We start from the raw sequence: 65,348 nt of genomic DNA, 5'->3' as shown, positions 1-65,348 counted from the left end.
GTCATACGTGGTGGATTGGGCAACAATCTCCATTATTGAAGATATCTGACTTGGTTTCTGTACCGGGATCGATATTGGTTTCCGTCAGTATCCATACCGATATGTATTGAGTTCAGCATCGTTGGATGTCGACTCTTCCACGTGTTGAGCTCTCAGACTCACACTACAATGCACCGTCAGATTAGAGCACTGCACAGGATTCTTTTCCCCAATCAGGAGATGGACAAACAGGTAATTAAAGACCCACTAAGTAGGTAAACTATTTTTTACCCCAACGGTTGGGGATAAGACAGTAAGGCTAATAAATAGATTCTACATAGAATTGCACTAAAGTATATGTTGGAAATAATACCAATGAATTTGAGAATATATGATTTATCTTAAATGACTTAACATTTGAAATGAAGCAATCGATTATTAAAGGAGAGTTTTCTACTCGAATGGAAAATCATGAAAATTTGCCAACTGCTGTAAACATAAGAATGAGTTCAAATGAATAAGAATGATGTTGCGATTGAGTTCTGCTATTGGTCACTCTTGAAAACTTGTCCAAAAGGACTGAAGAGGTGTGTGTTTTTCGATTAGAACATAGGAAACTACCCTCTTCGATGTCTGATGCAATTTAAACGATGCACACAATAAAATATCATCGATCGATAAAACCTCATTGACATCAAATAAAGATTAAAACATATGGATGACAAAAATCATGACAAATCCCAACTTAAAGCATGGTTTGTGGTTATCTCTCTCTTCTTTTAAGTAATGAACTGATTCAGCATACAATTTGAAGGTATTTGATAATTGATATGCTTTTTGGGTGGTGATTGTGATATCCCTTGAAAGGGTTAAAAAAGGTTTTGGCTTTTACCAATAAACGTCAAAAGGTGAGTCTCAACGGTCAAAAAGTAAAGCGGTCCAAAATATTTGAAATAGTGAGATTAGTACATTACGTTCTGTTAACTATACTGATAAAAAATGCCCTTATGCGTGAACAAGAATGTTTTTTGGGGGGATAGAAGAATAAAGGAAGATGATATTTTATTGGACACATTTGTGCATTCATCCGTATCACAATAATGTCTGTGATAAGGGTGCAAGTTTGGCGTGAAGTCCTTTTTAATGTGATAAGACTGGGATTTTTAGGGGACGATTCTCTCCCGGTATATAGTTCTTGCAATTCCTCTTATAGAGGTGGAAATGACCACCCTATTCTCTGTCTGGATACCCCACTTTCTTACTCGGTACCCCACTTTCTTATTAAAGGCACTAGGGAACTGTATTGAGCAGGGAATCGCAGCCTTCGTAGGAGATATTTTTTCATTTTTAGGTCTAGAGTGGGGTGGGGGCGGTCTAAGTGGTTGAGTCCGGCTTGGTCCTTTCGTATGTATAAAATACATAGGTGAGGGTTTTTTGCGTGGATTCTAATCCTCTACGGCTGGGCAGGTAGCGGCTTTGGTGTTGCCCACACACAGATAGGGGCAAAATGACCGTCCTATCCATTGCTCGAGCACCCTACCCAGGTGGGGTCCACGTCCCTTCTGGGTGTGGGTCGCACTAAGACCGCTATCTGCCTGACCGTAGAGGATCAGAATCCATTGTGTGGGTGTGGTCCAATCCCGATTTCTTGAGTTGTATATCTACCTCTTAAACCAATATTATCGAGGTTTTTTGTTTTTTGTTTTTTTTTAAATTTTTGTAGAAAAGAAGGCTATTCATTCATGCGCGTCCAACGTCAAACAAAGGAAAACAAAATACACAAGATAGATAGAGAGCATGATAAACACAAGGTATGGATATACGGTATCCAAAACGAATGAGTGAAAATTGACCTGGTCTCACATGCCATTGATTGGATCATCCAGAGTAGGGGATGGATTACAACCATATCCCTAGAGAAAAAGTTGTAGACACAGCCAAAGATAAACGCATGCACATACGTGCCAATAAAGAAGGGCCCATACGTGTATTATCGAGGTTACTATATGGATAAATGGTGAATGAGAAATAGGGACATGGACAACATATCTATAAGATATTATATATATTTTTTTAATGATAGAAACAACATATCTATAAGGTTAGAGACTAATGAAGCTTCTACCAAAAAAAAAAGAGACTAATGAAGCTGCTGCATCATTAATTATACAAAAATCTTTATTTTTTGGGTAAAATTAATCATGCAAAAATCACAAAAGGCAAATTATCATTGATTCGTAACATTTAATAACATTAGATTACCCAAATGTCTTGTCCAGCATTGACAGCTATCTATATTTTTGGATTGTATCCCGCCAACCAGCAGCGGATTAGGTTTCTCTCATTAGGCATGTATGGCTAAGATCCTACCTAGTCCCACTTGGAATTTTTTGGTAATAATCCCACTTGGGATTAAAGAATTAAGGGTAAGAGAACGCCGCTTGGGCCTCTAGAGCCTACATGTGCATGCCGATGAATGGGAGTGCACGTGCAAGCATCGATTTGGATGAGATTTCCACCTTTCCATAGAGGCAGAGCGGTACTTTCCAAGGGGCAGGTGGTATTGTGTCTAGGCACATAAGCCACGCTAGTCATGCGATCAGGTAAAGTTCTTTTTCCTAACCATTTACGAGGTAGCAATAAGTGTAATTAATCCACCTTCCTAATTGCTTGGCACTTGGGCCAGATGTAGGAACATGTGAAAGTACCACCTCCCCCCCCCCCCCCTCCCAATGAAATAGAAAGTAACATCTATGTTAATACCCCTTCATATGCTGCCATTGGGTCCTACCATTGGGTCCTGTTCTGGTGCAAGCACTACACGAGCCGATGATTGGTTATTCATTTATTATTTTATTATTTATATTTTAAACTAAGGGTTATGAAAATCAGAATCAGATAGAATCAATCTAAACCTTAGAATCGGCCTCTAAGACTTGAAAAATTGTGTGAGAAACCCTAGAATTTACCTGATCAGAATGTCTAGAATTAGGACCGGTCATGACCTATTTTAATAAAGATAAGCCGATTTCAACAGGTCCGATCCCGATTTTTGAAACATTGTTTTTGAACTGAAACAAATGGTCATACAACAAACCAATCCTACTCAAGGTTTAAGTAAGTTGAAATGGTAACAAGATCGATTGGGAATCAGCAAAAATTAAAAGATTTCGGTCCAAATTCAATTCGCGTGCGTATCCATATCAGGTCAAAGGTTGCATATCAAGCAAATATTTTAAAAAGGGAGAAAAATACCCCCATGGAAAGGTAAAAATCCCCTCTAAGGTATCGAACCGGAATTGATCCCATAAACCCTAAAATCGACCCTCAAATCGATTCTAAGGTTTTGGATTAAGAAGTGGCTATGTCAAATCAACAGGAAATGAAATCGATCGAGTCAGATCTAATTTTGATCCAAATCGGCCCAATTTTTCAAAACTATGTTGAGTCCTGGTTCAAAGAAGTGGTATCAAATCGGACATATCAGCCAATTCGCATCAATATCAATACATAACTAATTTGTATCGGTTTAATAATCCAATTCAGGGATAAATCTATCTATTAAAAACCACACACACTGGCAGTGTATACTGTACATAGTTTGTTCTTTGTTTTTTGAGCAGGGAGGGGGGGTGGATCCAGATCCTCTATGGCACGCTGCCTGTAGCGGCCTGAGCGGTGCAGATTGAGCCGCATGCGCGAAGACCATCTTACCCCTGTCCAAACGGCTTGCCCGAGTGAAGGTAAAACGGTCATTGCACAAGCGGCCCAGTCTGCTTCACATAGGCCGCCGTTGACGATCTGAATTGGGTTGGTTTTGGGTCATATTAAGTGCATTTATGTCCACATAAGTATCCACCATTAAATCTACCAAGAAACCTAAGGTATCCCCACTAATAAATCGAGAACGCGTCTTCTTTCGTGAAGCCGCGTTGACGTAAGCCGAAGTTTGAGGAGATCACTCCGTAAAAAGTCAACAACCGCGATGGTACTCTCTCTCTGTACGACTGATTAGGTTAAATATGTAATTACAGCCTAAGTTTAAGGACATTACCGTAATTAAAGTAAGGTTGCCTTCTTTTCAATTTTATAACGGTCTCTAGTTGTTAAATCTTTAGAGGTGGGAAAAAAAAGAAGACGAAGACGAAGACGGAGATGAAGGGAAGTGGAACTACGAAACAGGGGATTCGTTACAACCGTTCAACAACGAATTTTCTAGCGAACGAAATCAAAATCCAGGCCACTTTCTTAGTTTTTCCAAATTTCACAAAAGTGGATTCGCAGTTCAACCTCGAGAATAAGAATTTCTTCCTTTGCTTTGTCTTCAAGCCATCTTCTTTTTTACTCTTTCTGTTGATGTTTGACAGTTTTAGGTTCGCTCTTCTTCTCTCTTTGCGTTTGGCTTCTTCCTCTCCTACTTTTCTTTTAACTTCCCAATACTCTACTACTATCTTTTCATAATTTCGTTTTCTGCTGCTGACATTATGCACTAGTCATGACAGCGATCTTGATGGAGTGCTCAAGTAGGTAGGGTTCATTCTTAATTCTTTTTATTTATCAGGATTGTCCCCTCCCCTCCTCCCAATCCAATCCAACCAGCCTCTGATAGTTTTGTTTTCTATAGGTTGGTTGGTTATAGTTGAATTGGGTCTTAACAATCAAGAGAAACATCAGGGGGAAAAAACAAGAGAATCGAAAGGCTGTGGAAGTGAAAGGTGTTGTATCCCTTGAAGCGATTCTTTTTCCCTTCTCGGTTCCTTGACTTATTATTTTCACTGATCTCCGTTGTGTGATTATTAGTTTCTTCTTTTTTTTTTGTTCGAATTTCATCGTGTTAATAGTAGATTTTTTGTTTTTATTTTTGGGTTGGATTGAACACTGGAAACTGGAGTACCTAGTAGTAAGGAAAAGGGGTTTGGGGATGAACAAAATTCCTGTTTATATATTTTCTTCCTGATTCCTCTTTACCCTTTCTGGGTAACAGTTATATTTTGCAATTTACTGGAGGTAGTTGTATTCGTTTCCATAACTTTCCTTGAATTTTTGAAGGGTCTGTCTGAAGCCAGTCTGAAACTATGTGTGGTGATACTGTTTGGAGTAAGAAGTGAATTCCATCAGGATCAGGAGATTAAAATGGAAGAAAGACCATTCTCTGCCTGGTCGTGGTCTGTAGATCAGTGCCTGAAGGAATACTCTGTGAAACTTGACAAGGGTCTGAGTTCCTTTGAGGTTGAGAGGCGGCGACAAAAGTATGGTTGGAATGAGCTTCAGAAAGAGAAGGGGAAGCCTCTATGGCGGCTTGTCTTGGAACAGTTTGATGATGTGCTCGTCAAGATCCTGTTAGTTGCAGCCTTCATTTCATTTGTTCTGGCTCACTTTCACGGGCATGAATCAGGAGAGAGTGGTTTCGAGGCCTATGTGGAACCTTTCGTGATTGTTATGATTCTCGTGCTCAACGGCATTGTTGGGGTTTGGCAGGAGACCAATGCCGAGAAGGCACTCGAAGCCCTTAAGGAAATGCAATCTGAGTGTGCGAAGGTTCTCCGAGATGGACACTATGTGCCAGAATTACCCGCCCGGGAGCTCGTCCCAGGGGACATTGTGGAACTACGGGTTGGAGACAAGGTCCCTGCTGACATGAGAGTTGCGGCACTAAAGACATCAACCTTGCGAGTTGAGCAGAGCTCGTTGACTGGAGAGGCAATGCCTGTGCTCAAAGGTACCAATCCTGTGCTCATGGACGACTGCGAATTGCAAGCCAAAGAATGTATGGTATTTGCAGGTACCACAGTTGTGAACGGGAGCTGTCTTTGTATTGTTGTAAGCACTGGGATGCGCACTGAGATTGGGAAGATTCAGACACAAATACATGAAGCCTCCTTAGAAAATGACGATACCCCTCTGAAGAAGAAGCTGGATGAATTCGGTGGGAGGTTGACAACTGCAATTGGGCTTGTTTGTTTCGTTGTGTGGGTGATCAACTACAGAAACTTCCTCACTTGGGAACTTGTGGATGGATGGCCCACTAATTTTAGGTTTTCTTTTGAGAAATGCACATACTATTTCAAGATAGCCGTTGCCCTTGCAGTAGCTGCTATTCCAGAGGGTCTTCCTGCTGTAATCACAACTTGTTTGGCCTTGGGTACCAGGAAAATGGCACAAAAGAATGCAATTGTGAGGAAGCTCCCAAGTGTGGAGACGTTGGGATGCACAACTGTGATTTGTTCAGATAAGACTGGAACCCTTACGACAAATCAAATGTCTGTGAGTGAATTCTTCACTTTGGGTGGAAAGACGACAGGCACTCGAATTTTTCGTGTCGAAGGAACGACTTATGATCCCAAGGATGGTGGTATTGTGGACTGGGACTGCTACAATTGGGATGCAAACTTGCAGGCAATGGCAGAAATATGTGCTGTCTGCAATGATGCTGGGATCTTCTGTAGTGGTTGCCTTTTCCGAGCTACAGGTTTGCCTACTGAAGCGGCTCTCAAGGTTTTAGTTGAAAAGATGGGGGTTCCAGATACAAAGGCAAGCAATCGAATCCGCAGCACACAGCTTGCTGCTGACTATTTAATTGACTGTGACACAGTTAAATTAGGTGAGTAAAATGCCATTCTGTATGATACTTATCCTACAATAACAACTTATGCAGTCCTCTGGCTCTTATTTATTTTTCCATGGTTTAGGCTGTTGCGAGTGGTGGGCAAAAAGATCAAAAAGGGTTGCTACATTGGAGTTTGATCGAATTCGTAAATCCATGAGTGTTATCATTCGGGAACCAACTGGGAATAATCGTCTTCTTGTTAAGGTGATTCTTATTATTAGTAGTATTATTAAATATCTTCTGATTCTCTATTAGAAAGTAGTTTTTGAATGTTATCATTTTTCTTCTGTTATATTGAAGAAATTGATATTGGTTTGCTCAATGAGAGGAATGTACATCCATGCCTTTAATGTGATTATGCATGAACATCCAATGAAATTGCAGCATCCTGTTTCCTCATGTCCAATGTTTGTGATACCATGTGAATCTGGTTTTAGTATACTCCACCCCATACCAGGAAGCTAAATGTTTCACTTACTTATATTATATTAGCATAATTTATGAAGAAATCATCTTCGATTTATTTCTCATGATCTTGACAAGCACATCATGAATAATTGGACTGTGTTAACAAGGTGATGTTCTCTAAGTTGCTTATTTACATGAGCAACCAGGATGAGATCAGATCAAACTAACAACATGAATCTGGGAGGATCATTTTGGACTGAACTGGTCACCACTTGTTTAGTTGTTTATATGTTCAATGTAGACCTAATGACAGATGCTGGAGGTGTAGAAGCTTTGGTTCATAAGATTAAAAATTATTATTGGACTGGGAGAAAATCTATTTAAGAATTCTATTGAACATTCTGGGATGGGAATTTCAGCAGAGGAAATGTTGGGTTGGCAAAATTATGGATTTATCTGATGGAAAACACCAGAGTAGTTCATTGGAAAGCTCACTTTCTTTCTTTTTTGGGGGGGGGGGGGGGATGGGGTGGGGGGATGGTGGTGGTGGTGTTTTCCATGGTAAACTCTTCATTTCTGTACAATCTAATGTAATCTCAGGGGTAAAATTGAAATTTTAGCTCTTGTACACTTTGAATCTGCAGAGCAGCATGGGATTATCACAATTAATAGAACTTGCAGCAGAACTCAAACTTAACATCATTCAAATGTTATTTCAAAAAATGTACAAAACGTGTTGCAGAATCTGGACTTTATACAAGGCGCACATTTTCAGCTTTAGCTTGACTCCAGATTTGAAATTAACATTTGAATACCCGAAAGAACCTCATGACCACTTAAGCATTATGTTTGGAAAATTTATTAAGGGCTGTAAAATGGACCAAATAAGAAAAAGAAGACTTGTTGGTTGAAAACCAAATCTATGAAAATACCCCTAAATAAAATAAAAGCAAACATTTAAATCTATCAACTACAGCTACTGCTCACATGAGAGGAAATCCAATACATTATGAGTACTTTTCAGTCGCACATGAGTGCTTGTGGTCTCCTCTTTAACATTTACCAGAGTTGAACATGTTGTGTATCGCTGTTTGCCTTGATTCTTTTTTCTTCTGATTCCATGTTTGTGTCTAGGTTGGTCTTGTACTCACAACAATCCTTTGTTACATAGTTTGAAAATTGTCAATGTTGGACATTTTGCTACTATATTGGTTTATGCTAAAACCTGATGATGCTATTTTGCTGCCATTTTGAATTTGAGGGTTTTGGATATTTTGGGATTGATTAAACATTTAGTGAACAAAAATGAATTATGGATTCTGAAAAAGCTGATGAGCATCAGCCATGCAACCTTGAATTGGTTCCAATTGGGTAACAGAACATTGTCGCATATTGATGTAAACTCATTTGAGTCTTATTGTCAAAGTTGTCCGGCATTTGGGCAACCCATGGCGTTGGAGAGAGCCTGGATGCAAGGTGACACCAATAAGGTGACCAAGGCGCCTGGATGCCTAGGCGGCACCTTGAAAACTATGCTTATTGTTAGGGTGTTAAGACTTTGCTTCTATTCATTATTATTGAGCTGCACTATCATTAATAGTAACCTATTGATCTGGAAAATGTACTGCACTTAAGACTAAAAATACAGTTTTCCCCAGGGCGCTGTGGAGAGTATGTTGGAGCGCAGTTCAAATGTGCAACTTGCAGATGGATCCATTGTTCCAATGGATGAGCTGTGTAGGCAACTCTTATTGTTAAGAAACTTGGAGATGAGTTCAAAGGGCCTGCGATGTTTGGGTTTGGCGTATAAGGATGACTTAGGAGAGTTCTCGGACTACTACGAGGAGAATCACCCTGCCCACAAGAAGCTGCTTGATCCTGCCAACTACTCTTCCATTGAACGCAACCTAGTCTTTGTTGGGGTTGTAGGTCTGAGGGTGAGTGCCTTCTCAGTCAATAACTATTAACTGTTGGTGCCTTCCCGTGGAATATTGACCTATAATAGTAATTGAATCAGGACCCGCCTCGTGTTGAAGTTCATAAAGCAATTGAAGATTGTAAAGAAGCTGGGATCAAAGTTATGGTGATCACTGGAGACAATAAGTCCACTGCTGAGGCTATTTGTCGGGAGGTTCGATTATTTTCTGATAGTCAGGATCTCAGGGGGAGAAGTTTTACAGGTAAAGAATTCATGGCTCTCTCTTCGACCGAACAGGTAGGGATCTTGTCCAGGCCTGGGGGGATGGTTTTCTCTCGTGCCGAGCCCAAACACAAACAGGAAATTGTAAGGATGCTGAAGCAAATGGGTGAAGTTGTTGCTATGACTGGAGACGGTGTAAACGATGCTCCTGCACTGAAACTTGCTGATATCGGAATTGCAATGGGAATTACTGGAACTGAGGTAATCTGGCAACTGCTTCTATTATCTGTTGCATATGCCTTGTTTCTTACATCGTTTCATTTTTTATTATGATTCCTTTGTTGTAATTTCTGGCTGTATATTGACCAAATGACTATCAAGGAGGATGGGACCAAATGACTATTATGGAAGATGGGGGCTGCAAATTAGTGGGGACCGACCACCTCTAGAGGAATATTTCAAAGTTGAAATCAGTTGGATGGCTGTAATGGCATCTTAGGATCTGTTCTGGACTGTTCTCTTTAGATAACAAATAAAGAACTAAATGGTTTGAACTTTGAACTGAAAATTATGCTTCTGAGGTGGTCATATCTCATTCTTAGTTCATCTTATAATTGGATATTTGGATCTAAGGGCTTGGGTCTTTTTACAGTGCCAGTGTTGTGAAATGATTCTTCAGGATGCTACTGCTGGACGATAGAGTTACACTTACTCTGCTTACACTCCATTAGTGTTTCAGGTTGCAAAGGAGGCATCAGACATGGTTCTTGCAGATGATAATTTCAGTACTATTGTTTCTGCTATTGCTGAGGGCCGTTCAATCTATAATAACATGAAAGCTTTTATTAGGTATGTCTATGAGCTTGTGGTCTTGTTTGTTCCTTCCAGTTAGTTATGCTTTTTTTTTTTTTACTGTACAGGTATATGATATCATCTAATGTTGGGGAGGTGATATCCATCTTTCTGACAGCTGCACTAGGCATACCAGAATGCTTGATTCCGGTGCAGCTTCTTTGGGTCAATTTGGTTACGGATGGTCCACCTGCAACTGCTCTAGGTTTTAACCCTGCGGATGTTGACATCATGCAGAAACCACCCCGCAAGAGCAATGATGCGCTTATAAACTTTTGGGTTCTGTTCCGCTACATGGTTAGTATTTAGCTGTGGTTTTAAAATGATAAAATTTCAGGAAAATAGTTTGATTACCATAACATTATAACACAGGGTTTCCTACCTGTGCTGGACATTTTTAGTTGACACTTTGGTGATCAGTAGACCCAAATTTAATATTAACTTGATTTCAAAAACATAGAAAAGCCCATACATGCATCTCTTGTTTGTCACCTACCACCTGAATGTGAGGGGGCTTCTAGGTGCCATTGGGATTTCACTTTTAGTCTGGCATTTTTTCCTGAGGCTTAGTTGACTGATGCGTGGAAGTACCTCATCTGTGTAATTTTAATCATCTGAAGAATGAGGATTTGTTTGATAGTTGAACTGTATCTGACGCTCAAGTTCCACATTGACTTAATGGCCTGACTCTCTGTCTTGTGTACTTAAATTCTCATGGTTGTTGCACCATCTGTTTCAAATTTGGCAGGTGATTGGTTCATATGTGGGCATTGCAACTGTTGGCATATTCATTTTGTGGTACACCCAACCTTCCTTTATGGGTATTGATCTTGTGAGTGATGGGCACACACTGGTTTCCCTATATCAGCTCCGCACTTGGGGGGAGTGCCCCACATGGTCAAATTTCACTGCAGCCCCATTCAAGGTTGGTGGTGGTGGTGTTATCACTTTCTCAAACCCTTGTGAGTACTTCTCTGTTGGTAAAGTGAAGGCATCAACTTTATCATTGTCTGTGCTAGTAGCAATCGAGATGCTTAATTCCCTCAATGCCTTGTCCGAAGACAACAGCTTAGTCCGAATGCCACCTTGGAGGAACATTTGGCTATTGATTGCCATGTCTGTTTCATTTGGGCTCCATTTTTTCATACTGTATTTTCCTTTTCTAGCAAATGTTTTTGGTATTGTTCCACTGAGCCTGAATGAATGGTTACTGGTCATCTTACTTTCGTCCCCTGTTGTTCTCATTGATGAGGTTCTCAAGTTCTTTGGGAGATGTCGAAGAAGGAGAACATGGAAGGACAAGAAAGAGTAGCATGGTTTTGGGTGTGGGTGGGTTACTTTCTATAATGGCAAATAGCATCAGAGTTTTGAAGGGTGTTAAATGAGAAGAAGACATTGATGCATGTAAAGAAAAATGTTCATGAAAAATTCCAAGAAGAAATGAGAACTTAAGAACTCTTGTTTTCATACATTTCAGCTGGGTATTATACCCATAGTGATTATGTTTGTTCATGAAAGCTATAGAAAAAAATTAAAGGTCTATAGGTTAATTCATTTACTTTTCTTTCGGAAGGCCATAATGTGTACATCTTTGCTTTTGTTTGACTGAAAGAGTGCAATGTAGTGAAGATGAAATCAAGTGGAAGGAAATATTTAATTAATTATTGTTTTATGGAATTTAAGTGGAAGGCAATCTGCTTGACTGGGAGCTTTGTTCCAGCTGTCTTTCCTTTGTTGTGCCACGTGGCCTTATCATTTGGTCATTCTAACTTTGTGTTAGATGGAAAATCCCCTTGGATAGGCCCCTTGTCGAATTTGGTGTCTTATCTCAACCATATGACCCTCTTCGTGTGTGACTTTACCCCTTGTATGTCAATGCTTTGTCTCATCCAGATAGAATTGGTTGTTTCAAACAGTTTCAGACCATTCTTGTAGCACTTGGTATTGTCTATTCAGACCAATGCCCAACCCATGGTTAAACAAACTATATTTCAACAAAGTCTGGTTGCCAACAGACACTGCCATGTAGAAAGAGGATTGGGGAAGAGTAGCAATTTGGACCAAAATGTTATAGTTGTGCTGAATCACCTTGTCTCTTGTGTTCTAAAGGGGTGGTGGGAACATGGTTCTAGTGCACAGTATCGGAACAGGTATCGACAACCTGTACAACTGATATGATACTTACGGCATGGGCCTGGTTCGGCTGTATTAGACAAAATTACCCCTAAATTTCCTTAAAAATGAGTTTTCTGACCATTTAACCTCTTGTCCCTACTGTGTTACCGATATGGTATCGATGACTAGCAAAACCAGTACGCATCTCCTGATACGAATGACAAGATACCGATAGATGGAACCATGGGTGGGAAACATACTGGCAGCATGTTGTCATTGCTGCCTTGCTTCATTGTTGTTGGATGGGACTCCTAGGGGCAAAGGCGACTTCGTAAATTAGGGTGATAATTATGACCTTTAATTTCCTTCACCCTCTCATTGTGTTATACTTGTAATGTTAAACAAGAAGTGTGAATGTTGTGAGAAGCTTGTACATCTATTGTATCTAATTTGAGAGAGTGAGAGAGTGAGAGAGTGAGAGTCCATTGTACATTTAGAGCCCGTTTGGTAACGCTTCTATTTATTGTTTTTGGTGTTTTTCTGTGCTACTGGCACAGAAAAACGGAATCTACCGTTTGGAAGTACCAGTCTGTTTTTATGTGCCAGTAAAGCGAACCGGTAAAAAAACACAAAAAACACCATATTCAGAAACAACCTAAATCATGTTTCTACAGTTTTAAAACACTTGGTTGAAACAAAAAAAGAGGATTAGGGAAGTTGTGCCCGATAAAAGAGGTCTCCACTTCCCACTCCCACATCTCTCGCCATCACTGCAGCTCCCAAATCTCTCACCATCGAACTCGAGTAAGCCCTAACTTCATCTTCTTCTCCTTCTTCCTCCGTTCATCTTCTTCTTCTTCCTCTGCTGATTTTATCTTTTGGGGGAAGTTTTTATACACGGCCGTGCAAGCATTCACGGTCGTGTCCCCTCTCACAAATAGTTGGAAAAGTCATAAACCCCCACCCATTAATTAATGCTTTGAAACTCTCACCCTTGTAAGCCGTGTATGAAAACTTTCCCCTCATCTTTTACAACCTTTTTTTTTTTTCTTGCGATTTATGAGATCTAACCTCTACCCTTTGATTTTGCAGAAACCCCATCTTTCGTCTTCTTCTTCCTCTACTTATTGCTCTGCTACAGATCGAATCTCCAGGTAATGCTCTTCTTCTACTTCTTCCTCCGTTCATCTTCTCCTGCCTCCCATCATTGGGTTACACATATATTTATAAAACCCATAAAACAAAGACTCCTAATTACTTCCTAAAACTTAGACTAATAAAAATAGAAACTCAATAAAACTCAAATTAGAATTTTCCCTACTTTTCTAATAGCTACCAAAAATAAAAGATTATATATCTTAAACTCAAATAAAATAAATGCTAAATAACCTATTGAACCAGAACAAGTTTGGGATCCAGTTCATCTGCGTTTGGGTTCTCAAACGGATTCGGGTCGATTTGTGGGAGTGTACCTACATCAGTTCCCCCGGTATTGAGAAAAACTTATCCACGAGTTTTGTAAAATGAGAGAATTGGTACCACTTGATCGGTATCCATAAACATCAGCTTTGATGGGGTGATGATCAAGCGCATTTCATGATCAACCAGCGCGATCTTCTGATGGTCGTGCAAACAACATCTATTCAATGGGAATATGTTTGTGGGGGCCGTTGATCAATTCTTCAACTTCAATCCTAATCGGACCGTGTACTTTAGTTTGATCGTCACTTTCATTGTCTATATTTTCTTCCACATCTGATCCGCCTTCTACAGATTGTATCATGCTTGACACTTTATCATAGAAGGTGTTATTACTTTCGGCAAGCTCCCGAAAACCTATTGTCAAATGAGAAAGTTATATCTGCAGTTTACGAAACCCATCACTAATCAAAAAGAGTAAGTTGTATTGATTAACCTCCATGATGTAGTAGTGGATTTATGATAACGATGACAAAATTGTAATTTATTGGACTGGAAACTAAAGAGAAGAAAAGAAGGTGTGGTGCACCGATAGGTGGAGAGGGGTAAACTTGGAAACTAATAAAAAGAAAGATGAAGTAGAATAAGAATAGAAGGGAGGGGGCAAATCTGAAAACAAAAAGAAAGAAATTAATAAGAACTAAACGAATAAGTGGGGGGCAGTAGGGTCAAATCGCACAAGGGGCCTAACGTATGGTAGTTAGAGGGACAATTGGTAAAGAAAAAAAATATGATAACAATCAGACGCGAACAGAGGGCAAAAAGATGTTATGCGGTTACTAACGTCAACTTCGACTCTTGGAGTTTTCTACATAGTCAAATCAGAGGAAGAATCCCAACGTATAAAACGCTGTGAAGTGTCAACAACAAAGGAAGGGCGTTTCACTCGACTTCTACAAGAAGAGAATTCGGTGGATTTTGCGGTTGCAATGTTCGAAACAAACTGGGAGACCTTTAGCGCATGACGGAAATCCAAGGAGGGCATCACGATGGGAGCTCTGAAGCAGGTATGCTTTTTTAAAAAAAAATTCAAATCTCTGCTTCTCGCTCTTGCTTCTCTTCTTCTCTCCTTTCCCCCCCCCCCTCTCTCTTCTTACAATCAGAAACTTGCTCACTAATATTGAAATCAATGGGTAATCAATCCAACTATTCATAACCTTATATTCTATGTTTTTTTATCGGTTTCATTCCGTTCAATTTGGTTTTCGATTTATTATCAGTCGATCCGGTGTGGTCCGGTTTTCAGTCGGTCTTGCAATACCACAGTCCAAAACCAATCCAATAAGGATCGGTTCGGTTCAATCCGGGTTTTTTCGATCGGTTTCGATCGATCTTAATGGTTCGGGCTAGGTTTTGACACCCTTAAAAGAGAGGGTTTATGATGGGATTTGAAGGGATGGATGGGATGGTGATAGCGTTGGGATTAGGATGTAACGTTGAACAGACTGTTGGTCTTAGGGGAAGATTCGATAAGAGAAAACATTAGGGAGGAAGAAGGAAGGAGATGGATATGTTCGGCTCTGATACCAAATTGGTGGAGGGTCACTTAGGAGGAGAAGAATATGAGAATTACAGAGGACACAATGCATCGCATAGGAAGAATAAAGGGAGGGGGTGAAGAACAGTGCACACGCACAACCACGCAGACTTCAATCCAAATAATCAACTTATTTTTTATTATCAAATCTACTCCCATCGTTGGGTTACACGTATATTTATAAAACCCAGCAAATAAAGACTCCTAATTACTTCCTAAAACTTAGACTAATAAAAATAGAAATTCAATAAAACTCTAATTAAAAGTTTCATTACATGTCTAATAATTACCCAAAATAAAAGATTACATATCTTAAGCAAAATTAAAATAAATCCTAAATATCCTACTTGAACTAGTACAAGTATGGGATCTAATTCATCTTGGTTTGGATTGTCAAACGGATTTGGGTCTATTAGTGGGAGTGCACTTGCATCACATCCTCTCAACAGTCATGGCTAGGGTAGGTAAGGATAGGAAAGGCTCAAAAGAAGGTTATGGTAAGGATGTCAAACCCTAAATGAACCGGTCAAATTGATTAAACCTAAACGGGAAAAAACCGGACTATACTAATTCTTTATCGGGCCAGCTTCGGTTTGAGATGTGATGAAAACTGCTGAAAACCAAACTGTCCAGACCAACTAAACTAAACCAAACCTGACATCTAAACAATAAAACCGAAAGCCTTCTCTTATCAGACGGATTTCGGTTTCACCCATTACAAGACCAAAATCGGTTCAATCCAACCCAAATCAGACCGGGTCGATCATTTGACAACCCTTGCCCTTAGGTTATCGTTTCTGACGAACCAGAACCAAAAACCATATAAGTGCTCAATAGTAATACTCTATTCACGTTTCGCTCGTCCCACCTCCTACGAGTTGTGCGCTTGTGTGCTGGTGTGGTTTCTCTGAGAACTTCGGCTGCGAGGGCCTCTTGGAATTTCTTTTAACGTCCGGCTAACTTGTTTGCTGTTCTTATTTTTCTTTTTTGCTTTTATAATCCGCTATTTTTTCACCGTTATTGGCAATGGCGGACGGCTATTGGAGGTATGGAGACGCAAGGCAGGCTCCTATGCCTTCCCTCGCCGGAAAACGTTCTCGCTCCGACTACGGTAGCCTTCTCTGCACTTATCTTCCATTTATAGATTAGTTTTAGACTTTCTTCCATACTGGAGATGCGTTTCAGATCGAGGTACTTTAATTTGTGATCCCCCCCCAAATTGGGTGCGCTAGGGTTTCAAAAATTGAAACTTTTGGATGCTCTCTTTTTGAGTCTCCAGTGGCCTGTGAAACATTAATATTTTTGTTGTTGGAAATCTCCCTTTCTTTCTTTTCATTTTCCTTTTTTTTCCTTCATACTATGTTTTTAGCTCCTTAGAATTGTGGATCCCGTTGTCTTTCTAGTTGACAGTTCATTGCTTGCGTTGTGTACTTTCTTAGTTAGGGTATTTGGCTGGTTAAAATTTCAAAATCTGTTCTTTTCTTTCGTACCGTATTCATTAATGGATTTCCTAGTTGGTCAGTACGGTGAACGAGGATAGATAAACACGATACTTATATTCCGAATTCGTTTTCCCGTTCTGAAGGGTGTTAGGGTTATGTTTTAATTGGAAGTTAAAGCTTTGGTACTAGACTTCTAAGTTGTCTGGTGCACTTATTGGTCTCCATGGTTGCTAAGAGGGTTTCTTCAAATGTTTTTTTGTGGTTTAACTCTTATGGAGGTCCTCTCAAGTTTGTCTTTTGTTAGTCACGGTCTGCATCATTGTCCATTTCAGTAGCTCGTTTCCCCTGTTGTTTTACTGCATTTTTGAAGCTTTTGTTCACTTAATTTGGAGTTAGGTCCAGTTTCTGGCTGTTCCTAACTAATATATTGGGTTTATGGATATTGAAAGGATTTGACAATGTCTATTAGGTTTACTTGTTGCAGTGCATTGATGAAATTTTCATTTGTATCTATTCACTACCTCGTGTTAGGGCATTTATATATCTTACACATTTTGGTTCACATCTTCAATTCTTCATAGATGCATATTTTTATTGATGCTTGCCATCTTTATCTCTTTCCCTCCACCCCCCCCCCCAAAAAAAAATAATAATAAAATAAAAAATAAAAAATAATAAATAAAAACAACTATCTCTGTGTCTGTGCACAAGTTTTTTAATTCTCCCGGTATGCTGAATTGCATCCATGGAACGTGCAGATATCCCTGGTGGTCATGAATTTCCCAGTTATTTTCCTCGTGATGATGAAAGAGGTGCACCCCGTGCTACGAGAGACACTGAATCCATTGGAGCATCTTATGATCGTTATCTGCGCCAATCGGTATATGTTGCTCACAAATATTATACATTTTGTACTTCTGATCTGTCATTTTGTATCTAATATTATGTAAGGGGCTAACAGTTTCAGTGAATTTTTTTTCAGCAAATGTCATCTTACGGTGGTGGAGAATCGGGTCGACCAATGAGTGCAGGAATGACTGGACATCCTGTTGATGATCCGCGCATGATGTCAGTTGGGGGCATTGAGCCAGGCATGGCTGGAAAAGGCCGGAACATGGGTTTCGGTGGTGGAAGACCTGAAATGCCTCTCCCCCCAGTGGGGGGCATTGAACCAGGTTTGGCTGGAAAAAGCCGGAACATGGGGTTTGGTGGTGGAAGACCTGAAATGCCTCTTCCCCCAGATGCTTCAAACACTCTTTTTGTGGAGGGCTTACCTGCAAACTGTACACGCAGGGAAGTTTCCCGTATCCTTCTATTGACAACCTAATCTCTATCTCTCTCTCTCTGTCTACTGTTTTTGCACTTAATTCTTCTTGTTTCGTCTTCTGTTATTGCTCCTTCACTCGGATTTGCAGATATTTTTCGTCCTTTTGTAGGATTTAGAGAAGTGAGACTCGTCAGCAAGGAATCTAGACATGTAAATTTATTGTTCCTCTATATTGAACATTTATTCTGCAGTCTTTGGTATATTGCTTACATACTTCTATTTTTTCAGCCTGGAGGAGAACCACTTGTCCTCTGCTTTGTTGATTTTTCAACTCCAGCCCAGGCGGCGACTGCATTGGATGCCTTGCAAGGTGAACATGGCATGCTTTTCTTACTTCCTATAAGTTCTGAAAATCTTAGCTCCGTATGTAATCACATGTCTATTTTTCTGTTTATCCCTCATGTCTCTTGTTTTCAATCTAGCAGCAACTGTTGTTTTATTCTGTTAATGTCTGATGTGATAGAAAGCTTTGGTGCTATATTTGGCTTTAGAAAATCTACTGTTCTTTTTTGTTTATTAGTACTACTTTTGTGAATTTTTTGTCTCTCAACCCCACGGTATGACACTTCTTACTATTTATTTTTTATTACTTGATGGTTGTTTCTCCTTTAAAGTTAAGACGATGTTGCTGAAGTAGGGATTGTCACATTAGCAGGCCATAATGGTGAAATTACGATGGCAGCTCTGAATACATGAATACATGGTAGCAGTGAGATCAGAGTTTCTTTTATTTAGTACTAGTGAGTGGCCAGTACGATTCTGCATATCGGGAGATCAGCTGGTATGTCCATGATATATTGTATAGAAGGTTATTGAGGGAAACATAAAATTAAGGTTTTTGAACCTTGACTTCTTCTTACCTTATTGCCACCTTCCAATCCACTCCCCTCCCCTTTTTACAACCCTATTCCATCCTATGTTCATCTAGGTCCGCTTAATGCAGGACCAAGGTTTGTGTGGTTTGGTTAATCTTTTGGGATTGACTTGTGGTTTGTATGATTACCAAAAAAGGGTTGGTGTGATTCAATTTGGGTTTGTTTTGGTTCATTATTGAACCAGATTTTGAACCCAAACCAGCGCTTGCATGTGGAGTTTTCTGTTTTCCTAAAAACCAGGATAGTGTAGTTGTTTAGCGCTCTTAGGCTCTGTTTGGTAATGTTCTTTTGGAATATTTCTGTGTTTTTTTTGTTCCATTGAACAATATCAGAACAGAAACATATTTCGTAACGCCAGTTCATTTTCTATTCGTTTGTAATGAAATGGGCATTTGGAACACCAATATTGAGAAACACAGAAACAAATTTAAATGTTTCTGTGTTCCAGAAACACTATTGAAAGAATACAAAAAGACTCAATCTCTCGTCTCTCTTGTCTCCCCCCTTTCCACTCGCCCAGCCCCACCCCATCCCATGCCTTCAACTCCACCCTGTCCCTGCCCTCTACAAATCCACCCGCCCTCTGATATAGCTACCTAGGAAGCAACCGGTCTCTATGATTCCTCAAGATTTCTAACCCTAGAAGAATCTCGGGCTGCTCTTGTTTTCCTTCTGAACGAGCTCGCACTCTAAACACTGGTATCCGTGACGTTCTTCCCAATTCGATTGTCAGAACCCTAAATGTCGGATTTGACCCTGAAAGCTTGAACTTTGGTTCTATATCTGCATTTCTCGATTCCTTGCTCTGGTTGAACTTGAAGAACCTCGAGGAGGTTGGAGTAATGGATGGGATGCTGGATGTGTGGGAAAACTCTTCTACCGCTTTGGTTGCCATTTCTGTGCTTTTGGATCACTCTTCTTCTACGGGCGACGTTTCTTACCTCTACAAAACCCCCCCCCCCCCCCCCCCCAAAGATTTTGATGTAATTTTAGAGATTCTTGAGGTTCACGGGAGTTTTAGGGAAGTTGTGAGGTCTTTCACGTGAGGTTGTGGGTTGAGCTGAATTTTATCATTTTATGGTGAAAGTTAGTAAAGGAAATTCTGGGTAGGTTGTGCGAAATGGGAGAGAGAAGAGAGGAGGAGGAAAGAGAGAAGTGTTTCCATGTTATCAAAAGCATCCTAACTTGTAAAATTACGTATTTGGTTAGAAACAAAAAAATATATATCTGACTCAGAAATATTCCTTTGGAATAGAAATGTTATGAAATAGACCCTTACTTTCCTATTTCAATTATTATTTTACTTGTTAAGAAAGGTTGGGGTACTATTCCTATTTTCCACTTGTATTTTATTAGATTAGTATTACAGCATGCGCATGAAGGGGTTTTGTATGGCTGACAGTTATAGGATCCCTAAATTTTAGGAACCTTATCTTCAGCCCAAGTGTGGGAGTAGTTTTAGGCAGTTATTTATTTTATTATTGTCATTAAGTCTTTGTCGTCAGGCTGAGACTCCATATTAGAGTCTAGATTTGATTCAGTTTAATTTCTTTTTTTTATGTCAGTTTCTTAGATAGTTAGGGAACTCCACCTTAGCTCGCGCAAGGAGGTAATTTCCTTTATTTGGTTGTTATTTTCTTTTTAGACCCGAATTAGTTTGGAAGATAATTTATAAATACAGTCGTAAGGCTTTAGAGCCCTCACAATTTGATTATTGATTGAATATGTATTCTGTTTGAGTAAAGATTGTAATCTCTCCTCTCTTCCCCCTCCCCCACAATTGATTTTGGTTTTCTTCCTTCTCCACCCCTGCGATCTCTTTTCCTCCTCTCTTCTCTCTCTCTCTCTCTCTCATAATTTTTGCTGATTCACTTTTGCCTACCCACCACAAGCAGACCCATTGATTTGATCTGCATCACCACTTCTCTTCAACTATTTGTGTTACTACAATATGAACAGCAAACTGATGGGAAATGAGCCAATCCAGTAAGGGTGGTGGGGAAGTGCATGATTGTTGTGAGGGAAGTAGGAACCAAGGACCTTAAACTTGATAATTGTGAGTTCACTAAAGGAGGCAGTAGGCTTGCTTTTACACTGCCATCACCATTTTGCTGGAATGCTAAAGTTATGATACAGGTGATTAGCGTAGATGTAAGGAGGGCTTGGATGAGAAAACAGATTGTGGAGCCAGCACTTGCAATTCAGGTGTATTAGGACCTACTGGTGCTCTGGCAAGTTTGATGGGTTTTATGTGCAAGCTAATTCGATAATAACGAGTCTCGCATCATCTTGCATTTTGATGCGCCTTCTATTCCATTCAAAGAGTCACATGCGCAGGGTAAAACTGTCCAATTCGATTTTGCAGGTTATAAATTTGATGAGCATGACCGGGATTCAGCCAATTTAAGGCTACAATTTGCTCGTTATCCTGGTCCAAGGTCAGGTGGTGGGCCTCGTAGCAGGCGTTGAATAGTGCCGTATTCCAGGTGATAAACGCTACCTTGTATGCGCTCAGACCCTTTTTTATTCGTCGACGTAGAATCTACTGAACCACTGCGCTGCGGAATATAATCACACTGAAATCATTGAACGGGCAATTCTCTGTAGGATCCGCTTGAATCAGGGAGGTTTCGATTGTGAGGGATGTTACAACTGCGTTACAGAATAAAGTTTACTCAGAAATTGTTGAACGGACACTTCACTGTAGGAACCACTTGGGTCAGGAGGTTTCCAAATATGAGGGACGGTTGGTAGTGTTTTGCTTGTGGTTTCCGTTTGGACTAGGACTTCGCAAACATATTGATAGCTGCACTACTAGCTTTTTTACTTGCGCTACTATATATGTTTGAGTCTTTTAGAGTTTGAGACTGAAACTCTGCTGTTTTTTTTATTTAAATGGTTATGGGATCAGAATTTCGAGTCTTGAGAGTTAAAATGAAAAAAAAAATTTATTTGGTTCAGGAAAATGGGTATGATTCATGTCATTTTATGTATTGTTCTTCTTCTATATTTGGCTTTTATTGGAAATTTTCCTCCACTCAAATTTTTTTTTTTTTTCTATCAAGCTTGATTTTGTTTTGCTTATTGACTTGTTACTTCTTACATCTAGTGTTCTCTGTTAGGATTAATTTTTAAGGTTTTTTTTGGGTATCCTTGTTTACCTGGGCATATTGGAAATAGATTTACAAAAGATTCTTCTATCTGTTGCTGCCTTTTCTCTGTTAGGGATTAATTTGTTCTTCTCTTTTTTCCTCATGGATGTGAATTTCTTTCGTTTGAATAACTGCTTATTTGCACATTATCCCCCTTTATTTATTGATCTTTATCCTGGTTGAAACATGGTCAACCTCAATGAGCAAAAATGGTCCATTTTGCCGCTTTTATTGAACTTATTTCTGACCAGACTAGATTTCGCATCCAGTTTGCTTGAATTTTAATGTATATTGTTGCCAATTGGCTATTTGGTGCCATGGGTTTTAGTAGGAGACATGTTAATTATCTTTTAAAATATCTGTTGGGATGACATTTGCTTAGAATTGAAAGAATAGCAAAAGCCTTTCCAGAGATGCAACAACATGTTTTAAAGCCATTGTGATGTTATACGACACTGTTATGTTGTCATAGGGTCACTGATATGTTACATATGTCAACTCACCCGTACCCTCTATGTGGAAATGGGGAGTTTTAAATAAATAAATATATATATTTTAATCTCCATCTTTAACCACCAACCTTCTCTTCCTTGATGGAGGTGGGGATTCAATCCCAAGTCCCGTTATAACCAGCTGAGGCCGTTACCGACTATGCCAGCCAGCACCTTTGTGGACATGATTGGCTTTGTTGTCTTGGACTCTTAATCTTGGAACCTGATTCAGGCAAATACTACCCCTGATTGTCTTGCTGTGACATGGATACATTTTAAACGATTGCATAAAGTTTGTGGATTCAAAGGCTATTGGTTGCAAGGGAGGGGTTTTGCAAGGATGGCCATTTCGCAAACCAGTTGGGAGTCCAAAGGGTTCATACAGGTGCACTTGATGAGGGCAAAATCTTGACCCCTATTTGCAGCCCATACATTAGTGTTCATTTTGTAGGTGGTTTCTGTGTAGTCCATAGTGCCAGCTACTGATTTCATTAGGAACCATCTCTATGGTCCACTGTCTGCCAAGGCTTTCTATGTTCTTCTGAGTTTCATTTTCGGAAACATGGCCAAGCAAATGGACGGGTTGAAAAATTACTACCTAATAGAATAGCACTAGTGAAAAATTACTACTTTGCCATTAAACTCGAATAGAATAGCAGTAGTAGGCCCCGTGAACTAAATAATAATGAGAATGTAAATGTCGAAGAAGAATAGAGCATCCAAGGTTTTTCTGTATTCTTACCCGGTATTTTAAAAATCGAGAGTGGATTGAGGCTGATTCTGACCGATTGATCTCTGAATGGAAACTAGGGTTAAGGTTTATCAGACCGATTCGGGACTGATACTAGTCGATCTGGGATACATCTCGATTCCAGGTTTTTAATCCTTGTAACCCACATCGTGGACTTTGCTTTTTTGGTAGAAACCTCGTGGACTTAAATATATACCCAAAGTACCTTTTTCCATGATACGATTTGATTGTGTGATCCACTTATTTTGATTTGGCAGTAATTTCTGCTTGGAATATTTATTTAAATTGATTTGTGCCGTTTTGGCTAGTGTATGAATACATGGAACCTATAAATTATGAGCAATAACCATTACACTCCTCGATTACATTTTGTAATATCTATAAGTAATGCGATAGATGCTCAGATCATACAACAAAGTATGATATGGCAATATTCTGATACTTTGCCTGCGCGTGTGTGTGCCCTCGTTTTTTGGGTGATAATACAAGGAGGCACTATTAAACATAATGCGCATGATGACTCTGATACCGTTCAACTTAAAAGCTTAAGCGATCAATTGAAAATTTGAATGGGTCTGTCTGTAATGTCTGTAATGTATGTGAAACATGTAAGATCCCAGAGTTTTTCAATGTGATTTTTCTCAATATTTTACTTGGATGGGTCCACCACCTAATTTAGGAATCTAATAAGAAACAACTTGATTGTAGAAATCTATGAAAGGGAGCTATTCTCAATCTGTTGGTATTATTCATTTGGATTCTTAGAAAACAATTTACGAATTCAAAATTTCAAATTGCAAAATCGCCATAAGTAGTTCCAAAATTGGATTCTATCCACACGATTGTATTTTAATCAGTAGCCAATTCCAACTAAAAAAATTAACAAATCATAATAATAATAATAATAATAATATTCTTATTATTATTATTATTGGGGAATTTTCCATGTAACAGTATGGAAGGGGTGTGTTTTTGAAAAACAAGATTAGTATGAGTCCTGCAATTTTATGTTTATTTTATTTTATTTTTTAAAAATATAAACTTTTTGTCCTCAATTAGAGTTGGGAGGGTGAACATTAATGTGTAGAGTAAGGGTGTCATTAGGGGACATGAACCGGGAATTGTCCAAAAGCTGTCTTGCTAAAATCCGATATGTCCGAAAGTTGTCTTGGTAAAACCCAGTACCTCACCATATGGTACCATAATAACCGGCACAATTTAGTATCTGATTTTGGTACCAAATAATAAATGTAACATGAAGATTCTAGGATGCGATTCCCTAAGGTATAAGTACCTAAATGCTGGTTAAGAACCAGTACCCTTTCAAAGGCTATATTTCATGTTTCCTGTTCAAGTTTTATGGCTATCGTTTGATGTATTTGGGTGGTATTTTCTTTTATGGAGGTTTCAGTTCATGGACCTTCAGTTTTGTTTTTATGAACTTGTTCGGTGATGGCACTAAACCATATATCAATTTGTTTATTTGATCATTATTAATTCATAGTTGTCATTTTGAGAAGCTTACACGTGATCTTAGGGAGTTTAATGGATATTCTATCATGGTTTCTTGATCTAAGACGATTTCTAAAGCAAAGGATGTCTTACATTTCATAGATACACCACGCTAATAATGTAATAATCTTGGTTGGAACCATTAAAGTTTGTCTCCCTTGTCTACAGTGCCTAGGACCGTTTAGAACTGGTACAATCTTGTCTCGGTACTAATCAGGACTAGGACCTAGGCTTGGTCCTGTCAATTAAATGGGAAGATCCTAGGATTGGCACCGATATCTGTATGGACTTGTCCTGAATACTGGAGTCTAGAGTATTGGTTCGCATGTGTAGACATGCGTGATATGTATGCTAATGCATATGGGGTATTTGATTAAATATGGAATTTGACACGTTGTTAATCTAGATCATTTCTCTATCTAATCATCGGTGTTGACATATCAATTGTCCCTGTGGCAAAATAGATTGCTTTGTAATATTTGAAAAAATAAGACATTTGTGACGGTAATAATTCTCCTTATATTATTGGTAAGGGGATTGTTCTCTTTCTGGAATGTGGCCAATGCCTATTTGGTCTCTCTCTTTCTCTCTCTCTCTCTCCTTTAACAGGAGTAAAGATATCATTTCATAGGGGGAGGAGAGAGAGATGCATCCAAACGTTGGTGTACGCTATACTCTCAGACAGAGAACAATTTCCAGTGTTATTATTATTATTTAATTATGTATTTTATATTGTTATTTTGTAGTAAATGTGTTCTCCAAAATTATGCTCTATCGCCTCAAATTATTCATGTTATTTATAAGTGGGTTGTTGACCTTGCTGCTTCAATTACTCTTGTTCAAACTTTTGAACCTGTTTGGCCTTCTTGTCTCTTGATGATTACCTCAAAAATTACAATTTGGGGATTGCTTAATCTTTATTTGTGATGGCTGCATGGATCAAATTACTTATAGTAGTGGATGGGTGTCTATTGTGTTATTTAAATCATAATTTTATAACGTTTCTATGAGCTATGGATTTTTAGTAGTGTTGGACTGTAGCGAACTATGCAGATGGTTAAAGCAGGTTTATCAAGCTCGGTGGCGTTGGGACTTTCTAACAATTTCTTGTTGTTTTAATTTCTACGATGATGTAACTAGGGATAATCTGAATTCAATTCGAAGTATATGGATTCAAATTTGGGAAAAAAAATTTAAATTTATCCTAAACAATTATTTAATTAATAATAAAATTTAAGTAGCTAATGATCTTGAAGGTTTTTAAAGATTTCAGAGGTTTTGAAAATTTAGAATCATGAAACTAAATAGGCAAACGGGGTTGAGGATGATGTAGTTAATTTTCTATCTTGTTATGCCCAGACACATGGGTTTGCCACGTAGGGGGGTAAGGTGGTCATTGTGCCTACCCCCATGTGCCTGGGCGCAGTCTGCGCCTCTAGCACAGAGAACATTTTTTCTTTTTTTTTTTTAATTAAAAAAATACTGGGCCTAACAAGTACCGTTCGTGGATCAACCGAGCAATTAGGAGATGTTATGTCATGGCTGATAGGGGCACAGGGACATTTTAGTGAATGGTATAGAATCATTTATGGGGTGAGAGACAGAGAAGTCTTGGTAACGTGTTGGGATTGTTAATACATTACGTCCATTACACTAAAAATGAAAACATCTTCATCAAAGTTCAGCAAATAGGGATGGGTCCATCTGTCCTCCTCAACCAGATCAGAGTACAGGAGTGCCATAATAAAAAGGGCAATGTTACCAACAACTGTCTAGCTTAGTTGGTGAGCCATGATGCGTTTTATGCTCATGCTCACTAGGAGGAGGTCTCGAGTTCGAGGAGACTGGTTGGTACTTTATCCCCTCCCCTGTTCGGTCCCTCTCCCCCTCTTCTATACAAAATATATATATAAAGCTCCCAATTCCAAAAAAAAAAAACGGCAGTATTGTATTAAATCCGCCTTGCCCTACTTGTCCCATCCGTTTCTAATCGCAATAAATTGATTAAATCCGAAAACTCAGTCCAACAATATTTTGCAAGAAGTTAAAAAAGAAAATTGATAATCTCTTCCTCGAAGTTTAAAATATTACAGACAATTTTGCAAAGATAGTTCCCTTCACTCATCATTGGCCACAAGGTCTAATCCTCTTATTTGATCAAGAAAGGGTATTTCAGACCTGCGTCAATAATAGTTAATGATGAGTCTCGGTGTTTGATAAATCCAATGATAATGTAATTATCTGTTCCTTGTTATTGAATAATTGAAGACAAATTTGCAAACAAACCGAGTTTTCAGACCTTTGTTGGTATCGGGATAAGAGTTGATAATGGAACTCACTAATCCATGAGTTCAATGATAATTCTAAATATTTCACCAAAAAAAATGATAATTTCAAAGTACCACGGTTCTAGTGCACAATATCAGCATTGGTATCAGTTGTCGTTGATATCGATACGAATCGATCGTATCAAGTTAGATTGTATCATTTACCTATGGAGATATTGATCCAAGAATTTTTTTTAGACCATTTCGCCCTCTTTTATTCTAGGACCAATACAAAATACTGGTTAGTGTTGATATAAATGTTCTACTAATACTATACGAAGCAATTGATACGGTCAATCCAGGCTTGATACCTAAAACCATGTAAATTAATGTGGATGTAGGAATTCTTGCTACACCATAGGCAGATACATTAACGCTAGGTCTCTCTAAATCGCTCAAGTGCCCCAACCTCCATTCCCGAGGGGGTTGAATATTCACATACATGAGTGTATGTGAATGACTCATAACCATTCAGATGAAACATTCCTACAAAATACATTCCATCTGAATGATTATAAGTTGTTCACGTGCATTTACGTACGTGAAGATTCCCTGCACACCAACCTCCCGTCCACTCCCATTTTCCATTTTAACCTTAGAAAGTGAGTTGGGACGGAACGGTAGGGAAAGAAAAGGCAAGATCGAGGTAGATGGGAGTGGGACTCGACTTCCAGTCACCACTCACCAGTAGTCTTGGAAGTTGGAACACGACGGAACCTTTGTTGGCCCCATTAAAACATCGTTGTCAGACACCCTTCTCTCTCTCTTTCTCTCTCTTTTTCACAAATAGATTGAACATTACAGATACCATTTATATTAAATACTGCGTCTCTCTGTTTGCACTTTACACTGATTGCAGAATCTAATGGCATAGATAGAATCACTGGGAGAATATATCACAAGAACTTGGTCTTCTATGGAATCTCCAGAAGACATCACCACCCCTCTTGGTGGGTTTTCCTCCATTTCCTCTCTGTCTCTCAGTAATCTATAGACTTGGTTTTATGCCTTTATCCAAAAAAACCCTGAAATATCCGAGTTTGTGCAGTGAGCAGAGATGAGAAAGCAGATTACAACAGTCCCTCATCCTCTTCCTTCGCCAAAGCGAGTTCTTCTTCTCCGGCAATCGAGTCATCGGAATCGGAAAACTCACCTGTCCCGCAGGTGGCCCTGACAGTACCAACGACTGACGACCCAACTCTGCCTGTGTTAACCTTCCGAATGTGGGTGCTGGGGACACTGTCATGCGTACTCTTGTCGTTCCTGAACCAATTCTTCTGGTACAGAACAGAGCCACTCACCATCACCGCCATATCGGCTCAGATTGCAGTGGTTCCCCTGGGCCATCTCATGGCATCCACTCTTACTGACAGGGTCTTCTTCAAGGAGAGTCGCTGGGAGTTCACTCTCAACCCAGGGCCTTTTAATGTCAAAGAACATGTCCTTATTACCATTTTTGCTAATTCAGGTGCTGGGACTGTTTATGCCATTCACATCGTTACTGCTGTTAAGGTATTCTACAAGGAGAAATTCACTTTCCTTGTTTCCATAATCGTCGTCATAACCACCCAGGTAATTAATTACCTATATCATCTATGAGTTCTTTCTTTCTGCAATCTTATTAGCTAGTTAATAAGGGATTTAATTAATGGAAATGGGTAATGATTCGAAATTTTGAATAGTGGTGGTCGGTGACATAATAGGTGTTGGGTTTTGGTTGGGCGGGCATATTCCGTCGATACCTGGTGGAACCGGCAGCTATGTGGTGGCCGGCGAATCTGGTTCAGGTCTCCTTATTCAGGTAACCATTTTTTTTTCTCTTCTGTTTATCTACTGTGAGCTCTGCCGTCCGTTGGCCGTACGTTGAAAATCAGTTGGGAAAGGCGATTGTTAAGCAACGATGCTTAGTTAGTGAAATTATCAAATGGTCGATTTAGTCCATTTTTTAATATTCTTTTGGTTCGATTTAGTCCATTTTTAAGAAGTAAGTCCAAAGAATGAAGTGACTCACTGGGTCATGATTTGGTAGCTAGCGAGTCGCGAGCTACCATTCTATCTACCAATCAATGAGAGATATTACCAAAATCATGGGTGAGGGGAGGAAGAGGAATAAAGGAAAATTATCCTCTCCAATTCCTTGAGTTTGGTAGTGCGACAGTGTTAGGTGGAGATGTCAACAAGTGGATGTCCAAGCTGCCTTGTATCGGCATCTCCACCTAGCACTACCGCACTATCAAGCTCTAAGGAATGAAGAGGATAATAATCCGAGGAATACAATAAAGCTGAAAATCTCTATATAACCACAGTTTTATATGTCGACTGTGTCAATATCTAATCAATACGGATCAGTCCCATTTTTTTTGTTTGAAAAACAAAAATGATGTTTTGATCCCAAGAGCTGATACCATGAGGTAAATCCTTGGTATAATATATAATAATGGATTAATTTTCACATTAATTTCACTTTGCTAACATGTTAATATAATTTTGGGAACACAAACGCTGCTTGATCATGTGGCTCTTATGCCCAAACACAAGAACTACGTGAAATTTTTACCCAACTCTTCTTGAAATAAAAAATTCTATATGTATTGATGCCCTTGTGCACGCTCTTATAAGCCCCGTGCTAGTGCAAGGTCTACATGATGAATCAATGATCTCTTACCCAATAATTTTATAAAATTTGATTGAAAAATCAACTTTGGTGGAAAAACAAAAACCCTTGAAATTCAATGGGAGGTAATTATTAGAATTTAACATGTGGCTTACTTATCCAAATAAATCATTATATCTATTTATCAAAATGACTAGTTCATGATTCAAAGCTTCCACAAGGAGATTGCTCTAAACTATTCTATTAATAGTTAGGCCAAGCTTTAAAAGTTTGAGAAGGTTACTATTAATTGTAGATTCGATAATAACCATTGTCGAGAAATTTTTGAGGTGCAAACAATATAGTGCAATATCTACTTTTTACCAAAAAAGAAAAAATAAAAAAATAGGAGATATCTAGTTTGATATGGACATTGAAAAATAGGTTGAGAAAGTCAAAAGTATCAATATATTTGGATATGTTTTTAGGGAGAGGGTTCTCAGAGCAAGCGGGCGTAGAGGATGCACCAAGTAGGTGTGGCAAAATGGTATCCTACATTGGAGGGTAGGATGGTCATTTTATATTCAAAGGAGAGGGATGGACACAGAGGTGCTAGTGTATCCTACCCTAGCGGTTCAGTGAACCTTTTTCCTTATTTTTATATAAATTTTTGTACTTTTAAATATAAATATGGGGGAGTATTAGCATAGGCTACATGGGCAGGAGAGACTTGAGAGCCAATGAACACCCCCCCTATGTTGGCTCAATCAATAGGAGGCAGAGAAATCAATTCATGGGGGAGAGGAGGGAGATAGAGGGAGGGGGTGTTAGCGTAGGCTACACCCCAAATAAGAAACATTCTCCAATAAAATATCTATAATACACAAAAGAAGAGATTAGGGGAATAAAAAATAAACAATTATTATCTACACATGTTATAAAAAACACAACATTTGTAAACCCATTACCTAGGTTTTCCTAATCTTCTAGCATTGACTGTGAAACGACCTAATGTCTTTGTTCAAAAAAAAAAAATTGGAATATTGGGTATAGAAACCCCAGAGATTAGGGGAATAAAAAATAAACAATTATTAAGAACAATTAATTAGGAGGAAATATAAACCATTCATCAAGATAAGCTTGTTAGGATAATTAATTTACCATTTTGAGCGACCTAGACCGTGGTTTTCGCAGGTTGTGTATTTTATGGATTAGGCATGTGTCAAATTTAATCAAATACCCACTCTATCTTTGCACCTTGTCAATCATTGGTGGCAAGTGCATAATGGTGTTGTTTTGGTAACTTTACCTTTTCAGGGCCCTACATGAGAAAGAAGAGAGGCCCAAGGGTGGGGTAACGAGAACTCAGTTCTTCATGATCGCCTTTATCTGCAGCTTCGCCTACTACGTCATACCTGGCTACCTCTTCTCCATGGTGACCTCCCTATCTTGGATTTGTTGGATATTCCCCAACTCTGTTCTAGCCCAACAACTGGGCTCAGGTCTCTATGGACTTGGGCTTGGTGCAATTGGTATTGATTGGGCCACCATCTCCTCATATCTTGGAAGTCCACTTGCCAGCCCATGGTTTGCCACTGCCAACGTGGCTGTGGGCTTCGTCGTGGTTCTGTATGTGCTAACCCCAATCACCTATTGGCTCAACGTCTACAAAGCCAAGACCTTCCCTATCTTCTCTGATGAACTCTTCACCTCAACTGGTCAGATCTATAACATCTCCAGCATCATCGACTCCAACTTCCACCTCGACCTCGAAGCTTATGAAAAGAATGGCCCTCTTTACATTAGCACCTTCTTTGCCATGACCTATGGTGTTGGCTTTGCTGCACTCACTGCTACCGTCTCCCATGTCGCCCTCTTCCATGGAAGGTATCCTTTAACTTGATTAACTAAGGAGAGAGAGAGAGAGAGAGAGAGTTCTTGAATTTTATTGAAGCATAAAAAAGCAAATTTTTTTTTTTTTGAAATGCAGAGAAGTATGGGAACAGAGCAAATCGGCATTCCAAGAGAAGACTATGGATATACACACGAGGTTGATGAGCAGGTACAAACAAGTCCCTGAGTGGTGGTTTGTGATCATCTTAATGGCTAACATTGCCGTCACCATCTTTGCTTGTGAGTATTACAATGACCAACTTCAGTTGCCATGGTGGGGGGTTCTGTTAGCTTGCTTCCTTGCATTCTTCTTCACCCTCCCCATAGGGATCATCACTGCCACCACAAACCAGGTTTCTTCTTCTCTATAATTTCAGTACTGGTAATATTTTACAATTTGTATGGTAACATTTTGATGATCTTTACACTGTTTGTGAAACTGCAAACAGACACCAGGATTGAACATCATCACAGAGTACATTATAGGGTACCTGTATCCAGGCCGCCCCGTGGCTAACATGTGCTTCAAGGTGTATGGATACATAAGTATGACACAGGCAGTGACCTTCCTGCAAGACTTCAAGCTTGGGCACTACATGAAAATCCCTCCCAGGACTATGTTCATGGCACAGGTGGTGGGCACCCTAATAGCTGGGTTTGTGTACCTGGGGACAGCGTGGTGGCTCATCGACACTATCACTGATCTTTGTGACACTTCATCGAACAGTATATGGACATGCCCAGGAGACCATGTCTTCTACGATGCTTCAGTGATCTGGGGCTTAATTGGGCCACTGAGAATCTTTGGGGTGCTGGGCACCTACGAGGCCATCAATTGGTTCTTCCTAGCAGGAGCCATTTTACCTGCGCTAGTGTGGTTGGCGCACAGGGCATTCCCTGAACAGGAATGGATTCGGCTCATCAACATGCCAGTCTTGATTGGTGCGACGGGGTATATGCCACCAGCGACGGCAGTGAACTACACTAGTTGGATCATAGTTGGGTTCCTCTCTGGGTTTGTGGTGTACAGGTATCGAAGGGACTGGTGGCAACGCCACAACTATGTGCTTTCAGGGGCACTGGACGCAGGGCTTGCCTTCATGGGTGTGTTGCTGTACCTGTGCTTGGGCTTGGAAGACATTAGCCTTAGTTGGTGGGGAACCGACTTGGATGGCTGTCCCTTGGCAACTTGCCCCACCGCCAAAGGGGTTGTGGTTGAAGGCTGCCCTGTTTTTATATAAACATTCATTCATTAATCACTCCAAGCCCACCATGTTTCTGTATAATTTACAGAGAAAGGAATAAGAAAAAGGCGTTCACTCACAGAAAAGAAAATTTTACACCAAAAGGAATAAGAAGAAAAAGATCTCTTGTTGTATAAATTAGAGTAGGAGTTTGAGATGAACCTGTTAGACAAGTGTGTGTTCATCAAACCCAGTTCGGTTCGGTTCGGTTCAATCCGGTTCACATTTGTATTGAACATTTATACATTTTAGTTTAATATTGTCACATGCGATATAAATTTTTTGAGCATTATGTGTCCGTAAGTTATACTTAAAATGATAGTCACGACTAGGGTTTGGGCTGGGCACCCTTATCATATGGTCGTCGCATTGGGTATGCCTAGACATGTGATGTCAGGGTACGAATGCGAGTGCTCACATGTTTGATGTGTGCATTGGCGAAGAATCTACTTTGTCGATTCCCTCATGTATTACTGCCAGATGTAGGACGGGATAGACATATATCACCGACACCCTGTACCTGAGGGAACCCTGTCACTACAAAGTGTGATCGCATTCTTTGGTTCATCAATGACTGAGACTCAAGAGAGTCAAAGCCGGTGTTTTGGGAATGCGTGAACACTTTGTGAGTGAAGGAGTTATCCAACACGGTCACCACTGTCCGATTGGGGAACACCAAGATAGAAACTATCTGTCCATGGTCGGATCAGAATCTGGATCCAGTACCGTTTTGGAAATGGTTTTTCAAAATTTATTTTACATAAAATAATACATTATTTATAGTTATTTCAAATAAAGTGTTTTATCGAGATTTGCGGGAACCGATCGGATGCACAGACGCTCTTATATGGACATGTATGGACATGTACTATGGATTGGGGTATGGCAGTACATGTGTACATGCCATAGATTCCATAATGATGGTGTTGATTAGCGGGGGGGTTGTATATGATAAATTATTATCATATAGGGAGTTATTTGGAATTTGCTAATTTAATTGGCTCTTTATTTAATTAATGGATTTGGTGCTAATTGTAATTATCCATTAATAATTAAATAAATAATCTAATTAATACTTTCCCTATTAGATTCTGTTTCTTCACCTGTGTAGCACTTTGAGTTTAAACAGAACTGCTGGACTGAGAGAGAGAGAGTCAGACTCTCATTAGGGCTCTATTGAATCTATCTAGGATTTAATTAAACCCTATTATTCTAAATAGGGGACCAAAAAACGCAAAAGAGGAGGCTCTCCACGTTTTTGGAGCGACACTCTCTCTCCTACGTTTTTGGTTTCTCTCTCTCCCTCTTGTGATCTCTCTTCTTCTTCTTGCTTCTCTCACTTGTATTTGAGAGTTAGGGTTTATGAACCCCTAGATATGTGCTGAGGATTTTGAGGGCATCTAGGATTGGCGTGTAGAACCTTGGTAGCACCATTGGAGGTTCAGATCTGTTTGCTTGGAGCGCTCATTGGAGGAAGAACCATTGTCTATTGGAGGAGCAACACTTGAGGCTCACCAGGTTAGCAGTTCTTTATTAATTCATTCTGTTCATTGATTATTAATATATATGGGATGCGAAAGAAACTCGAATCGATTAATTTTCACTGCGCATTCGAGTATGGGATGGATCCCTCTTGCCATGTGATGGACTAGAGAAGAATTTCTCCGTCCCTATTGTGATAATTAATTTTATGGGACGCAATAGGGAAGGAGAAACCCTAATAGGGATGCACCAGGGTTTCCATGGGCGACCATGAAAAATCCTAAAATTTAATGGGGCAACCATGGGACACCATGGGATAACCCAGAGTGTGCAAAACCCTAATTTTTCTGTATATTAGTTTTCCTAGGGAACCATGGTTTGATCCCTGGACCGTTGTTTGACCAACAGAACCCAATATGGAATTCTTTTCCATTGATATATCAGAAACTTAGAATTGCAAATTCCTTCCCTAAATTAATGAGCAAAGAAAATGCTGCCGAATAATTTAATCATCTGCTTAGAAGCAATCCTATCACTAAATGCTACCAATGATGTTAAGTGCTGGTCGATCACCACTGAATACTATTAAAAAATTCTTCCCAGAACAATGCTCTTATTAGTATATTTTGAGTTTGTTCTTCCCATTACGTATTAAGCCTCATCGATCACACACAGTTACACGATAAATGTTATTTGTTGTAGCATGTAGTTAGTTAGTTGGGATCCAAAAGCTCATGGGCTCTACTCTCTTTAAAGCGTACCTGAAGTTATGAGACGAATACCACAAATACCGATAAGCCGAGATTGATGTAATCAGAATAAATTTCAACCTCACGCAGCTTTGATTGCTAGAGTGATGGAACCTCTGAATTGCATAGCTGCTACTAGGGCAAATCTTAATTAAGCCCTCTAACCCATCACTAATTGGAAGCCAATCTCTAACAAAATCCTTGAATATATCCACAATATGTCTTAATATAGCAATTAATGCCTTTTCACGGTCGAAGAGGTGATAGTGGACAGAAAATTATCTCCTCCAGTTCCATCCGATAGTGGACTGGTGGTCCCTCTGAGAGTTGTCTGATCTTCTCTCTCTCTCTCTCTGATGAATGGTGACACTGAATCCATCCCTATCGATAAGAAACCTTCGCCGGCCAGAATATTATCCCCTTAATTGATCACTTCTATGATGATTGATGAACCGAAGACAGAAAATTCCCTCTTGTGTAGGGCCTGGAGATAAGGGAGATAAGAGTTCGCCTTCCTTGCAAGGTCACTTTGATATGATGGATCTCCACTTCCAAGTTCCACCCCCCCAATAAATATCTGTTTTAAAGTCCCTTATATCCCATTTTCCCATGACAGATTCCGACTCACTCACTCTGAGAAACTCAGACTCAGACCATCTAGTACAGAGGATGGGGATGGAGATAGAGATGGGTTCGGTGGAGGATGAGAACGAGAACTCACCGGTAAAACAGGTGGCTTTAACGGTGCCGACGACAGACGACACGAGCCTCCCTGTGATGACCTTCCGAATGTGGGTTCTTGGGGTGGTGTCGTGTGTGTTGCTGTCGTTCCTGAATCAGTTCTTCTGGTACAGGACAGAGCCCTTGGCCGTCACCTCCATATCTGCGCAGATAGCAGTGGTACCTCTGGGGCATCTCATGGCGTCAACCCTCACCGATCGTGTCTTCTTCAAGGGTACACGCTGGGAATTCACTCTCAATCCGGGGCCATTCAATGTGAAGGAGCATGTGCTCATCACTATCTTTGCTAACTCTGGAGCGGACACTGTCTACGCCACTCACATCCTTAGTGCTATTAAGCTATATTACAAGAGGAAGCTCACCTTCTTTGTTTCTTTCCTCCTTATTATCACCACCCAGATCTGTTCTGTTTCATTCCTCCCTAGCTAGCCTCTTTCTTTGTCTCTTTTTTTCTATTGATTCTAAGTTTTTAGTGTTATATATCCTTATTGAGATCTCTAAATAAATGATCAACTTATAATTGCTGGGTATGGTATGTATTGAGTTATTTTGTAGGTGTTGGGATTTGGGTGGGCAGGAATATTCCGGAGATATCTGGTGGAGCCTGCAGAGATGTGGTGGCCGCACAATCTCGTACAGGTCTCGTTGTTCAGGTTATTAATTTGCATTTCTCTCTCTCTCTCTTTCCACTTCTTGTATTTTTAATTAGTCCCATTTCTTGCTCTTATTAATTAGTTTTTGTTTGTTCCAGGCCTCTCTGGCTTCTCTCCTTTAATCACCGTGAATCTAAGTATTATTTCTCAATCACTTCAACACGAATTTGGCTCTCCTCCATGTGTGGCGGGAGCTAAAGGATCCACCCCAGTCAAAACAGGGGTGTTGGGTTATTTCACAGGCATCCCCCTATGAAATGACCTACCCCCTTCCCCCATATGTTTTGGCTGAGATGGATCCAAAAGCTCCTGCCATGACAGGAGGAAAGTCAGGTCCTTTCAATAGTCTTATAAATTTAGTAACGGAAGAAGGTATTGTATGGATCCAAATCTTCTAGGGCGCAGCCGCCTGAGGGGCATAGACAGACACAGGGCCACACAATGATCACCTTACCCCATTCGGGCAAGACACCCGAACAGGGGATAAGATAGTCATTGCACATGACCCTGTGTCCGCCGCTCAAGCCGCTCGGGCAGCTACGTGGTAGAGGATCTGTTTCCACTTGGGTCCATTATTTGGCACAATGTTTTAAGTGATAATGGATCCCCTTCCCTTTGTACATACCAATAATATTCTCTGATTTTGAAATGTTGACTCTGAAAAGGTTAAAGTCTTGTGATGATTGTTATGATTTAATCTTCAAATTCTTACCATTAAGTGAGAGGGGGTGCCCAAGTCACGTTTGATTATTCATATCTGATGTGGAATTGTTGTTTTAAGATAAATCCCAACAATCTCCTCTTCTTCGCATGGGATTACTTGCATCCGATGGGGCAAAAAATCCTTTCTAGTGCACCATGGAGTGCAGCACGTATTGGACGGTTGGAGCATCCTTAGTGCACATGTTGGACAGCTCTAGCTGTTTGATGCACGTTATATTCACTGGCACGTTGGAGCGGATCTAGACTCTAAGATGTGAGGTCATTACTTTTACTTAAATAAATTTCTTATTAATATTTTTCTTCTTTTTTTTTGTTTTTTGGTAAGTTATTGATACCCATTAAAGTACCAAATAATTTGTAATTTTATTTTTTTTGTTCTTTTAGTATTACATACAATTTTTTCCAATGAAGATAATATAGTTATTTCACATGTATATTCCAAAAATATGCATGACTTTGACATTTTTTAATAATGATATCATTTTTTTTAATTAATTTTGAAATTTTTTTTAACTTAAATAACTTTTGAAAATAAGACGGGGGACAATTAAATGAAGGTATCAAATTTTGAACGATTGAAACCAAAAACTTCCTTAATAGTTTTCCAATACCTGTGGTGTATAGAGGGTTTAATCATTATCATGAGGTTCTAAAGACGAAGTCGATCATTATGTGTGTATTTAGTAATGGATAACAAGTCTCATCATGGTTTTAGTGCATAGTATCGGATCGGGTATCGATCACTAGCAAAATCGATATGTTACCGGTACCCTATTAGCATGGACTGGTCGTATTGGACAAATTTACCCTTGATTTCCCTTGAAAAAACAGGAATTTTGATTGTTATAATCCTTGTCTATACCATGTCCCCGATATGGTATTGGTACGGTACCTAGATCAGCGAATAACTAACCTGTTACGTATCACCCGATACCGGTACCTCAAAGCATGAGTCTCATTGCATGTGTATAACACTATAACCACGACCGATCGATTATTATTTTGTTCTGGTTACAATATAGATAAATAGATAGATTGATTGATTGGTAGATAAATTGATTGCTTTATTTTTGTTGCATGCAGTGCGTTACATGATAAAGAAAAGAGGCCGAAAGGCCGGCTGACACGTAACCAATTCTTCTTGATTGCCTTCATGTGTAGCTTTGCTTATTATATATTTCCTGGGTACCTATTTCCTATGTTAACCTCCATGTCTTGGGTCTGCTGGGCCTTCCCTAAGTCCGTTCTCGCCCACCAACTAGGCTCCGGTCTTCAAGGTTTGGGCATCGGTGCCATGGCCTTTGATTGGTCCACCGCCTCATCATACCTTAGCAGTCCACTTGCCAGCCCTTGGTTTGCTACAGCCAACATCGCCGTTGGTTTCCTCATCCTCATGTACCTCATCGTCCCTGTTTTCTACTGGCTCAACATCTACCATGCCAAGACCTTCCCCATCTACTCCAGTCATCTCTTCACATCTTCCGGCCAAACCTATAACATCTCTGCTATTATTGACTCTGACTTCCAGATTGATCTCAACGCCTACAAGCAGAAGGGTCCTCTTTACATCAGCACCTTCTTTGCCATTACCTATGGTGTTGGCTTCGCTGCCCTCACCGCCACTATTGTTCACGTTCTTGTCTTCCATGGAAGGTAACAGTAATAGCAGCTTAGCTTAGTTTAGTTTCCTTTTTTCTTTTTACAAACAAAATTTTCTCAGCAACATTAATTAGTAACAACAAATCTCATATGCTAAAATCACATAACAGGGAAATATTGGAGCTAAGCAAATCAGGGTTATTGAAGGAGAAGAGGAAGATGGACATACACACAAGGCTTATGAGTAAATATAAGCAAGTGCCCCAATGGTGGTTCACCTGCATCCTCCTCTTCAACATTGTTGCAACTCTCTTCGCTTGTCAGTACTACAACGACCAACTTCAGTTACCATGGTGGGGAGTCTTACTAGCTTGTTTCCTTGCCTTTATCTTCACTCTCCCAATTGGCATCATCTATGCCACCACAAACCAGGTGGGTTTCTTTTTTAATTTTGTTTACATTTCAAATATTCCCTCTTTTTTTTTTGGTTCTTTATATTTTATCCATGGGGTGAGAGCCTGATCACTAGCATGCCAATGTAACAGCGACCAGGGTTGAACATCATTACTGAGTATATCATAGGGTACATGTACCCAGGCCGCCCTGTTGCCAACACGTGCTTCAAGGTGTATGGATTTATCAGCATGACTCAAGCCGTCACCTTTCTGCAAGATTTCAAGCTTGGTCATTACATGAAGATTCCTCCCAAATCAATGTTCATGGCCCAGGTTAGTTTTAAAATTTTCATTCTTTTTCTCAATTTTGTCCCTCTCAGGAACAGGGTGACTTTTAGCAACAAAACAAATTAATGATCCTCTGTATTATTCTTCTTAATTTACATTATGAGTCAGGTTGTGGGAACTTTGCTATCTTGTTTGGTCTACTTGGGAACTGCATGGTGGCTAATGACTTCCATCCCCAACATTTGTGACACTTCCCTACTGCCCCATGACAGCCCTTGGACCTGTCCAATGGACCGTGCATTTTATGGTGCATCGGTTATCTGGGGACTGATTGGCCCTCGCAGATTTTTCGGGGACCTTGGTCCATATTCAGCTGTCAATTGGTTCTTCCTAGGTGGAGCCATTGCCCCAGTTCTTGTTTGGGTTGCACACAAAGCCTTCCCTCGGCAAAAATGGATCCGTCTCATCAACATGCCAATCCTATTAGGTGCTACAGGAATGATGCCACCTGCCAGCGCTATCAACTTCAGCACTTGGCTACTTCTTGGGTTCCTCTCTGGCTTCATCCTCTATAGATACCAGCAAAACTGGTGGCAACGCTACAATTATGTTCTCTCAGGGGCTCTAGATGTTGGCCTTGCCTTCATGGGTGTGCTTCTGTGTCTATGCTTGGGACTAAAGGGAATCAACATTAATTGGTGGGGAGCAAACCTAGATGGCTGCCCTTTGGCTACTTGCCCAACCGCCAAAGGGGTAATTGTTGATAGTTGCCCTATTTTCTGACTTAAATTTGACAGAGAATAAGCACTGATTTAAAATGTAAATAACTATGTAGAATATGTCGTATTTGGCCCCTTAAAGATTTATAGTCTCATATTATTTGGGTATCGAGAGAGTTTGTGGCTTATAAGCAGGGGCCAACCTCTTCCATGTGGACGTATTTTAAAATCATGAATACCACATTAAGTTAGCTTCGGCGTACAGCCCAAGGCGAACAATATCACATGGATGCAACGCTCTTTTCCAGCCTTAATATTTCTCATGATTCTAATATAAACAATTAGAAACTAAGTTATCTTATCTACCTTGCCTTCGTATACAAGTAAGGGGGTTAATTGCTTCTTTCTTAATATAATCAAATACATTGGTGTTTATTTTGTGAAAGTCACATTGTGGAAAGAGTACAATGCCAATTTTCATTCCCACTTGAATTACAAGAATCAAGAATGTCTTTAATCCAAATTCAACTTCTATTCTGTTAGAGCTAGTTGCCCTAATTACAAAGAACCATACCCTGTTATTGCCTTCTATATAAAATACAAACACATTGTTGTCCATAATAATAATAATAAAAATAAGGGAAAATATCACGTACCTCCCCTGAGGTATGACTTATGTACACTTTCACCCGTGAGGTTTGGGAAATTCCACGTACCTCCCTTGCTTTCCAAACCAAGTAACAAAAACACCCACTCCGTTAATTGTAGACGTTAAACGTTATAATTTTGATTTCAAAACAATCTTCTTCCCCAAACAAAACATCAAACTTTATACCCATTTTAGGATTTCAAAACCCCACCGCCGCCTTTAGCAGGGGCCAAACAAGAGGGCCGGCCGCCAAACAGTGTTGATCTCAGGTAGCATTTCACTAGGATTTCTTCCAAAGATGAAACGAAATCCAAAAGTCGCGGCCTATGATTCAGAAAACTTCTCTGGGCTCGCTAGGATCGGCATGCCTCAGCTTCTTTGGCGGTGGCATCCAATTAGCAGAGTCATTCGTCGATTGCGAAGACCCAACTTGATGCTTGAAATACCGAATCCCAGCCATCGTCTCTGGCGATTCCACAATAGGCGAAGGGAACTCTGAAGCATCATCACCTACCTCTTCAGCCACAGGTGCATCTCCACCCTGTAATTTTGCATCTATCTCTGGCTCTGGCTCTGGCTCTGGATCTGTTTCATGGTAACAATCAAACCCTAAACGAGATTAGGGCCATACCCATTTGGGAATCCTTATTTTTCTGTCAGAGAACCTGCAGTTCTTGGACCTTTTGGTGGGCGCAGTGAATTGGTACCAGGAGGTGTTGATTTCCCTTATGGCTTAGCTACTCCCCGCTTGATAGGGCATCGACATGTTGGAACCCGTTGTAACCTGGGTTTTAATCTCTATCCTCACAACTTGAAGAATCCAACTTGGGAGAATGGAATTCAAATATGCTTCCTAGGCCACTTAGATGTCTGTGTTTGTTATTTGGTATGGGCTTTCGGTAAAAGGAAAAGAAAATTTCTACATTAAAGTTGTTTCTCCATTTACGGTGGTTTTGTTGATGAATCTTCCTTGATAATGAAATCATTTCCAGATCTAATGAATTCTTTTGTTAACACAGCTCATGGATGTCACTGGAATGATCTCCTCAGTACTGAATGCACGAACTCAGTGGTTAACCAAGGTATATATTTCCCAAGAAAAACAAAAATGTTGAAATGTTAACAAAAACCATTCTACTTGATTACTCAATCTGGCAAGCAACGAATGAGGTCCTGTTTAATGATGCTAAAGGAAAGTTGAATATATTCAGTTTCAGTTTGGTATTGAAAAAAAAAAACAGAGGAGGAAGACGAAGGAGCTTGCCTAGGGGGTTACAGGGTTTGCGATGAAGGGGGAGAGGGTAGAGGTGGCAGTGGAGAGGAGAGGGCAGGGGTGGGGATGATGGTGCAGTGCATATAGCAGGGGCGGTGTTTGTAACGGTGGCCAGGGGTGGGGCTGGTGCTTGAAGAAGACTATTTGGGGAAGAAGATGAGGGCAATTTGGTTGCCGGAACATGGTTATCACTCGCCGGGAATCTAAAGGACACCTGTGAGCTAATTTGGCCGTGGGTGACGCCGATAAGCAACGATCAAAGGGGATTTTCCCCTGTTTTCCTTTCTGGTTCCTTATTTTACGTTTAGGATTGAAAGGTTTCAAACCCTAAATAATTTGGGGAAGAAGATGGGGGCAATTTGACCATTTAAATCAAAATTCTAACGTTCAACGTCTGAAAATGTACATAAGTCATACCTCTGGGGAGGTACGTGATATTTTCCCTAAAAATAATCTAGGTTCTTCAATTCTGAGATGATAATGCATGATTCATGTTTGCCCCAACAGATTCCTTACCATTGGTTGGTAAAACAGAATCCCGTTCAATAACAACTGTGTCTTCCTACATCAACAAATCAATCACATGTATCGGTATTGTTTCCTTTGAAAATTGTAATATATATTTTTTTTTTTTTTTACATTTTTACCCTTGTACCATTACGAATCGGCCGATCCGATACCGATTGCTCAAACCATGGTTGATAACAGAATCCCTATATAACTCTAAGATTCGTACTTAAGAATTTAATACCCTTTATAACTCTACTCTATGTGTATGATGACCCAAAATCCCTATATATATATAATAAATAAGGAATAAAGAACCTTACTTAATAAGGGATTACGAAAGCCAGCTAAGCCAATTTCTTTCCTATTAAGTAGGAGGTTCCCGATTCCAATTCGGATTTTGATTCCTAGTAACTATATATATATATATATCTTTTAAGTACCTTCCCTGTTCCCCCATATTTCATATCACAAATGGAGATTGGTTCGATGGAGATGGGGTCGCTGGAAGATGAGAACGAGAACTCACTGGTAAAGCAAGTGGCTTTGACGGTGCCGACGACGGACGACACGAACCTCACAGTGCTGACCTTTCGAATGTGGGTATTGGGGGTAGTGTCGTGCGTGTTGCTGTCGTTCTTGAATCAGTTCTTCTGGTATAGGACTGAGCCCTTGGCCATCACCTCCATATCTGCGCAGATAGCAGTGGTGCCACTGGGGCATCTCATGGCGTCAACCCTCACCAATCGCATCTTCTTCAAAGGTAGCCGGTGGGAGTTCACCCTCAATCCGGGACCATTCAATGTGAAGGAGCATGTGCTCATCACAATCTTTGCTAATTCTGGAGCTGGCACTGTCTACGCCACTCACATTCTCAGTGCTATTAAGCTTTACTACAAGAGAAACCTCACCTTCTTTGTTTCTTTCCTCCTCATTATCACCACCCAGGTCTGTTTGTTTGATTCCTTCTCACCTCTTTCTCACTCTCTCCCTTTTTTCTTGACTTGATCAATTTGCTTACTGGTATGTATTGCATATATGTAGGTGTTGGGGTTTGGGTGGGCAGGAATATTTCGGAGGTATCTCGTGGAGCCTGCAGAAATGTGGTGGCCGTCCAACCTCGTACAGGTCTCATTGTTCAGGTTTGATCGTTGCACTAAAGCACACCCTCTATGTATTGTATAAATATATATTATATAAAATACATGTTGGGCTGGCCCTGTCACGGCCGAGGCCTCAGCCCAGCCCTGCGCCATGCAAAATATCAAACCCAACCCGACCCTTATCTCTAGGCTTGGCCAAGTCCTATTTGGGCTCAGGGCTGATTTGGGCAGACTCAGGCTGGCCGGGGTTTTTTTAACACCCCTAGCCATTGCAGGTATGTTCCTGGCTTCCTGCTACTAGTGTTTGCAACAAAAGAAATGGAATAATTCACTTCTCTTTTGGATTTATAAACACCTTCCTCGATTCTAGTATTTTTCAAAATACCCTTCTTTGAACGAAATTTTGCTGTTACAGTAGTAGTAGGAATGTTCCTACTACAAAACTAGCAGCCAAGGAAATGGGATCAATTTTAGAAAATAATAAAACGTAGGAGGATATTTATGAACCCTTGTAGCAGGAACATTCCTGCTATGGGCGCAGCAGCAAAAAAATTTCCCCCTTTCTTGATTATGTTGCTTTGGCTACGAACTGGATGGCAGCAAAATTTTATCCAACCCGTGCCCACACGAGCAAACACAAGCACCATAGAGGCAAAAGCACAAACAGTTGCTGTGAGGTCCTAGCAGGGTTGAATACAGTAAAATGGGTCCCCTTCCCCTTGGAGAGTAGGGAATAAGGGATCTCCAATTTAAGTCCCAAGTCCCAAGTCCCAACCACTAATCCTCTTTTCTGATTTTAAAAAGTATGAAACTCCGAATTAATACGCTTTTTGTTTTGGTAAACATTTCCCCGCCCATATCATAATACCCATCGGCCTATATTATGAGCTATTAAAATAATAAAAAATCCCACCCCATTAATGCTCTTGTGCACCTCTCATTGTCCCTACATCCTGGCAACGATATGATCCTTGTTGATACCTATTTAACAGTGCCCATAGGATGTATGTAACTTGTACGTCGTCGTATGTATATATTATGTGTGTATTTTATATGAAATGTGGAGGGAAGTTTAAAGACTTGGAACGGAATGAAGAAATTAATAGGTATAATAGTATGTATGTATCATTATTAATTTGTTTTGGATACGAGATAGAGAGATAGATAGATAGATTGTTTAATTGATTGATTGATTGATTATTACTATTGCAGAGCTTTACATGAGAAAGAAGACACCCCCAAGGGCCGGTTGACGCGTAACCAATTCTTCTTGATTGCCTTCATGTGTAGTTTTGCTTATTATATCTTTCCTGGTTACCTATTCCCTATGTCAACCTCCATGTCTTGGGTCTGCTGGGCCTTTCCTAAGTCTGTTCTCGCCAACCAACTGGGCTCTGGCCTTCAAGGTCTGGGCATTGGTGCTATGGCCTTTGATTGGTCCACCGCCTCATCATACCTTGGCAGTCCACTTGGGAGCCCTTGGTTTGCTACAGCCAACATTGCCGTTGGCTTCCTCATCCTCATGTACCTCATCGTCCCTGTTTCCTACTGGCTCAACATCTACCATGCCAAGACCTTCCCCATCTTCTCCAGCCATCTCTTCACCTCTTCTGGTCAAACCTACAACATCTCTTCTATCAACAACTCTAAATTCCAAATTGATCTCAACGCCTACAAGCAGAACGGCCCTCTTTACATCAGCACCTTCTTTGCCATTAGCTATGGTGTTGGCTTCGCTGCCCTCACCGCCACTATTGTTCACGTTCTTTTCTTCCATGGAAGGTAATGGTAGCTTAATTTCCTCGTTCTAAATTGTTACAAACAAAAATTTCTCAGCAACATTAGTAACAACAAATCTCATATGCTAAAATCACATAACAGGGAAATATTGGAGCTAAGCAAATCAGGCTTATTGAAGGAGAAGAGGAAGATGGACATACACACAAGGCTTATGAGTAAGTATAAGCAAGTGCCCCAATGGTGGTTCATCTGCATCCTCCTCTTCAACATTGTTGCAACTCTCTTCGCTTGTCAGTACTACAACGACCAACTTCAGTTACCATGGTGGGGAGTCTTACTAGCTTGTTTCCTTGCCTTTATCTTCACTCTCCCAATTGGCATCATCTATGCCACCACAAACCAGGTGGGTTTCTTTTTAATCTTGTTTACAATTCAAAGTTCCCTTCTTTTTGCTTTTTTTTTTAAAAAAAAAAAAAATCTTCCCCAGGGTGTGAGCCTGATCACTAGCATGCCAATGTAACAGCAACCAGGGTTGAACATCATTACTGAGTATATCATAGGGTACATGTACCCAGGGCGTCCTGTTGCCAACATGTGCTTCAAGGTGTATGGATATATATCAGCATGACTCAAGCCATCACTTTTCTGCAAGATTTCAAGCTTGGTCAGTACATGAAGATTCCTCCCAAATCAATGTTCATGGCCCAGGTTAGCTTTAATTTTTCATTCCTTTTCATTTTCTAAGTCAGGAATAGGGTGACTTTTAATTAACCACAAAACAACTGATCTTCTGTAATATTCTTCTTTACATTATGAGCCAGGTTGTGGGAACCTTGCTATCTTGTTTGGTCTACTTGGGAACTGCATGGTGGCTAATGACTTCCATCCCAAACATCTGTGATACTTCCCTGCTGCCCCCCAATAGCCCATGGACCTGTCCAAATGACCGTGTATTTTACGATGCATCTGTCATCTGGGGACTGATTGGCCCTCGCAGATTTTTCGGGGACCTCGGTACACATTCAGCTGTCAATTGGTTCTTCCTAGGTGGAGCCATTGCCCCAGTTCTTGTTTGGGTTGCACACAAAGCCTTCCCTCAGCAGAAATGGATCCGCCTCATCAACATGCCAATCCTATTAAGTGCAACAGGAATGATGCCACCTGCCAGCGCTATCAACTTTAGCACCTGGCTACTTCTTGCGTTCCTCTCTGGCTTCATCCTCTATAGATACCGACAAAATTGGTGGCAACGCCACAATTATATTCTCTCAGGGGCTCTAGATGCTGGCCTGGCTTTTATGGGTGTGCTCCTATTTCTGTGCTTAGGACTGAAGGGAATCAGCATTAATTGGTGGGGAACCAACATAGATGGCTGCCCTTTAGCTTCTTGCCCAACCGCCGAAGGAGTGATTGTTGATAATTGCCCGGTCTTCTGACTTGAATTTGCAAAGGCTAAACACTCGTTTGGATGTAAATATTTCTTATTCTACCTTGCCTTTTTATGCAAGGGCAGTTGCTTGTTTCTTAATATAGTCAAATACATTGGCATTCACATTGGTGCTTACTTTTTTGAAATTCAACAGGTGGAAAAGAATACAATGACAATTTACATTTTCAGTAGAATTATAAGAATCAAGAATATTTTTGTTCCAAATTCAACTTTTCTTGTGATAATACTGCCCTGATTACAAAGAAACGTACCCTGCTTTTGCCTTTTGCATAAGATACAGACACATAATTCTCAAACAAAAAAAACAAAGTTCTTCAATTCTAATAATGACCTTGCATTGGGCGGACTAATCTGAGGTAATGTACAGTGTTTATCCTAAATTCTTCACTGAGGCCTCAATACAAATACATTGAGGACCTCCACCTTTGATTTTCTTTCCAACCAAAATAGGGTATACTGAACAAATCAATGCATCACAAGCATATATGCATTGCTGTATTGTAAGTAGAATCAGACAGGGAATCTTCCTCTTCATTTTTTGATTGCCTCTTGTTCTTTCAAGCCAGCATTAAAAATATAGTGCTACTTGTTTACATGGAAGTTTCAACTCTGTATCTGTAGCAGAGGTTGGGTTGGTTCCCATATGCATTTATTCTTGCAAATTTGAACATTAAATATAGTGCTACTTGTTTTTCTATTCATTAAAACAAAAACAAAATTAGATTTGGACGCATTTACCAACTGCCAACAAAAATCAAGGATTTCCACTTGCGGAGACTCTGCGCGGTTCATGCATGCGAGAACAGATATTTCATTTTCCCCCAATTTGTTTCTAAATAGATAATTCCCTTAATTTCCATCATTGGTAGATAAACTAAAGGGATAATTTCTTAGATCTACTAGATAAAAACGAAAATTACAAGATAATTAAATAGGTTTTAAATTTATTTTACGTCCACTACTTTTCATTTTGAAAAGATTTACTTAATCCCTAAAGTTAGTTAGTACTCATCCAAAATAAAAGCAAACTTTCGTAATTGTCTTAACCTCATTTATTGAAAAGTAAAAAACTGTTTAAATCACATTGAAGAAAACAACCGTGTGAAGTTCACAAAAATAGGAAAAGATTGTGATAAAGTAGGATAAGAAGATTACGGGAAGTAGTAATACCTATTACGGTATTATGGTGATGGAGGATTTTAAAATTTAAAATGGTAATACCTTTTACGGTATAACCCAAAAAAGATGAAAACATATTTTATAGCATCATAATCCAAAGGAAATGAAATTAAAAACAAAGAAAATGGAATACCAAAATTCGAGATCATAAAAGAAAAGAGAAAATATCATCCCCCTCCCCTCTAAGTTTGCTTAATATCAATCTAGTACCCAAGTTTTCAAAAATGATTACTCCCTCCTCTACTTTCCCAAGATTCTATCAACCGTATCCTAACTGTTAAAAAACGCCGCCATTTAATGATGATGTGGCATGTACAAAATTTCTAAAGCCCCAAAATACCCTTAACCCAACCGTAACCTAACCTAACCTAACCTAACCTAACATTCTCTCTACTCTCTCACTCCTCCCCATCCCTCGTTTCTCTTTCTTTCTTCTCCGGCGAACACCAACACCATCACACTTGCAACTCTTCTTCTCCGGCAAAACCAGTGAAAGAATCACAGAAATTATAAGTCTCTCTGTTGATCAATCCATGCCATGATAATTTTTTCAAAAGCTATCCTGCTTTTTTTTTTCCATCCTAGAATTCATGTTCTCGATTGAATCAACCTCATTAGTTTGCAATTTAAAGAGCATCGTATGTGCCCTAGATCAAAAACCTTGAGCTTTGCAACTCCCATCCCATCTCAGCTTCGACCTGCGACTCCCATCTCGGCTCGGCTTGGACCTGCAATTACAATCTCGGCGATTAGGGTTCTTCTCTCACTCCCAACTATCTTCGATTGTTTCGAGGTATAAACAGAGCAATTACCCATTAACAATCAAAAGTATGTGACTGATAGAACGGACAATATGCAAGGTGGAAGAGCCTCGGCTTGCACTTGCCCCAAATTGGACGTCACAGTCACGTTGAAGTTAAAACAGTAAGAGAAGTTATAAGCTACTCGCTGCAACATCAATGAAACCAAGTTGATGCAGAACCCGACCAAACAGAGAAGCTCATATCCACCTTCCCATATCGAGTGGGGCATAAATTAATTAATTAATACCAAACAAAAGTTTCAATTTTTTTTTTTTTAACCATGAACAATGATGACAGTGGGATTCAATGAATTATTTGCATATATAAACTTGAATTACAAAAGAGAAGAAAGAGAGATATAGACGAATGCTGAACTTTTGGAAAGGAATAAGGGAATTTCGAGGCGAGTTGAGACGGCCATGAGGCCCAGTATCGGAAAGGTCACACATGCTGAAGACCTAACCCATGAAAGCAGGTCCACCTTCCTTTACTCTTGAATTGAGACCAGCGACCCTAACAGTTGAAGGGAACCCCGATGCCAGCGACATGCCCTTGATTGCCGATGTTGATGAAGATGAAAGGGAACCGCTTTGGTCAGAGGAGGCAGGGGGCATATTAAACAGAGAAGGAATTGGTGGCCGCGGGACATCGGGTAATAGAAAAGGCAAACATATGACTGACGAAGAAGATGATATAGTAGAGAGAGGACCAGATGGTGGGGAGGTCGTCAAGTCTTGGCGTTGCTGTTGAGGTTGAAATTGAATAGAGAGACGAAATTGGAGGAAGCAGATTGCATGAAACCAGAAAGGTTATTGAGAGCTTGGAGATTGTTGTTGATGCTGCTGCTGCTGTTGTTATTGTTATTATGGATTGAGTTTGAGGCCATGGCTAATCTCTGGGGTTGGGGCCTTGGGCACAGAACTCTAAGAGGGAGTTTTGCCGGAGTAGCTACTAATTTGTTAGAGAATAGAGCAAGATATTCTTAACAAGCAGAAAAAGAGCTAACATTCTACCAACCTCATCTAACTAATTTTTGTGATTCTTTCACTGGTTTCACCAGAGAAGAAGAGTTGCAGGTGTGACGGTGATGGTGTTCGTCGGAGAAGAAAGAAAGAGAAACGAGGGATTGGGAGGAGTGAGAGAGGAGAGAGAATGTTAGGTTAGGTTAGGTTAGTTTAGATTAGGTTAGGGTTGGGTTGGGTTAAGGGTATTTTGGGGTTTTAGAAATTTTGTACATGCCACATCATCATTTAATGGCATTTTTTAATAGTTAGGATAGGATACGATTGATAGAATCTTGGGAAAGTAGGGGAGGGAGTAATCATTTTTGAAAACTTGGGTACTAGATTGATATTAAGCAAACTTAGAGGGGAAGGGGATGATATTTTCCCAAAAAAAAAATAATCTAACGTCAACTTCAAAGGGCGTGTGGTGGTCAATGTCTCCATACAATGGTGAATGTGATTCCAATTCACTGCAAGTGGAAAAGGGTACCAGAAGGGTATTTTGGAACATATTAAAACCCTAGGAGGGGTTTGTGAACCCTACGATGGTAGCTAAACTGTCCTCTATGGGTAGATGGAAACTTAGTCCTAAAAGGAAAACTTAATTTTTACCAAAAAAAAAAAAAAGAAAGCTTACGGGAAAAGGTTTCGTACACAGTCGTGTAAACCGTGTACGTGAGAGGGTCTCTCACAAAAAGTTTAAGAAGTCATAAATACTCATCCATTAATTAATACCTTGAAACTCCCGCCCTTTCACATACACGGTTTAGTATGAAATCATTCCCCAAAGCTTAATTTCAATTATTATATTACTAATTTTTAGAATATCTTTATAAAAATCATTGGGTGAAACATGGAAGAAATACTTTGCAATCTTTTTAAAATAGTTTTTTATTTTCGACAAATGAGGTTAGGGCAATTTTGAAGGTTTGTTTTTAGTTTTTTCCTTGCATGGCATGAGTACTATCCAACTTTGTGGATTAAGTAACTCTTTTTGAAATGGTAAATAAGGGATGTAAAACTAATTTGAAGCCTCTTTATTTTGTAATATTCGTTCTTACCTAATAGATCTAAGAAATTTTCTCTAAAATAAATTCCATTGAACAGCAACTGTGTCGTGTCGTAATACATCGACAAACACAACATTTTTATAGATGACATCATCAATGTTGTTTTTATCAAAAAAAAAAAAAAAACAAAAACATCATCAATTGTTGCTCCACTCCACTACACTTTGAATCATCAAAACTCAAAAGTCAAAACAACCTATTTTGGGTAGTGGTATGATTCATGGTCTCTCTCTCTCTCTCTCTCTCTCTCTCTCTCTCTGTGGTGATACTGGCTTTGAATCTCCATAGATAAGGAAACTTCCTAATTTAAGAATCTTATCCCCTACCGTAGTAATGAGAACATTTGCAGGTTCCACCCAAACATTATCTATTTAAGTCCCATCCCATTTTCCCATGCACTTCATATTCCAACTCATTCTAGAGAGACTCAGAAGATGGGTTCGATGGAGATGGAGATGGGTTCGGTGGAAGATGAGAATGAAAACTCACCGGTAAAGCAGGTGGCTTTGACGGTGCCGACGACGGACGATATGAGTCTTCCTGTGCTGACCTTCCGAATGTGGGTACTTGGGGTGGTGTCGTGCGTGTTACTGTCGTTCTTAAACCAGTTCTTCTGGTACAGGACTGAGTCCTTAACCATAACCTCCATATCTGCCCAGATAGCAGTGGTCCCACTGGGGCATCTCATGGCATCCACCCTCACCGATCGCATTTTCTTTAAGGGTAGCCGGTGGGAGTTCACCCTCAATCCGGGACCATTCAATGTGAAAGAGCATGTGCTCATCACCATCTTTGCTAATTCTGGAGCTGGCACTGTCTATGCTACTCACATACTTAGTGCTATTAAGCTTTACTATAAGAGGCAGCTCACCTTCTTCGTTTCCTTCCTACTTATTATCACAACCCAGGTCTGTTTCATTTCTCTCTCTCTCTCTCTCTCTCTCTTTTTCTTTTCTTTTTGATTAAGTTTGCAGTGGTGATTGCTTGATTGCTAGATTGCTTGATTGAGATCTCTAATAAATGATTAACTTGCTGGGTATGTTGTATTTGATGAGTTATTTTGTAGGTGTTGGGGTTTGGGTGGGCAGGTATATTCCGGAGATATCTGGTGGAGCCTGCAGAGATGTGGTGGCCGTCGAACCTCGTACAGGTCTCGTTGTTCAGGTTATTAATTGCATCTCTTCTCTCACCGGATCCCCTTCTGAGGCTCATGTTCAGTGCCTCGGGGTTTGCACTAGACAGCTAGCTCCATTTTCCATGTGTCTTTGCGCATTCTATACTTCCAAATGTAGAAAACATTTCTTTTTTGGGAAAATTTCACGGACACCTCCTAAAAGTATTCAATATCTTAGAAATTTACCATATTTGGTCAAAATGTTACAAACACCCTCTATTTTTTATGAATTTGTTTCAATGTAGTTTACTCCGTTAGTCTCTGTAGTTAAGTGTCTGTTAGTTCTGTTTAAATGACGAAATTACTCTTATCACAGTGAAATCCCTATAATACCCTTAATGATGAATTATTGATGTTAGAAGTTAATAATTTGAAAAAGACAATTTTGCCCTTGTTTTTATTCAATACTTTTTTTTTATTCCTTTTTCCTCCCCCCCCCCTTCTTCTCCTTCTGCTGTTTCTTCCGCCGCCACCCCCTCCAGCCCTCCTTCTCTTGCTCCCCTGCAACCCCGCCATCGACGGATCCTTTCTTCAACCTTCGGCCACTGCTAATCCTCCTAAATTCTTGTTGAACTACATTTCATTAACTGTGTCGGTGATGTGGGTTTCTTCTCCGGAACTGAGGAGTATATCTGTTCAATTTTGTGATTTTTGTCTACATCGTTTCCGTCAGACATTGCAGATCGAGCCCCTTTTGATCTCCTTAAGCAATTCCCAGATTTTGCTCTGAAATCAGCTACTGTTATTGGGTAAGATTTCTGGGTTTCTTTCATTTTGAATCTGTTTGGCTTCTGTTGCAACAATGGTTTCCGCTAGATTTGATGTTTCAAAGCAATACTACACAACAAGTGTCTCGTTATCGCATACGTTCTCTGTTCGAGCCTACTTGCGGTCATGAATAAGTACGCTATTACCGAATTCAACTTCCCTGGTCTACCAACTGCTTTGCAGTACTTGACTTCAGCTCTTGGGGTCTGGGTGCTTGGGAAAATAGGGTTTCTGTACCATGACCCCTTCACATTGGACACTGCAAAGAAATTTCTGCCGGCGGCGGAAGAAACAGTATAATTCGAAAATGCAATCAAATAAACCAAAGTTTGGATAAAGCTGCAATAGAAAGTAGAAACCCATATGAACGAGTGTCGAATATCATAAATTCAAACGCAAGTAAAAATAATCGTTTATTACCTGCAATGGGGAGAGCGCCGATAGGTAACCATCGAAGGCGGAAGTGGAAGGCCAGACATCAGCGACGGAAGCGGAATCCTTGTGGGTCATGGGGAGAAGTCTATTGTAAGATTGGATATAAAGGAAGAGAATCAGATCGTTAATATCAGCGCCAACAGAATCCAAGTCCCCAGGCTTGGCGGTGACTAGAGGGTCTGAATCAGAGGGCAACACCGCGGCGAGGGTGTCAAGGACGAGACGAGCATTCTCGATCGAGATCTGAAGCACTTGGGAAATACCGTCGGCGTCGATTCGGAGGGGAGAGGAAGAAGCAGAAGCGTGTTGGATGAACTTCTCCTTGAAAGGGCCTAGGGTTGCTGTGCCATCTGAGAAAATGAGCTTCGGTATTGGAAGGAGTCCATGCTCGAATGGCTCTCTTCTTGCCCGAACAAAGACTGGTTCTTTCGTAGAGCTCTACCCGCAATACACCACTGTCGAATACGCCATCACCGCCCCGGAATCTCACGGGGCACCGCCACCTCAGCCTCCCGTGTTCCTCTTAGTTCTCGACACCTGCATAATTGAGGAGGAGTTGGGATATGTTGAAACTAATATTCTTTTTCTCACTTAGAAATAGGGGGAAGCAGCTGATGGTCGCCGGAGCCGCAGCTATAGAGGGAAGAAGATGAAATGATAGTGTTGTTCTTTTATTTAAATAACTAAGGGGTAAAATGATTATTTAGGGAGGAAGATGAAATGACAGTTCTATATTTTTATTTAAATAATTAAGGGGTAAAATGGATATTTCACCTTTGGGTATTAACTGTGCTTAACGTTTGGGGTGTCTGAGACATTTTGACCAAGTATGATAAGTTTCTAAAATATTGGATATTTTTAGGGGTTGTTTGTGAAATTTTACCTTCTCATTTATTTAGAGAGAATGTTTTCTAAAACGGAGGTGGACCGCACCCGGGCAGTGTGTTCGGTCAGGGGGTGGAATGGTCATTTCAGCCCCCCCTATGAGAGGAACCGCACAACCGTACCGGTCAGCGAACCTCAGGGGATAAAGGTCCTCTTATTTGGCCCTCAGTTCTCCCAAAATGCTAACTCTTTATGTTCCCAAAGAAAGGTTAAATATTTTGTTCTATGAAACAAGGAGACTAGTATCATTCATTTGAAAATAATACCTTTTTAGGCTATTTAGAAAAGTCGGTCCATAGCTTCCTTTTCCTTGTTCATTTCTCTTACCTCTGTCATTTATGGTGTCTAAAAATATCTCTAGTGATCTGGAAATTTTTAATTTCGCTAAGAAATGCTAGAGAGGCATGGTCATTGATTCAGCCATTTAAATGTTGCCAATGATCTATTTGGCAAATTGGCATTGGCTGCCTTCCCATGGAGGGGACAACTAACATCCCAAAACAGGACTGTCTTTGCATGACAGAGGGAGTATCATTTTTTTAGTGAATATTGCTGTGAAGATTTTGTTATGTTGCTCTTATAGTAAAATCTCTTTAATTTCTTCAATTATAATGGCTGGAAAGAGATTTTGGGGTGTTTACAAGTTGGGAAAGTTTCCTCTTTGGGTTTTGCCATATCTTTGAGGGCATTAAGAGGTGTGTCTTTTTGCAATACCTTTTACAACTGTAAAGAAATAACCTTGTACAATATTTTACTGATACATCTTACCCAAACGCTCCCAGATATGGATGGGGAGGCAATGTAATATAATTTAATTACCTGTAATTTAAGATATTCTTTTATTCTTCTAAGTTTCTAACATTTATTTTGTACTGTAGGACAACCTGGTTCAGACCACTGTGTCAGAGTATGACCTGGGAGGAGAAGGAGATCTATTTAAAGCTCCAGAACCTATCATAGAAGAACCTGTAATAAGCCTTGATCCCATGACAGCTGCCATTTCAATGATGTCTTGTGGGGAAGATGGCATGTCTCCCCAGACAATCAAAGTCACCGATATTGAATCAATTCAAATTGAACACCTGTTAAGTGAGTTCTTCTATGAGTGCGAGAAGGATATGTTGGAAAAATCCCGCATGGAGGAATCATTTCCAGAGGTCCTGGATGTCAAGATTCCTGCTGTCCAGGTGGAGGGGGATCCAACAGCAGAGAAAAATAGGTTGACTTCAGCGATTCAAATCCCGAAAAGTGTTAGTTTTGAGTGTTTGAGCTCTATTGACCAGGTTCATGGGGGTGCCATAAGACCAAACTTTCTGGATTTTCGGGGAGTAGATTTTGAAACCGCCTGTGGGATGCGCAGGGCTTTCAGTGAGGGCGATATACAGGTATGAGCTTTGTTTTCAGAGTTCCTGTCACTTCCTTCTTGTATATATGTAATCTGGTAATGCTGAGGGATTAGATGATATCTTTTTTGTCATTCCTACTTTCTAGAAGAGCTTATTTTATATGGACAAAGAGTAACATACCAAGTAACCACTGTTAGCACAACAGAAACTTTTCTCCCCTTTTGACACTGGAAACAGTGTAATTCTTTTAGTGTGACCAAAATGGATAAAATTATTAAAATGTGAGGACATCATCCACGGCATAACTGTTTTTCAATGTGAACATCTCTTTTTTTTTTCATGATGACAAACGTATTAGAACGATCCTAATTACCATGGCTGGTCACAATTGATACATTGTAAATGTGCCATGTTTAGACAAGGGTGTGCCATGTGGCCATGTTATATGGACCGAAATGGTCTTTAGGCCCAAACAAGCAAGGGAAGTGCCTCAAAATGGATTCCATATTGACAGGAGATTGGGAAATGCCACCAGAGTCCATCATCATAAATTCACTCTCATAATGTTGTGGGACTTTTTAATTACTTTGCTCACCTATTTTGGGCTGGAATTTGACCAAAGAGATGAATATGGGATCCACTATCACATGTACAGACTACAGATTCAGGTTCATCCATATCTGCCACATGGCAATTGCTGACATGTAACATTCTTCACCATTCCCAGTGACATTTAATTTTTGTCCTTAATCAAATTGTCCATTGTAAACCAGATCAACTGAATCCAACAATCTATTGTAAACAAGTTGAACTGATTATTGAGGCTGATCATTCCTACCTGTTCATATTACTCCATCCATTGCCTCATTTTGAGGCTCTGTTCAATCCACTGCGGCCTGTTACCTATGCATTTGATCATAACTATGGATTTCCATTGAAATTGCTCTTATTCAATTTACCTTTTCTTTCCACCTCTGGCAAATTTATGCCGTCTCTGGTGCAAACTAGAAATCAAATTGAAACAGGCTGTATGACAGTTTAAGACCACTGATCTGAAATCTGGCATGCCCACCTGTAAATGAAGCCCAGTGGTGGGTTGCTGTTTCATTTGGTTAGGTAAAACAGGTCACAAGAATTTGGTTTCAGGGCTCTGGATGTTTAGAGTAAAGTCAATATATCACAATTGAGGTGGAAGCACAGTGGTGAGGGACGTTTTGGTGTAGTGAAGTTTTCAAGTCCTGCTAGTTGAAATATGTCAAAATTCTCTAGAATTTCCCTGTGAAACATGTTTGGATGGTCAAACAGGACAAGGTTGATGGTTGATCATATAATTGAGTTTGAGTGAAATCGAGTGACAAGGGATGATCTGCCAATAGGTTTAATATTAGCCTGAGTGTTGCGCATTAGGAGATTTTATAGGTGCTACCTGTTGAATGCTTGTGTAATCTCATATATGCACTTCACTGCCATTTTGATGGAGATGGACCCTCTGTGGTCTACAAGGAGCTGCTGTGGTTGGTCTTTGGTTAATGGGAAGCCTGTAGAGACCTTTTCCCCTAAAGTAAAAAAGAATAGAAACAGCATATTTTTTTTTCTTTATTTGTTCGCTATGACCTTGAATTGTTCATGGTCTTTGTAACAACACTGTAGATGCCGCAAGATGTTCTGTTTGTGTGTTAAGCCATTTCCACATGATGTGGAGGAGGATCACTGATTATGATTTTTTTCTGACAGCTTCTTGGTAATGGGAATTCGAGCTCCATTCATTCACACTTTGAGCGCCCAGTAACCATTGGCAACTATACCATTGAAGAACGCCGGCAAAGGCTTTCCAGATATAGGAAGAAAAAGACAAAGAGGAATTTTGGCCGGAAAATTAAGGTAAGTCTTCAGCTACTGTTTTTCCCATTTCCTTCTCGACTTCAAATTATGGGTCATAATTTCTTTGGTTTTAGAGAATTACGACCTTTTCTCTCAAATTAATTTTAGCTGTGTTGGTTTAGTCCATGTGATATAGAACTTGCCAGTTGCCTTGTAGCCAATAAAGCTGAGATTTTATCCTTGATTAGGCTCCTATGGATACTTAATGCTTTAAGGAAGATTTCCTTATCCTGCTTTTTGTACTTGGGATTTCCGTTTATGTGGTTTTTCCCTAGAAATGCCCAGCCTTCACAGATTAAAAGCCTGTGTATGGTATGCATTTTCAGGATAGACTCTGGGTCTAGAATGCATTCTGAAACCCAGTTCTTCACTATTTTCTCGCTTCAAAATGTGTTCTAAACCCAGAATCTATTCACTAAATCCATACAAAACACAGCCAAAAAACGTAAAGAGAGGTTACTTGAAACCGTATCAAGAGCCTTTTCTCAATAGGCTAATAATGGCGGTTTCTTTCAGTATGCTTGCAGGAAAGCATTGGCTGACAGCCAGCCAAGAGTACGAGGAAGGTTTGCTAAGACTGAGGAATCCGAAGTTCCAAAGAGTTAGGAAGGCTGTAAATTTGGCACTAAGAAACTAGGTTTCTCTTTCATGAAGAATAAAAGAAAACAAGAAAAAGGTATTAGGTTCCTTCAAGTTAATAGAAGGTGAGGAAGGTAGCCCTAGAATAGGCCATGCATAAGCTTAATCGGCTATTTTCTTAATTAGGGAGGCATCAAATCTTCAAATTAGCTTGCTTTATCATCTTTTTAATAACCTCTTTCTGTAGTTACTTTCAGTACTGTCTGTAAATATTTACTGAATAAAGAAACCGAAAATTATGTTTGTTTAAACATATATATTATGGGGAAAGGTTCTTTGAGCCGTTGGGCCAAGATACTGTAGCATCTTTGTGTCTCTCTTTTTTCCTTGATTAAATGGCCTTGCTGCCCTCCTATGCACAATACTGTTTTGTCGCATCTCATTTATGCAATCCCTATATACAATATTCCACATTACCTCGGTGGTATGAAGAACCTGTAAAACATGAATGCCCCTGTAAGGGGATTACTTACGGGACTGTCTGAATGACAATAGCAAGTGTACTTGAAAATGTAATCTTATTTTGATGGTCTTTTATTGGGGATAAAAAATTATTTGAAAGCAACTTATCATTAGGGTTTTAAAATATGGAACCGTGATCTGGATCAATCGCCCGAAAAAACCCTAGAATTGACCTGTAAATCTCTAATCCTACCAATTCAGATGGGAATCAGGCGTCCTGGATCAGCTGGAATCAGGGATTCCATTCCGAATTGGTTAGAAGCGTCGGATTTGATCTCATTCTTGAAACCTTGTTTACCATTATGTCATTCTTAAGAGATGGTATTGTCTTTCATGTTTTCTAATTATACATGTGAAAAGAAATGATTTTACCTTTGTCAGAAGTAAAAAAATGTGTTATTAAAAAATATAGCAAAAAGTAAGCTTGCAATTTAATTGAGTCCTTAAGTAGTCTCAATATTTTTTCCCAAAAACAAAATCAAAAAATATATATATATATATACTCACACGGCCAGGCCACACCAATGACTATCCTAGAAAAGGTATCATACACATAGGGTTCAGATAGCAAGAAGAGAATTAAAAAAAAATGGAAAGAAAAATTGCACACCGGCGTTGTGGGAAGCTTTTCCCTAGTCGTTTTCATGCTTTATAAAGGGGTCCTCACCCCTATAATTCCCGGGAGGGCTATAGGAACAAATGGCATAGGCGCCACCATCAAGGCACTGAACCATGGAACAACCAACCCGCACAGTGTCTCTCCACACCACCTGCTTATAGTGTCCGCAAATTTTGTTGGCTGCGCAGATGTTATCAGTTCTATTGTAGTAATGTTTTTCGTTGACCCATTCAGCCACCACCTGTGAAGGTGAGAAGATATTGCGAGCACCCCAGAAGATGTTCTCACCATAAGGACCATTAGAATGGATCATCTGGCAATCAGCAACGCGTTTAGCTGCAAAACGTCTTGCGTAGCGTGCCAGGCTTTTGTCCCATTTCATTAGTGGTTCTCCCATTGCTTGTCGGACCATGTTGTGTGCTGCCAGCCACTCTTGCGGTGTTGGTTTGTTTTTTATTTGGTCAAAAGGTGAATATGGTCGAGGTTCGACGACAATGGCAAGTGTTGAGAGAGATAAAAAGATGAAGAAGGTAATGAAGAAGAAGATAGCTTCTTGATGGGCTTTGTAACAGAGCAGCATGGCTTGGCTTTCCTTTTCGACATAAATTTCACAGAGATCAATAGGAACAAAATGTCCTCTCTTTTTTTTTTTTTATTGATTCTCTAGGGACATAGAAAAGGATTCGAGAGATATATGTTTCTTTTCGTTGTGTGTTTAGCGCTAAGCGCTGGTGTAGGCCATGAATGGTCTGGGACTCTCTCTTATGACTCCAATGGTCAACCGTCAACAATAAACGACTTTGTTTTCTCTTAGCCTCTCCTCCACACACACACACACAGAGTGAGGTAGAGAATTTTGTTTAAGATTTTAAGGTCCATTTATAGCCTAATTAACCAACTAGCCTGTTTTTAAGCCTCGTAATAAACTCGATTATAAACCGATAATCAACCGATCAAATAGAAACATGTCCATGCCTTTGACTATGAAGTCAAATTACTAAAATAGTCGATTAAGGCGTTGGGCTGATACCCTTTCGGGAAGAGTATTTTCGACCATGTACCTTGTACAATAAAGGGTGGGAGGAGTTTAATCATAGGGTCACATCACCCATGGAGAGGAGATTATCTCTTCTCCGAGTTTGATCTCTTACATGTATGTGTACACTTCATGTATAATTAGGTGATGACATTTGTCTATTTTACTTCCATAAATACTCCTTCATGCACTCTTAATGATCCAACAAGTGATAAAGATGTCACCACTTAACCGTATATAAGTATATAAAGCTACACCTACCGGTAGGTGATTTGGTCACCTCTTCTCCGCAAATGAAGGACAACTTAATCATAATTATAACTACAAAACATAAACCAATAAACATGATATATGTACTTCTTCTCTACAAAAGTTTCGAAAGTTTCATGAGTTTAGGACACTTTCTAGTAGCTACAATTAGAAAGCATTCTCCTTACTTAGTTATAAGCATTGATGTTAAGTTTGAGGTACATAATTACATTCAAATTCTATGTTGGGACGCATTATGTCCTTAATGCCCGAAAATCTAAGGGTTCCTCCACAAGGTTCATCCACGGAGAGTGAGTCAAGGCCTAAGATCAGGTCGAAAGGTGGAATCGATGGACAAAAAGTGAATATTCTTGTACTTCCCCATGACTCTTACCCCTGCTGGAGCGGGGTTAAGGCGATCTTTACACACCTCGTTCTATGTAGTGTGCACACGAAGGTAGGATGGCTAACATTTGATGGGGGCACAAAGAGTCGAATCAACGGCCTCTCCCTTGGACTTAGGCCAATGCCCTACTGCACTGCGAACAATTATCTCCTAAAGTTCCGTGCCCAACCCAGTTCCCCGAGTGCCTGTAATAAAGGGGATGGACCCCACCCAAGGCAAAGTATTCGGACAGGGGTAGGATGGTCATTGCACCTCCCTTATTACAGGCACCGGGGTCCTGGGCTGGACAGAGAACTGGAAGGGACAAAGATCCACTGCATTGCAGCCACCACATCCCCAAGAGACACTTCCCCAATTCTAGGGTTTTGGGAATTGCATATTTGAATCCAGAACAATCAGCAACGATTGATTTGACTCTTGATTCCAAGTTTAAAATCCTTGCTTCTTGCAGTTGTTTGAGTTCATCGTCTTCTTGTTGATGAGCAAATGAATGAAAATCGAATAATATTTTGTAAAATTCCATAATATCGCTATATTTCTTAGAATACCCTTCATAAGATGTGAATTTGGGATTACAAGAAGGAATTGTCACTTTGAAACTTAAATTCGGACCGACCCATTAATAAGCGTGGTTGTGGTTGTGGGACAGTTTTTCCAATGGGGTTGCATACCCGAAAGAACAATAAAAGAAGTAGTTGGAATCAGAATTGCTTGTACCCATTTAAGACGCATATGTAAGCCTAGTTTTAAGAGTTATTTTTATTATGGAATATGTTACTTTGAGTGATTTGGGCTTTGATTTGTTGTGGGTGATTTGAAAGTGTGGAATTTTTGACTTATTTGTATGTTCTGGATGGGCTAGGCTGAGCATGGTCATCCCTAACTCCACCACACTACTTCGATCTGTTTCGTTTCCATAACCTTGCATATATGATATAACCTTACCAGTTTGATCATAAGTTCATAACCATAAACATTAATACAAACATCTGATCTTCACTTAGTGATCTCCAACAAGCTCCTTACGTTTTACAACTCCCAAAAAAAAAAAAAAAAAAAAAAAAAAAAAAAAAAAAAACCAAGAAAACATAAGCTTCCATGCCAAATTTTATTCTAATGAGGATTTAGAGTGAAGGGGTGTTCCAATATTCAGACATTGCTCTTAATGGAAAAACTATATCCACTCTGATCATCATAATACTTATTCCAGAGCATCACGTACACCTCCATACTTGGGGGAAGTCTTGATCACTGGAAGTATCTGAGAATTCAACACGTCTGAAGGAACAAATCCACTTTCTGCTGCCCCTGAAGCCGCCGGTAGCCCCATCAATATCTGGGTCGCCGGCACTGACGACGTCCATTGGCTCCAAGAACTCAGAAGATTGTTGACATTCCCTGAGCTGTACTCGCAAGAAGGATTATTATAGAACTGAACCCAAACATAATCGAAAAGTCCAGTGTCAAGGGCTGTAACCAGATAACTATCAGGGTAACCGCATTGCGGAGCAGCCGTCAAGTACACCTTCTTTCCCAGGTTGCTGTACCCAGATAGATACTTCGCGAGATCGTCATAGTACTGAGTCGACTCGGCCTCAATGTCAAAATCTATGCTGTCCAAAACAGCATCACCGAGTGGCCTTGATGATGAACTACCCCCAAGGAAGTTGTTCTAGAGGTAGTCGGCGACATTCTTGGCATCTTCAGGGGAGGAGAGTAAGTACTTGGTAGAGTCACCTCCGATTGAGAGCATAACTTTGATTTCTCTGTTTTGACAGTTTCTTATGTCTTCGCTGACGGCGATGCAGCCATCGGAAGATGGGTCGCAGTCACCGGCGAGGTCGACCTGAGGAGTCTGCCCATTGCCGAACATGGATAGGAAAGCTATGTTGACGAAAGCATACTTTCCTGTTGCGCAAGTGTTTGTTAAGGTGTCTTCGTTTCCGTTCTGGCCCCAATAAATGACGATTCCGCCCGCGAGAGAGCTACCCACAAGGGAGAGCACCATGAGCGTGAGGAAGAGAAGCAGGGCCGGTGTGAGACCTCGTCTTGCCATGACCACCGATAAACCCAAGATTATACAAACCAATAAGAGGCTGACACGTGTCCCGGTCCAAGAGGCGACCCATTCCAGAACAAGAGGAGAGCCAACTCGGACATAACTCTTGAGAAGACCACGGGCGCGACCTCACCCGCAGGCGCGGCATCACCCCCACGGGCGCGGCCACACCCGAATTCACGGCATCACCTGCAGGCCCGACCTCACTCCTCGGGCGTAGCCTCCTTTAGGCGCAGCCCCTTCGGGCGCGGCCTCATCAAGTCCCACGTCATCGATACGGCCTACGCAGACGTCGGGGCACCTAGCCTATGATCCAATCACCCCCATAGACATACACCATCTCCAGGACTCTAGGTCGCCGCCTAGAGGTCACGTCACCCAGACGGACTCAAACACCAAAGGCGCTATCACCACATGCGGGTGTCTATCCACCAAGGATCCTAACACCGCCAGGACACTCCCTCCCGCAGGGAGACAGCCAACCAGGGAAGAGCCCTACTATCTAGGGTCTCTATCCACTCTACGGCTCACTCACCATCAAACTAGGACTCTCCACACCGCCATGCTCAACTATAAAAAGGGAGGTACTCAACCCCATAAACTCATCTTGAATACTATTATTCATCTGTTTGCTCAAGAGATCTGACTTTGGCATCGGAGAGTCCTAGGCCAGAACCACATCGGTTCTCCTTTGTCATCCCCTGGTTCTTTTGCAGGTTACGGCACTCGAGAGGACCCTTGAGCGATTTTCTGACGCAACAACCACTAAACCAAATTTTAACTTTGTCAAGAGAGAAACTTGAAATTGGATTGAAGAAACAATTTGGGAAAGGATCCCTTCTTATAGGAGGAGGAAGAAGGCCCAGATCCCACGCCCACGTTCTGGTCCTAGACTTGGAGTTTACTTGACTTTGACCCTTCCCTGTTACGGCATGGATTTTGTGACGTTCGAGGAGGAAGAAGGCCCATACCCCACGAATCCGGATCAGCTACCCACATGGGGACCGGAGGGGACAGATCTGACCCCTCCATGGGGCGTGGGTCCCATACCCTAGAGGCGGGTCCCACACCCCCATGGAGGGTTCAGATTTGTCCCCACCCGTCCCCATGTGGGTAGCATATCTGAACTCGACCCGCGATGCCCACGTTCTGGTCCTAGACTTGGAGTTTACTTGACTTTGACCCTTCCCTGTTACGGCATGGATTTTGTGACGGTCTTGACCCTGAAGTCTATAAAATTTTGCTGCTACACTTAGAAGGGTATTTTAGAAAATACAACAATCTAGGAGGATATTTATGAACCCAGAGGGGAAAATAAATTATTCCATTTCCTTGGCTGCTAGCCTTGTAGTTAGGGGTGTAAATTCTAGGCCCAGCCCGCCAGGCCCGATCGAGCCCGTCCGGTTAAAACCCGGCCCGATTACTAAACGTGTCGGGCATTTGCTACTACACTTAGAAGGGTATTTTAGAAAATACAACAATCTAGGAGGATATTTATGAACCGGAGGGAAAATAAATTATTCCATTTCCTTGTTAGCCTTGTAGTTAGGGTGTAAATTCTGCCCCGTCGAGCCGTCGGTTAAACCCGGCATTACTAAGCGTGTCGGCATAAGCCCGACATGTTTAGTAATCGGGTGGTCCCGGTGTGGGGTCCTAGCCCGTTGGGCTCTTGACCGGACCGACCTTTTTCAGGCCCGACCTAGACCGCCCTGTTGCAGCCCGACCTAGCCCGACCCTATAACTTATAAACTTCCCCTCCCCTTCCCTCCAAATTTCCCTTTTTTTGTTTGTTTTTTTGTTGGTCTTTGACATTTATTGGTTAGATTTATATACACTTAACGGAGGTGAGATGAGGCTTAGTTTTAGTTTTTAGATCTTACTTTGTTAGATGTGCTTCTATTTGGTGTTGTGTTGCTATTTTTTTTATTACCCTCTACTTAGTTTGTTAGAAGTGTTTCTATTTGGTGTTGTGCTGCTATTATTTTTCCCTCTACTTACTTTGTTAGATGTGCTTCTATTCGGTGTTCTGCTGCTATTTTAGTTGGGATAAGTTTATTTGATTTCGAGTTGAGGTGTACAGTGAGTGTCCAACGGTGTGATGGTTTGAACTTAAAATTCTAGTTGCATGTTAATTAGTAAGTCCACACCGTTTAGAGACCGTTTAGAGTTAAACGGCTCATTAGCCCGTTTTAGATCCGGTTTAGGCCCGTTTAGCCCGAATAAGGCTGCCCCGATTAAAGACCGAACACCAACCGACCGAAATGAAACCGTACCATGCCCGCCCAAGGCAAGCCCGAATGCCTAAATGGTCAGACACGGTGCAGCCTATAAAATTGGTGAGGCCCGACCAAGATCGACTGAGCCCGACCGGTTAACACCTCTACTTGTAGTGTAACAGCAAAATTTTATTCTATCAAAAAAAAAGTAACAGACCCAAGGGATATTTAAGTGTTTGTACTTTGTATGCTTAGTAATGAATATTTTAATTATTTATATACCTAGAAGTATATAGACAGTGTAACAATGCCAAAGCCGATT

General features: G+C 40.3%; 7 protein-coding genes and 1 pseudogene across 8 annotated transcripts; 6 read left to right on the top strand and 2 right to left on the bottom strand.

Annotated features, from left to right (window-relative positions):
* Window positions 1-5,019: 5,019 nt before the first annotated feature.
* Window positions 5,020-11,457, top strand: LOC122664862 (calcium-transporting ATPase, endoplasmic reticulum-type). The gene is made up of 7 exons (XM_043860889.1): window positions 5,020-6,580; window positions 6,669-6,790; window positions 8,653-8,931; window positions 9,012-9,395; window positions 9,874-9,983; window positions 10,055-10,283; window positions 10,735-11,457. Exons 1-7 carry the CDS (start codon window positions 5,113-5,115, stop codon window positions 11,296-11,298), a joined length of 3,156 nt encoding a protein of 1,051 aa, XP_043716824.1. The 5' UTR covers window positions 5,020-5,112; the 3' UTR covers window positions 11,299-11,457.
* A 4,608-nt stretch (window positions 11,458-16,065) lies between these two features.
* LOC122664917 (RNA-binding protein 1-like) lies at window positions 16,066-21,782 on the top strand. 2 transcript variants are annotated; one of them, XM_043860950.1, is made up of 7 exons: window positions 16,066-16,228; window positions 17,318-17,439; window positions 17,542-17,863; window positions 17,975-18,036; window positions 18,115-18,196; window positions 21,127-21,247; window positions 21,369-21,782. In XM_043860950.1, the coding sequence occupies exons 1-6, from the start codon at window positions 16,144-16,146 to the stop codon at window positions 21,228-21,230; spliced, it is 777 nt and encodes a 258-aa protein (XP_043716885.1). In that variant the 5' UTR covers window positions 16,066-16,143; the 3' UTR covers window positions 21,231-21,247; window positions 21,369-21,782. The 2 variants fall into 2 exon arrangements, with proteins under 2 accessions (XP_043716885.1, XP_043716887.1); XM_043860952.1 differs by having other exon boundaries at window positions 21,127-21,264.
* Window positions 21,783-24,115: 2,333 nt separating this feature from the next.
* Window positions 24,116-40,197, top strand: LOC122664919 (oligopeptide transporter 7-like). Its single transcript, XM_043860954.1, has 7 exons — window positions 24,116-24,119; window positions 35,624-36,104; window positions 36,252-36,349; window positions 38,156-38,725; window positions 38,842-39,103; window positions 39,217-39,399; window positions 39,523-40,197. Exons 2-7 carry the CDS (start codon window positions 35,625-35,627, stop codon window positions 40,135-40,137), a joined length of 2,208 nt encoding a protein of 735 aa, XP_043716889.1. The 5' UTR covers window positions 24,116-24,119; window position 35,624; the 3' UTR covers window positions 40,138-40,197.
* On the top strand, window positions 28,047-46,820 carry LOC122664916 (oligopeptide transporter 7-like). Its single transcript, XM_043860949.1, is given in 7 exon segments — window positions 28,047-28,566; window positions 28,698-28,795; window positions 44,818-45,387; window positions 45,487-45,748; window positions 45,869-45,958; window positions 45,961-46,053; window positions 46,167-46,820. Coding segments are annotated over 7 exon segments (2,079 nt in total). The 5' UTR covers window positions 28,047-28,215; the 3' UTR covers window positions 46,782-46,820.
* Window positions 34,613-58,006, top strand: LOC122664918. The gene is made up of 5 exons (XM_043860953.1): window positions 34,613-34,616; window positions 34,809-34,824; window positions 54,992-55,498; window positions 57,194-57,340; window positions 57,857-58,006. Exons 3-5 carry the CDS (start codon window positions 55,100-55,102, stop codon window positions 57,944-57,946), a joined length of 636 nt encoding a protein of 211 aa, XP_043716888.1. The 5' UTR covers window positions 34,613-34,616; window positions 34,809-34,824; window positions 54,992-55,099; the 3' UTR covers window positions 57,947-58,006.
* Window positions 51,291-52,097, top strand: LOC122666078 (oligopeptide transporter 7-like). The gene is made up of 2 exons (XM_043862188.1): window positions 51,291-51,759; window positions 51,918-52,097. Exons 1-2 carry the CDS (start codon window positions 51,295-51,297, stop codon window positions 52,095-52,097), a joined length of 645 nt encoding a protein of 214 aa, XP_043718123.1. The 5' UTR covers window positions 51,291-51,294.
* A 1,067-nt stretch (window positions 58,007-59,073) lies between the features above and the next one.
* On the bottom strand, window positions 59,074-59,457 carry LOC122666077 (pathogenesis-related protein 1A-like). Its single transcript, XM_043862187.1, has one exon. The coding sequence runs from the start codon at window positions 59,455-59,457 to the stop codon at window positions 59,074-59,076; it is 384 nt and encodes a 127-aa protein (XP_043718122.1).
* Window positions 59,458-61,863: 2,406 nt separating this feature from the next.
* LOC122664845 lies at window positions 61,864-62,811 on the bottom strand (annotated as a pseudogene).
* Window positions 62,812-65,348: the final 2,537 nt, after the last annotated feature.

This window comes from Telopea speciosissima, chromosome 6, assembly GCF_018873765.1.
Source record: "Telopea speciosissima isolate NSW1024214 ecotype Mountain lineage chromosome 6, Tspe_v1, whole genome shotgun sequence".
Taxonomy (NCBI): Eukaryota; Viridiplantae; Streptophyta; class Magnoliopsida; order Proteales; family Proteaceae; genus Telopea; species Telopea speciosissima.
Note: the sequence above shows the minus strand (reverse complement) of the source record. Positions and strands in the feature narration are given on the sequence as shown.

Coding starts and splice junctions, on each gene's coding strand:
- LOC122664917 (XM_043860950.1), top strand. CDS start 16,144: ATGGCGGACGGCTATTGGAGGTATGGAGACGCAAGGCAGGCTCCTATG. Junction 18,037..18,114: donor TCAGCAAGGAATCTAGACAT/GTAAATTTATTG, acceptor CTATTTTTTCAG/CCTGGAGGAGAACCACTTGT. Junction 18,197..21,126: donor TGCATTGGATGCCTTGCAAG/GTGAACATGGCA, acceptor TCGATTTTGCAG/GTTATAAATTTGATGAGCAT.
- LOC122664862 (XM_043860889.1), top strand. CDS start 5,113: ATGGAAGAAAGACCATTCTCTGCCTGGTCGTGGTCTGTAGATCAGTGC. Junction 6,581..6,668: donor CTGTGACACAGTTAAATTAG/GTGAGTAAAATG, acceptor TCCATGGTTTAG/GCTGTTGCGAGTGGTGGGCA. Junction 8,932..9,011: donor TTGGGGTTGTAGGTCTGAGG/GTGAGTGCCTTC, acceptor TAATTGAATCAG/GACCCGCCTCGTGTTGAAGT.
- LOC122666078 (XM_043862188.1), top strand. CDS start 51,295: ATGGAGATGGAGATGGGTTCGGTGGAAGATGAGAATGAAAACTCACCG. Junction 51,760..51,917: donor TACTTATTATCACAACCCAG/GTCTGTTTCATT, acceptor GTTATTTTGTAG/GTGTTGGGGTTTGGGTGGGC.
- LOC122664919 (XM_043860954.1), top strand. CDS start 35,625: ATGGGGATGGAGATAGAGATGGGTTCGGTGGAGGATGAGAACGAGAAC. Junction 36,350..38,155: donor GTACAGGTCTCGTTGTTCAG/GTTATTAATTTG, acceptor TGTTGCATGCAG/TGCGTTACATGATAAAGAAA. Junction 39,104..39,216: donor TCTATGCCACCACAAACCAG/GTGGGTTTCTTT, acceptor CCAATGTAACAG/CGACCAGGGTTGAACATCAT.
- LOC122664918 (XM_043860953.1), top strand. CDS start 55,100: ATGACAGCTGCCATTTCAATGATGTCTTGTGGGGAAGATGGCATGTCT. Junction 55,499..57,193: donor TCAGTGAGGGCGATATACAG/GTATGAGCTTTG, acceptor TTTTTCTGACAG/CTTCTTGGTAATGGGAATTC. Junction 57,341..57,856: donor ATTTTGGCCGGAAAATTAAG/GTAAGTCTTCAG, acceptor GGTTTCTTTCAG/TATGCTTGCAGGAAAGCATT.
- LOC122666077 (XM_043862187.1), bottom strand. CDS start 59,457: ATGGGAGAACCACTAATGAAATGGGACAAAAGCCTGGCACGCTACGCA.